The sequence below is a fragment of the Acomys minous genome, assembly GCF_964271855.1.
Source record: "Acomys minous genome assembly, chromosome: 2".
In the NCBI taxonomy this organism is placed as follows: domain Eukaryota; kingdom Metazoa; phylum Chordata; class Mammalia; order Rodentia; family Muridae; genus Acomys; species Acomys minous.
In genome coordinates, this window is record NC_140484.1 from 146,185,192 (window position 1) to 146,256,963 (window position 71,772).

General features: G+C 46.5%; 1 protein-coding gene across 1 annotated transcript; it reads left to right on the forward strand.

The window, feature by feature from the left end:
- Positions 1-10,936: 10,936 nt before the first annotated feature.
- NUCB2 (nucleobindin 2) lies at positions 10,937-56,534 on the forward strand. Its single transcript, XM_084765813.1, has 14 exons — positions 10,937-11,075; positions 16,562-16,723; positions 35,693-35,836; positions 36,690-36,797; positions 38,324-38,450; positions 39,031-39,134; positions 40,177-40,362; positions 40,533-40,623; positions 41,202-41,260; positions 42,237-42,329; positions 46,357-46,446; positions 49,001-49,171; positions 55,889-55,970; positions 56,388-56,534. Exons 3-14 carry the CDS (start codon positions 35,693-35,695, stop codon positions 56,393-56,395), a joined length of 1,263 nt encoding a protein of 420 aa, XP_084621939.1. The 5' UTR covers positions 10,937-11,075; positions 16,562-16,723; the 3' UTR covers positions 56,396-56,534.
- The last annotated feature ends 15,238 nt before the right edge of the window (positions 56,535-71,772 follow it).

Sequence of the window (71,772 nt, forward strand, 5' to 3'; positions counted from 1 at the left end):
GGAGGAGTTTAAAGGGATGAGACCAGCAGCTGCTGTGCTCCGGCAGTGAGGAGGAGGAGGAGTTCAAGGAGTCCTTTAAAAGACTCTGGAGAAGGGGTGATAGTGGGTGGATGCAGGGATTGGACACCCATGAGAAACGGTGATGGTGGTGGTGAGGGGGTGAGACAGAGATGGAGAGGTTGACTGAGTTTGGACGTAGAAGTGACAGGACCTGCGGATGGGTTAGGTATGTGGGATGAAGGAGGGTCAGAGATGACTCACAAGGTTTCGGTTGAGCAACCCGAGTGCCTTGTTTACTGAGATAAAGGCAGAGAGAATGCAGAGTGGGTTGCAGAGACGCAGAGGCTGAGACACAGTTAGGTATATAGAGATAGAAGTTTCTGGAAAAGGGAAACAGGTGGAAGTAGAATTCTGAGTTGGGGGTTGGCAGAGGGTCACAACTGTGCCAGCCAAGGGAGGAGTTACTCTGGAGTAACAGCTGTAGTTAAAGCTCTGGCACGCGGATGCATGAGCTACCCGCTTGCTCCATCAATGGAGGTATGACTGGTGCTACAGCCATGAAAACCGTGACTGGATCTCAGACTGACGTGGACTCTGAAGCAGGTAACATCAGGCAGATGTGAACTGAGCACACGCCTCCCAGGCAGGCTCCTGACGCAAACCTCCACATCCCCCAGAGAAAACTTTCTATGGCAGGTGCATTAGTCAGGCTGTGTCAGTGTGACCAACGTTTCTGAGGGAGCTGGCTCACAGCTTCAGAGCTGTCAGTTCTCCGTGGTGGTGAGGGCACCGCAGAGCAGAGCAGTTCACACCATGGCAGCCAGGAAACACAGGAAACAGAGTAAAAGGAGGCAGAGGGAGGAGATAGCAAATGTCCATTTAAAGGAGACTTTATGAAGAAACAGTCTCACAGGAGATGTGGAGATGGAAGACAGATTGACATGAAATCAGAGGGAAAGAGGGATGAGTACACAGAGAAAGGAAGCGGACTTGGACCAGCGCGTCACCTCAGTGACAAGTTCCCGAGAGGGAAGAGCAGGAGACAAGAAATAATAAGACAGCCAGGGAAGTTTGGGATGAGGAGGTCTTACCCAAGCTGGTAGCTCCTGCAAGCAAGTTTATTAAGAGGTCAGCATTTTGCATACCGTTTGCAGGGGGAAGGGAACAGAACCAGCAGAAAGCTATCACATCATGAGATGACGTCAGCAGGAAGTAGCCAAGCAATGCTGCACAAAAGCAGCACGGGGTATCTCAAGTGCACCACAGAGCAGGCACACGGAAGCCTTGGAACTGATAACCACAGCCCCTCAGTGGGGGAAGAGTTAGGTTCTCAGGATCCCAAAGCCAAGTCCCCCAAGACCCTGGCCCCCGGCTATCGATGGCTCAGCCAAGCCTGTTCTTGATTTTAGACTGGGAACTATGTTCCCTCTCCATACATCAGGGCCTCGGAGAAAGCCCTGGATTGGCGTGGCCCCCAACAGAAACTGTTCAGTAACTTTGAACACTAGCAGGGCTGCTCAGTGGTTAAGGGCACTTGCTGCTCTCACAGAGGCTGAGTTCAGAGGTCAGGTTCCCAGCACCTCCAAGGCAGTTGATAATCATCCAAAACACCAGGTCCAGTGACTCAGATGCCTGATTCTGGATTCCTGGGGTACCAGGAATGCATATCGAACACCATCTTACAGGCAGACAAAGTAAAAAAGCAAGCAAGCATGTACTGCTTTTTTGAAGGCTGAGAGTCTGATTCTCAGCATCTACATGAGACAGTCACACCTGCCTGAGGTTCCAGACGCAGGATGATCCAACGTCTCCAGCCTCTGTGGACACCTGCACTCACATTCACTCCCACAGACAGAAACACATATGCATAGCTGAAAATAATGAATGAAAACAAATTAAGCAATGCTTTAGTGTGCTGCCTCATGCCTGTAAACCTAGTGCTTAGAAGGCTGAGGCAGGAGGATTGCTTCAACTATATTGTAAATTATTTTGTAATTTTTTGGGGGGGAGACAGGGGGACATGGTCTCACCATGTAACTATGGCAGACCTAGAACTCACTATGTAGATGAGGCTGGACCTGAACTCACAGGTCTGCCTCTGCCTCCCAAGTGCTGGAATTAAACATCACACTTGGCAAGTTTTTGTTTGTTTGTCTTTTTTTGTTTTGTTTTGTTTTTCAAGACAGGGTTTCTCTGTGTAGCCCTGGCTGTCCTGGACTCACTTTGTAGACCAGGCTGGCCTCGAACTCACAGCAATCCGCCTGCCTCTGCCTCCCTGAATACTGGGATTAAACGCATGTGCCACTACGTCCAGCTCCACACTTGGCTGTTTTATTGTGTGTGAATTTTAAACTTGTATTTTATTTATTAGTAGTAGTATTAGTTTTAGTCGTGTGTGTGTGTGTGTGTGTGTGTGTGTGTGTGTGTGTGTGAATACACATGCCAGAGTGCACAGGCAGAGGACGGCCTTAGATAGGGTTACTACTATTGTTGCAATGAAACACCATGACTGAAAGGAAACTGGGGGAGGAAAGGGTTTATTTGGCTGACATTTCTACATAACTGTTCACCATTGAAGGAAGTCTCAGGGTAGGAACCCAGAGTCTTAAGCAGACCATGAAGGGGTGTTGCTTACTGGCTTGGTCATCCTGCTTTCTTAGGACTGCCAGCCCAGGGATGGCACCACCCACAGACCTCCATAGATCACTGATTAAGAAATGCCCTACAGGTTTGCCTACTGCCTAATCTTATGGAAGACTTTTTCTCAATTAAGGTTTCTTCCTCTCAGACGGCTCTGCTTGTATCAAGCTGACATCAAGGCGTCCAGCACACGGGCAGAGGATGACTTTAGGAGTCAGTTTTGTCCTCCTGCTGTGGCTTCTGGGATGGAAGCCAAGTTGTCAGGCTTGAGAGGCAAGTGTCCACTAAGCAACTTCACTGCGCTCTTATGGCTTTGAAGCTAGCTTGGGCTATAGAGTGAGTTATAGGTATGGGGTACCAAAGGGAGACCCTGCCTCAAAACAAATGTAAAATTTTTGAAAAAGGTTTTGAAAAAGAAGGAAAACAATTTGGAGGGTGGCTTGGGGTCACAGAAGGGATTTTTCTTACCAACATACATTATGGAAGTTTTAAGCATATAGAAAAGTTGAAATAATTTTGTACTAAAGACACTGAATTCTGTACTTAATATGTTATTACTTAAAAAAAAAGCAACACATCTCTTTACCAAATAGGAAGTTATTTTTAAAATATGGGAGACATTCTGGTACCATATTCTCAGGCCTGGATGGTGACTCTACAGTGAGAGAAGGAATACAGGAAAGAGAGGAACAGCTGAAGAGAGGAATGGAGCCAGTTCCCAGCAGAGGGAAACAGAGTCAGTATGAGCAAAGGCCACACATGCGCGGAAAGAGCAAAGGAATAAAGAGTCAGGAGGCTCTGCAGATTTGATACTGAGATAAGGTGAGCGTGGTGCAGTCGCCTAACCAACTACTTGACTCTGTTCTTCCTTGTTAGTGAAACTCAAATTTTCTGTGGGGATAGCAATGTAGAAGGAAACTCATCATGATTGGCCTAAGTCCGTCATGACTATTGGCTTCCCTCCCCCTGCAGTGGGACACTGGCTATCCAGGATACCTCGAGGTGAAGAAATGATTTGCAGGGCCACTGCGAATATCCTGTGAAGGAAAGGAAAAGAACTTCCTGAGAAAAGGCCCTTCGCTGCCTCTCCTGGCCAGTCCCTGACCTCTGTGCTTCCTACCTTTGAGGTCAAGACTCATAATGTCATTAGGAGTGTAGTGTGCCCCTCGGATACTAGTGCTTGAGAGTTGGAAGCAGGAGAATTAGGAGTTCAAGGTCATCCTTGGCTGCGCAGAGGCTAACCTGGGTTGCGCATGACCCTGATCCTATCACCCCAATAAAGAAAACAAACAAACAAAAATAATGAGTGACCTGGGCTGGGCGATGTTGCTCAGTCTTAGAGCACTTGCCCAACGCGTGAGGCCTCCAGTTCTACCCTAGCACGGCAACCTTTCACCTCACAGGAACAGTAGAGTCACCAAACTGACACAAGGAAGTGCTCCACAAAGGTGACTCAGGTTATCTGCTGAAAACAGGGCAGGATCAGGACAAGAGGTCCAGAGACGCGTGGGAATGTCCTGGAGGGTATAGGAGGAAGCTGGGGAGAGATGCTGGAAGGTGGCCGGGCAGTGCTTACAGCCCGTTAGGGTGTGTGACGATGATGACTTTTCTCCCACATCGTAGAGCAGTGTTGGTTCAGATAGGAAGTACTCTGGCTTCACCTAAGGCTGAGTTTTTATCAGATGAGAGTACCAGAGGGAAACAGAGGCAAGGGAACAGATAGCCGTGTGGGAGTGATCTCATAGATCAATCACAGACATTAAATTAGATTCTGAGGGGAAAAAAAATGACAGGACCCCATAGATGCTAAAAGCTGAAGAGATCTGAGTGTGGCACATGGCTGTAATTCTAGCGCTCAGTATAGAGGTGGAGGCAGGAGGATCAGAACTGAGACACGAATCTTGTCTCAAATAAATGAATAATGAATGAATAAGTACAATAAATAAATATATATACTTAATAGATAAATAAGAAAATGACATAAATTAGTTAGTCAGAAACAGAATCTCCCGCTTCCTCATGGACTTAATAATCAAACGTTGTGTTTCATCAAGATCTTCCTGGCCAGTGAAATGGCTCAGTGGGTAAGGATGATTACTCCACTGAGTTTAACCCCTGGAACCATTAAAACTGCAAGGAGAGAACAGCCTCCAAAAGTTGTCCTCTGACTGCCCACTCACATCATGTATGTACACACACACACACACACACACACACACACACACACACACACACCACCACCACCACCACCAACAACAACAACTCTTTAAAAAGACAACGAGTGGTTTGTATATACGTGAGAGACTAAGAAGTAATGGATTAGAGGACTCAGTGAAGGTAAAGCTTCATTTTACTATGGACACTGAAAATAGGATTCTGAATGAATTATCCAGACCTTGATTTACTCATTTGTTTTCTGTAAAGGGCCAGGTATTAATACTTCTCTTGTTCTATGACCCTGAATGATAAGCATGCTGGGAAATCACTCTCCCACTGAGATATATCTCCAGTACTCTTCCCCGCTCCCCCCACCTCCCAGACAGGGTCTCTCTGTGTAGCCTTGGCTGTCCTGGACTCACTCTGTAGACCAGGCTGGCCTCGAACTCACGGAGATCCACCTGCCTCTGCCTCCCAAGCGCTGGGATTAAAGGCGTGCATCACCACCGCCCAGCCTTTTAAAAAAATTATTTATTTATTTATTTATTCATTTTTTTTATGTACATAGGTGTTTTGGCTACATGAATGTCTGTATGAGAGTGTCAGATCATGAAGTTACAGACAGTTGTGAGCTGCCATGTGGGTGCTGGGAATTGAACCTGGGTCCTCTGGAAGAGCAGTCAGTGCTCTTTTCCGCTGAGCCATCTCTCCAGCCTCCAGTACTTTTATATTTTATTTTGAGATCATCTTTCTCAAGACCATGCAGGTCTCAAATTTGCAATCCTCCTGCCTCAGCAGTTGGAATAGCTGGGATTATAGGTAGGTGTATACTACAGCACCTGGCTTATAATTTGTGTCTTGAGAGCTGAAAAGTTGTTTTAATACCTACTTAGGTCTGCCATTGCAATACTATGGTAGTCAGAGACACCATGCAAGTACTGTGTATATGGTGCATGTAGCTGTTGAATATGGCCGTATGCCAACAAAACTATCTACAGAAGTAGGCAGTTGGGTGCTTTGGTCTCATGGTTACAGGTTGCTGATCTGTGAACTAGACCTTAATACAATTTGTAAGTCTTGGCTCCCAAAGCATTTACTGTTGACTGTTTTAGTTTCTGAGACCTTAATGTATCCGGAGTAATAAGCAATCTCTACCATCTTCATCCATCTTCTGAACATAAAGAGCTTGCCTTTGTAACAGACTCTGGTTGATGTCATGTTGAATCCTGCAAGAAGAATACAGAGGGGAATACTGTGGCATTAAAAAGCCAGAATAGGGCTGGAAAGATGGCTTAGTGGTTAAGAGCACTGGCTGCTCTTCCAGAGGTCCTGAGTTCACTTCCCAGCAACCACATGGTGGCTCACAACCATCTATAATTTGATCTGATGCCCTCTACTGGCCTGCAAGTGTACATGCAGATACACAAAATTAATAAATACATCTTTTTTAAAAAAGCTTTAATTCCTTTAATTCCAGCACTGGGAGGCAAACGCAGATAGATCTCTGAGTTCAAGGCCACCCTGGCCTACAAAGTGAGTTCTAGGATAGCCAGGGCTGTAACGAAGAGAGAGAGAGAGAGAGAGAGAGAGAGAGAGAGAGAGAGAGAGAGAGAGAGGGCGAGAGAGAGAGAGCCAGAATAGGTGGGGCATGGTAGTACATTCCTGTATTCTCAGTAGTCAGTCAGGCGTCAGATGCAGGTTTGCCACTAGTTCAAGGCCAGTTCCGTCTATATAAGAATTCTAGAGCATCAAAGGCTATATAGTAAGAATTTGTAACAAAACATTAGAATATCACACACACACACACACCCCTTCTCTCCTGAGGTACCAAGAAGCACACCGTGGGGCAGGGCTCATGGCTGCTACTCTGCTCAGAGGTTTTCCTTTCCTTCTCGCCTGAGCTCCAGCAAACTCATTTTGAGTTTATTAGCTGAGCTGTGGTTTCCTTGGAAATCAAAGAATCAAACTGCCTAGACGAAGTTGAGAGATATCCCATGAAGGCAGTAATCAGGCAGGGTTTCCCGGGAAACAGGCAGAGGTGGGTGTGAGGAGAGAGGATGAAGTGTATCCAGTGTCTTCTCCAGCACCTAACATGGCCCCCTGGGTTACAGGTGCAGAAATTCCTTTTAGAGCATCCCTGTAGCTCAGCACGCCATCACTGCTCTCTGCAGCCTGGACCACTGCTGCCTAGAAGCTTGCTGATGGAGCTGGGTTTAGTTAATAATGCTAAGTCAGGGCACCTTCTAAAGACAATGGAGTGGACTGCCCAAGTCAGGAGCAACCTGAAGCTGGTTTTTTCCCCCCAACATAATATCTTTACTGAATATTCTGGAATTTCACAGTCTGCACCCATCGTAGTCACTCCCCAGTCCTCGCAAGCGGCACGCCCTCAATCTTGTGGTCTCCACTCGGCCTCCGAAAAAGGAGAAAACAAACCGACTAACGAACCAACCAAACCAAACCAGCCTAACAAAAACTGTGCAATTCGTGTTGCCCATATACTCACTGGAGCATGGTCACTCTCAGTGGCCAGTTCCTTAAAGATAACTGAGTCCTTCCCCACCCTTTAATGCAGGCCCACGGCTTCGTCACCATTCGGAGGTTGACTTCTTGGTTACCTGATGAACTAGTTACTCTGCCAGAGTAGACACCAGGCCTAGAGTTAGACGTCAGACTCAAGACCAGGCACAGGTGCCAGGCGTTTGGAACACGGCTGGGGACGGATTCTGACTTGTGCAGGGCACTGGCTCTTCTTCTGTCCTTTTCCCACCAGGACATTCTCCATCCTAGCTAGAACCCAAGTTTCAGGTTTTACTTATTATGTATTTTTTTCCTCTTCTTAAAACTATGTTTAGTGCGTGTGCGCATGCGTGCATGCGTGGTGTGTGGTATGTGTGGTGTGCATGTGTGTCTCGGGATGGTGACGAACATGTGGTGGTCAGAGGACAACTTGTGGGACGCTCTCTCCTTCTACCATGCAGACCCTGCATATGGAACTCAGGAAGTAACATTTCTTAACTTAGCCTGGGTCATTTGTGATGGTGGACAACTGTTTCTTTCAGATGTGGAGATTGGGCCTTGAAGATCAATGAAGATCAATGTGCCATAAGTTTTCATCCATGCTTCGCTCTCAGCTTCAAAGATGGAGCTTTATTGCTGTGTCCTCTGGAAAGGACCAAACCTTCTCTTCACATAGTGGAAGAGATGAAAGGGGCTGGAGAGCTGCCTGAAGTCTCTTTCGTGTAGATTTTAATGCTGTCATGAGGGAAGAGCCCTCAGGTTCTAATCACCTCATAAAGGCCCCATTCTAGTCTGTGCGTGCGTGCGTGCGTGTGTGTGTGTGTGTGTGTGTGTGTGTGTGAGCATGTGAATAATAATATAGAATAAAGTTGACTTCTACTAAAAAAAAAAAAGAAGTAACATTTCTTTTTAAATTCCTCAGATAATGGGATACATTCAGGGTTCTCTATCCCTCCCTCCCTTCCTTTCTTCCTTCCTTTCCTCCAGTGTTGAGGACTGAGCCAGGGCCTTGAGTATTACTAGGGAAGCTTTCTACCACCGAGCTACATCCCTCACTCTCACTGCTATTTTTTTTAAATCAATTTTTAGCATAAGAACTGTTCTTTCTTGCTTTTATTTAGTATTGTTTGGTGGGAGAGTTTGAAACAGGATCTCACACTGTTGCCAGGCTGGCCTTAGTCACTCCAGTGCTTGGATTAAACACATGAACCACCACTCCAGTCCCCATCCCACCCTCAACCCCCAACAGGGCTTCTCTGTGTAGCCTTGGCTGGGCTGGACTCGCTTTGTAGACCAGGCTGGCCTAGAACTCACAGAGATTTGCCTGCCTCTGCCTCCCCGACTGTTGAGATTACAGGTGTGTGAGGTGCTGTGCCAGGCTCATTCCAGGTTTTTTTTTTTTAAATTAATTTATTTGTTCACTTTATGTCCTGGTTGTAGTTTCCTCCCACTTCCCTCCTTTCCTCCCAGTTTCTCCCTCCCTCTTCGCCCTCCCCTATTCGTAAGAAAAACGCACCCCCCCCTTACTACCCATCCCACCTCATCAAGCTGAATCGGGACTGAGTGTCTTTCCTCCCCATATAGCCTCATGGCTTCTGATGCATTTGCTGTTGTCTCCTAATCCACGATCGTGGTGTTTACTCATCCTTCAACCTGTTTTTCTTGTCTTCTCCTTGACCTTTACCCCAGAAAGGTGTCACCATCTTGCTCACTATATCCCAGCTCACCATCCTCTTCCTTTCATTACATCACTGGGTGAATTTTATCTTCTCATTCTCTGGGCTTTACTGGACCGCTGTGACTCATCCAGGCAGATCACCGCCAGGCTCCTAAGGTCTGCCCTTAGGAACGCTACACCCAGTTTTTGTACTTGATTCAGATAATATCTGTCCCTTTGCTAGAAAATAGGTAATAAAAATGCTCAAAGCAGTTTCTGCCTTCAATGTGTTCATAGTCCAGTATTTTGTCTGTTTTTGTTTCATAAGGCAGGCTCTTACTAGCCCAGGCTGGCGTTGCATTCCTGATCCCGTTGCTACCATCTACCATGTACCAGCACCGAAGGCATGGACCACCATGCCTGTTAAGTCCAGTAATCCCCAGTGTTGGGGTGGAGTATCAACTGGACTCTTACATGGTTACAAATGACACCTATCATATGGGTAGTATTTCGTATTTTTCTGAGTTGGAATTTAAAGTCCTTACACCATAATCTATTACCGTCCTCAAGTGTCATTACATTCAACTTATTCATTTCCTTACATGTGTCCCAGCTATTAAGCCTTCATCGGAGGCAGAGCAGCAAAACAATCACACAAACAAACAGCTGGGCACATATCCCCTAAAACACAAACGGAGCGAAACCTTGGGACATTTGTCTGAGTGAGCGCAGGAGAGGTGTGGATAAGAGTTAAATCTAGAGGTTGATTATAGTCTTAGTCACAAACCCAAGAATGACGGAGCTACTACAACCTGCCAGCCACTTTTCTATGGATTGGCTAGGCTGTGTGTGTGTGTGTGTGTGTGTGTGTGTGTGTTACTGACGGGGTTAGAGGTGAGTTGGGTGTTGCAAGAGAGGCAGTCTGGTCCCTAATGATGCACACAGCTTTAACCCATGCTGCATTTTGCTACAGTGGCTTCGGGTGCAGTTTGCCTTCTCCTGTATCCGTCGGTTCTACACGCGTACTTTCAGCCAACCGGAGAGCGAGAGAGCAAGATAGATAGAGAACGAGGGCAAAGCATCGGCATTCATCTCTCTCTGCTTCCTGACTGGGGTGCCTTGTGACCAGCTGCCTCAAGTCTCTGCTGCTGTACTGAAGTGCACCCTTAAACTGGGACTGTGAGGGTTTTATTTCAATAAACCCTTCCTTCCCTAGCTGCTCCTTGATTTTTTCATTGCAGTAAGGAGACCAGTAATACACAATCTAGGACCATTTCTTTTTTCTTTTCTTTTTTCTTTTTAGGTGAAAAAAAAAAAAAGCTAAAAATCAGTAAGGTCTGAATAACTGGCACCCAAACTTCAGAACCAGCCTCCAGGCTCTGTAAGTTTTTCTAACCCTCCAAGCCCGAACGTCTAAGAGCTCCATGAGTTAAAATGAGTTGAAGATGTCTCCGCTCCTTTGGGGCAGAGAGTAGAGAAAGGGGCATCTGAAGACCTGCGCTTGAGATAAAAGAGAGCTAGATGCAATTAAGTCACAGGGACTGAGGGGCGGCCAGGATGACGGGGGTAGGGGTGGGGTGGGGGGTGGGATATGGTTAAAAACTGTACCCGCAAGAGGCTTGCTATATTTTTCTCCACCGCTGTGGGCGCTGCAGGCGCAACCCAGAGACTAAGCCTGGATATCCCTAAGATTTTGTTTGTGTGTGTGTGTGTGTGTGTGTGTGGGATCCCTGGGCAGCACCTCACCAGCCCAAGTCCTGCTCTACGAGCTAGTTGAAGGACAGCAAGCAAAGGAAGAGGCGCGGCCTCCTCACCCGCGTCGGAGAGCGCCACGTCCCTCTTGGATTAAGTCTTCCCGAAGCGCCTTCGCGTAGGCGGTTCCCCGGGACCGACTCACCAATAGGCGTCCTCCGCGACCGGGAGACGGACCAATTAGCGGCTGTCAGGGGGCGGAGTCAGTCACCATGGCAACCAGGAGGCGGGCAGGCAGTGGGCTGTGTAGCACAGCGCTGGGCTGAGGGCCGTGGGCAGGGAAAAACTGGTGTACGCGCGGCGGGCATCAGCCGGCTTTAGCCTCGCGCGCGGGGACCCTGCGGAGAAGGTCAGTGGCACGAGGCTGGGTGCAGATCTCAGGCTCGGGGAGGCTGGGCGGCGGGCCCCTGGCGAGAGGGTGCAGTTCCGCGCTTGTCCTGCCCTGGGCTGTGAGCGTGGAGGGCCGAGCCGTGTGCGGGCAAGGCTGGGGAGGGTCTTCCCAGCTGAAGTCGGGGGGGGGGGGCGCCGGGTCCACTCCGCCGCTCCTCCTCTCGCTGCAGGGCACCTGAGCTTTTCTTTGGGGTTGGTGACACGAGCAGGCGCGGGGTAGGTGTGGGGCTCAGCCTGGGGCGGGGTCCGTGGGCGAGGGCCATGCCCACCGGTGAGGACTGCTTGGACCCATAAATTCCGGGCTGATGCTCCGCGCGCCCAGCTCCATGGAGCAAAGCTAGGCCCCAGAAACACGGCTCTTCCCTGGGCTGTGTGAAGAAGCCAGCATCTGCCGCGAAGGAGAAAGTTCGTGCCAGCTGTAGTATCGTTTGCCCCAAAGTGACAAATGAGGGCGAAAGAGGAGCCCTTTCGGTTGAAGGGGAAGAGAACGACGTTACTTTCTTCATGCACCTGCTGAATGTTACCTCGGTGGGCTGATGTGGTCAATGCGGTCGGTCTTACACGACAATTATTTTTGCGAAACCAGAAAGGGGTGGAGGAAGAGAGAACGAAAAATGAACAGAAACCCTTGTTCTCATATATTTTTTACACTTGCTAATGCACCTTTTACACAAATGGAATGCTGAGTGCTATTTTTTTTAAATTTAAGGTCTTGTTAAGTCTGTGGATAAATAATATAAATGCTACCACCCTCCCCCCCAATACCAGCCTGAAAGACAGGAAGGCGGTGACTCACACAGCACCAGCTCTGAGGGGAGCCTGAGGCAGGAGGACACACGACTTAAATGAACATATTCCTTATAGTGAGTTATGGCTAACTGTGAGATTTCCCTATAGGAAATGATGAGATGATTGCCGTAAAGAATTGTCAAGAGGTGATAGGATTATATCAGGCATTCGGACCAGATAGCCTTGGTTATCTAAATTGCTTCTTAAGGTCTTCCCTGGCTCATAATGTTAAGTAACTGGGCTTGAGCAACACTCAGATTATTTTATCTTGTCTTTCTTAGAAATTGCATCAGGAGTTTTCCTCATTTAAAGTGTGTTATAGTTTCATAAAACTCTAGAAAACTCAACAAATAATGTATGTTCCAACACACGTTCCTCAGTTACACAATTAACAGGGCCGAAGATTAAAATAATGGAAATTTAGAATTACACATGAAACCTCAGATGGTATCGCTTTAGTTATTAGGTGAGCACAGAAACGCTCTATTACCTAGTTTGTTTGGTGTGGGTCAGAAATTCATTTCCAAGAGCCCTGTAGATGGCTCAGTAGATGAAGGCTCTTGCAGCCAAGCCAGATGTCCCTCTGGGTTTTTGTCTCTGTGACCCATATGGTAGAAAGAGGGCACCAGCTCCTGCAAGCTGGCCATTGACCTCCACACAAATGTTCATAAACGCATCTGAAAAGTCCTCTCTGCCTCCTTGCGGGTTTACAGATGCTCTCTTAGCTCTTTTCATTTTGCCTACCGCCCATGGTGGAGTGTCTGTTGATGTTACTCCCCCCCCCCCATGTGTGTGTGTGTGTGTGTGTGTGTGTGTGTGTGTGTGTGTGTATGTGTGTGTGTGTGTATAGGCCAGAGGTCCATTTCAGGTTTATGTGGTAAGATTAGCCGGCCAAGGAGCCCCAGGGATGCTCCTGTCTCTCCCTCCCTACTGCTGGGATTATAGGAGTGTGGCCTGCTTGCCTTTTTATGTGGGTGCTTAGGATCCAGACTCAGGTCCTTATGCGTATGTGGCAGCTTACAGACAGCCATCTCCCCTTCACCCTGTCCCAACCAGCATCTCTCCAACCCCTCACACATTCTTTATATCCGTCTCATATACTTGTTGTTTGTTTGTTTAAGGCAGGATAGACTCAGACTCAATGTGTAGCCGGGGTTGGCCTGGACCTTACGGCTTCTGAGGGCTAGGATGGCAGATGCGCACTCCCAAGCCCCGCTTTCAGCATGCTTTCTGCCAAGTTGGTTTTTGTTCAAATTGAAATGAAATCACAAGAAGACAGTGAGGAGACTTTTTTTTAAAAAGATTTATTTATTACGTACACAGTGTTTTGCCTGCGTGTACACCTGCACCCAAGAGGAGAGAACCAGATCTCATTATAGATGGTTGTGAGCACCATATGGCTTCTGGGACTTGAACTCAGGACCTTTGGAAGAACAGACAGTGACCTTAACCTTTGAGCCATCTCTCCAGCCCAGGACACTTTTCAAAATTGGTAGCTATTAATTATGGGCATTAGTTCTAGAGTCTTTGTTTTAGGATATATTTTATGTGTCTCTGCCGATAAATGGTAGAATAATATATGTTAAAACTGTGTCCTACTTTCTAGGGACCCTTTTCATGGCTGGTGTCTGCAAAACATTTCTTTTGAGTATTTGAGATCTGGAAGGATCAAGTGCTGATTTTTAAAATATATTGAAGGGCTGGCTGGCAAGGTGCCGCTGAGGGTAAAGGTCTCGCTGCCAAGCCTGACACTCCAAGTTCAATCTCATAACTCATGTCAAGGTGGAAGAAGAGAACCAAGTTGTTCTGTGACTTTTGTTTAGTGTCATGGAGCTCATGTGTACACATGCGAAGTAAATTCATAAATAAGTAAAAGTAAAAAATAATTATTAAAAAAAAATAAGTGGGCTAGATAGCTAGCTCAGTAGTTGAAAGTGCTTACCGCTTTCTCAGAGGATGTTAGGTTCCTAGGATCCATGCCCGGCAGCTCACAGCCACTTGTACCTCTAATTCCAGGAGATCCAACACCCTCTTCTGGCTTCTCCAGGGACTCTTGCATATCACACACACACACACACACACACACACACACACACACACACACACACACACACCACACATCCCACATACATACACCACACACACACACACACACCCACCCCACACACACCCTCCCACACCCCACACACACATCCCACATACATACACCACACACACACACACAATGAGTAAAAAAAAATGTGTTGAAAATATTTTAGCTGGGTGTGGTGGCACATGCCCATAACTCCGGCACTCAGGAGGCACAGGCAGGCAGATTGCTGTGAGTTCAAGGCCAGCCTGGTCTACAGAGAGAGTCCAGGACAGCCAATGTTACACAGAGAAACTCTGTCTTGAAAAAACAAAACAAAACAACCAAACAAAAAACAAAGCAACAACAACAACAACAACAAAACAGAAATTATTTTTAGCCCAGGCTGTCCTAGAACTCACTGTGTAGCCCAGGTTGGCCCTGAATTTAAGGCAATCCTCCTACCACACCCTCCTGAATTCCTGGATTATAGGTAGCAGCCACCATGTCCAGGGTAATTCAGTTTTCTACTTAGGAAAAGTCAAGACTCAGAAATTCAAATTGCAGACTAAGGATACATCCTCACTCTTCTTCGTAGGCAGTCTTGTATTAAATACACCACCTAAAGAGACACCTGCTACTAAAAAAATTTTTTTAAAGATTTATTTATTTATTATGTATACAGAATTCTGCTTGCACATCAGAAGAGAGCACTAGATATTGTTATAGATGGTTGTGAGCCACAATGTGGTTGCTGGGAATTGAACTCATGACCTTTGGAAGAGCAGTCAGTACTCTTAACCTCTGAGCCATCTCTCTAGCCCCTGCTACTAAGATTTGAAGAGGCTTGACTTGCACATTTTCTTTACAGACTGCATAGAGACACGCATGTTCAGTGTTGCGTTTAACTTGTGCGGCTTGTCCTACACAGCGAGGCTTCAGGAAAGGCTTTGAAAACGCACTGATGTTTTGCATCTGTGGCAGAGTGAGATGGCTCAGTGGTTACAGAACTTGCTGTTCTTGCAGAGGATCTGGGTTCAGGTCTCAGAACCCGATTCTGGTCACAACTGCCTATAACTTCCATTTCAGAGGCTCTGACACCCTCTTCTGGCTTCCACGGGCACCTACATGCACACAGTGCACGAACGAATAAGTAGGCACATACACATATACTAATACTAATACTATTACCAATAATACTAATACTAATACTAATAATGGTGGTGGTGGTGGTGGTAGCAGCACATCTGTGACAAACTGGGATCAGTTAATTACAAATATTTTTAATATTTATTTTTGTGTGCATGTGCCATGGCATGCACATGGAAGGGCAGAGGACAACTTTCTGAAGTCAGTTCTCTTCTTCTACCCTGTGGGTTCTGGGTCTCAGATTTGCCAGGCTTGGTAGCAAATGCCTTTTCTCACTAAGCCATCTTACCATTTTCAAGTTAATTGTGTTAAGGTAGTGGTAAGTATTCATAAACAGTTAAAGCTGGATGGTGGTGGCACAAGCCTTTAATCATAGCATTTGGGAGGCGGAGGCACTCACATATATACATAAAATAAAAACAATTTTTTTAAGAAAAAAAAAAACAGTTACCCTATGTCTTAGTTAGTGTTCCATTGCTGTGAAAAGACACCATGACAATGGCAGCTCTTATCAAGGGAAACATGTAGTTGGGCCTTGCTTGCAGTCTTGGAGGGTTAGTCCACAATCACTGTGGTGGGGAGCACAGCGGGGAGCACGGCAGCACACAGGCAGATGTGGTGCTGGAGAAGGAGCTGAGAGGCTACATCTGTATCCATAGGCAGCAGCAGGAGAGAAACCTCAAAGCGCATCCCCACCCCGCGTGACACACTCCCTCCAACAAGGCCACACCTCCTAGTCCTTTCAGATTGAGCCACTCTTCGAGCGTTTAAATACGAGAATTTTGGGAGCCAGTCATTCTCGTTCAAACCACCGCACGGTAGGGAGGTTTTTCTTTTTCTCTCTTTTTTCTTTTTTGGTTTTTCAAGACAGGGTTTCTCTGTGTAGCTCTGGCTGTCTTGCATTCTTTGTAGACCAGGCTGGCCTTGAACTCACAGAGCTCCACCCGCCTATGCTTCCCGAGTGCTGGGATTCCAGGTGTGTGCCACCACGCCTGGCTGTCACACTGTATGTCTTAAAGTGTCTTTGCTGAGAAAAACGAATGCTGTTACCTTGAGTTCTTTCCAGGGTCGTACAACTTAGGCATTGTAAACACGATCTGTTTGTTCTGGCTCCTGACTGTTTATTTTATCAGTAACCTAACAGGTCATAAAATTTAATGCTTTGGTTTTTAAAGACAGGATCTCTCTTTATAGCCCTAGATATCCTGGAACTCAGTATGTAGACCAGGTGGCCTTGAACTCCCGGAGATCCTCCTGCCTCTGCCTCTAGTCCTAGGATTTAAGGCATGGGCCACCAAGTCCTGCTAATTGATACTTTTCTTTCATACTAATTTTATAATATGTATATCATGGCACATATTCTTATATACTATTCCCACTAAATAAGGATACATTTATAATTTATTGTTATATTTAATTTCTCTCTCTTTTCCATTTAGAATCCAAGAGTCAGTTTTTCATGGGAAAAAATTGGTCCAGGAGCCAAGACTTGTTGTCCACAAACTTAATATTGTGTAGATCATCTTACCACTTGAGATCTCAGTGGCTTCATCTGTGAAAAAACCAAAAAAGAATAAGATAGAACCTTAGCCTGTCTGAAGGTAAGTGTTCAGTGAAAAATTGTTGTTTGTTTGTGACGAAGAAAACCAGCTATGACCTCCAAAAGCAATAAAACACAGGGAGAGACCATAAAACTGACACAGGGGTGGTTTAAACACAACATTTATTTTCTCATTTCAAATAATTCTGTTTATTGGGGGAGAAGTAAAGACAGAGTCTTACTGTGTGTCCCAGGCTAGTCTAGAGCTCACTGTGTGTTCCAGGCTGGTCTAGAACTTCCTGTGTGGCCCAGGCTGGTCTAGAACTCCCTGTGTGTCCCAGGCTGGTCTAGAACTCCCTGTGTGTCCCAGGCTGGTCTAGAGCTCACTGTGTGTCCCAGGCTGGCCTAGAGCTCACTGTGTGTCCCAGGCTGGTCTAGAGCTCACTGTGTGTCCCAGGCTGGTCTAGAACTTCCTGTGTGTCCCAGACTGGTCTAGAACTCATTGTGTGGCCCAGGCTGGTCTAGAACTCCCTGTGTGTCCCAGGCTGGTCTAGAGCTCCCTGTGTGTCCCAGGCTGGTCTAGAGCTCCCTGTGTGTCCCAGGCTGGTCTAGAGCTCCCTGTGTGTCCCAGGCTGGTCTTTAGCTGATAGTCATTCTCCTGCCTTAGCCTCCTGTATGGTGGGATTATAAACAGTAAGCACCATACTCAGATTAAAGTGATTCATCTTTTAAAAAAGATTTTATTTATTTATTCATTATTGTGTGTGTATGTGTGTGTGTGTGTGTGTGTGTGTGTGTGTGAGAGAGAGAGAGAGAGAGAGAGAGAGAGAGACTGATATTTGAGGATAGAGTCAAGAGCAGTTTGGGTTCTTAATCACTGAGCCATCTCTTCAGTCCATAAAATAATTCTGTTATTTAAGTTTTATTTTATTTTATGTGTATGGGTGTTTTGCCCACATTCATGTCTGTGCACCATGTGTGTGCCTAGTGCCCTCAGCCCAGACGAGTGTGTCAGATCACCTGGAACTGGAGTTAGGGGCTGGGATTAAAGGCGAGCACCACCACTGCCTGGCTGAGACCTAATCTTGTAGTTCTTGGTCTTCGGCCTGCCAAGGTTTCCTTAGTTCTCAAAAATCAAAGATGGCTGCCAGGCTTCTACTGTCACAGCAGGGTTCCAGGCAGCCAGGCAGAGACAAGGAAACATGTGTTCCTTCTCCTTGGAGACTCCCTGAACCAAAGCTCAGACGCCAAAGAAGTGTAGCTGGGTGCGTGGCTGCCCTGGCACAGTGGGGCGTACGCCACCGGGAAGGAAGGAATGGTGTGGATATCAGCAGACAGGGAGGAGTCTCTGCCACAGGTAAAGTGGCTGTCGCCTCTGTCGCCTCACTTCTGAGCCTGGGCTCCTTGGCAGTGACTTACGAGGCTTCAGCGATTGGAGCGGACCTTACTGCTGCCTAGAGAAGAAATGGTTTGCTAAGTTGCAGGCATTTGTTTCTTCGTTTGTTCGTGTGTGTGTGTGTGTGTGTGTGTGTGTGTGTGTGTATCTTGCTATATAGTCCTGGCTGGTCTGGAACTCAAAATATAGCCAGGCTGTTGGCCTAGTCTGTCTCTGGAGCTGTGATTCCAGGCATGTGCCCTCGTGCTTGGCTCTGTTCTGCTTTTATTCTGTGAGTCATTAGAGAAGGACTTCTCTCTAGTTTGGGGATTTGGTCTGGTTATTTAAAAACAATCGCCCATGAATGTTCAATGCCTGTTTGCTGTGCAACCGATGACTATGTAGAGATGCGCTGACGTTCATCAAACTGCAGGCAGTTATGTAAAGAAGACACTAGAAAGATAGACATCTTTCCCCAACACTGTTGCCTAAGCGGTCATCCGAAGTGACTGTGCTGGTTAGTGTGACCCCTTAGTATATTATTTCCATTCAAGTGGGGTCACACAGGACCCATCTTTCTGCCTTTCTAGTTGAAAGGAGTTGATTGTTTAAAGTCACTTAGCTCTTACGTGCCATGAATTTTTCTCTTCCTAACTACCTGCCCTTGCATAACTTATGTAAGTGGGGGGGGGCGGGGGAGGGCAGCATTAGGAGTTGAGACCAGGCCCTCACACATGCTCCTCAAATCCTCTACACATTGCTACAACACACCCCAGCCTCAGGGCATGCAGATATTTCTTTCCAGATTTTCCCTGTGAATGTTTACAGACATGCCCTAGTTTTTCACTTAATCTGGTTCAGAAGACCGAGTGTGGTGGGACACAGCTGTAATTCTAGAACCTCGGAGGTCGGTAGCAGCTCGGGGATCAGGGGTGCAGGCTGGGCTGGGCTACAGGGTTCAGTTGTCATTATTTTGGGGTAAAAAAGTGAATGGAATTTCAAGCGAGGATGAATGTAAAGGTTCAGGCAGTTGTTTAGTGTTTATAGGGAGGAGAGATTGAGATTTCATTTCTATGAAGTATGTTTGCATTTCTCATACTTTTCCTGTTAATACTTGGGTATGGCCAGGCATGGTGGTACACAAACTCTTATTGGCCTTGGGCTCACTGGAACTGAAGATGGCCTTGAGTTTATGATCCCTCAACCTGTCCTTTCCAGTGCTGGGATTACAGCAGGAGCCACCAGGCTTAGTTTTGCACAGCCCTGGACTGTAGTGGGTTTCCTTCCGGCTGTGCTATCTTTTGAACCTCTCATGGGGGTTTTAAAAGGCATTTGACATTTGAGTCATCCGACTAAATATGTCTAACCTTGAATACCACTTTAATGTTTCTTAGCTTTTGTTTTGCTTTGGTGGTTTGAGATAGTCTTACTCTATAGCCCAGGCTAGCCTCAAAGTTGCTGCCATCCTCATGTCTTAGCTTCCCACAAGCTGGGCTCAGCTTAGTCAAATTTTTTTTTTCCCTCAGGGATGGAGAGATGGTTCATCAGAGCGCTGGCTGCCCTTCCAGTGGCCCTGGGTTTGAGTCCCATCACACACATGGTGGCTCAGAAGTGTCTGTAACTCCAGTCCCAGGGGAGCTGACAGCTCTTCTGGCCTGTGTGCACGACATACACCCAATGTGTAGGCATACATACAGGCAAAACAAATGAATAAATATGCCTTTCAAACATTTTCATTAACAGAAACATGGCTGTTCTGTACATTGTTATTTAAAGCAACTTTCCCCCTCAAAATTGCTGATTGACTAACCTGCTTCTCTCACTATATTAAAGGCTTCCACATCGAGGAAGCGTCTATTACATTTACCTTTCCTTTCTAGCATAATATCTGATGTGAGTTCTTTTTTTTTCTCCTGGTTTTTGGTTTTTGGTTTTTTTCAAGACATGGTTTCTCTGTGTAGCCTTGGCTGTCCTGGACTCTCTCTGTAGACCAGGTTGGCCTTGAATTCACACCAATCCACCTAGTCTCTGCCTCCCGAGTGCTGGGATTAAAGGCCTGCACCATCATACCTGGCCTGCTGTGAGTTCTTAACCCATAAACATTTGTTTGAAGAAAACATACTTCAGCCTTAAAGAGAGGAAAAAATTAAAAGAAAAGATAAAGGGAAAAAGAAGAAAGGTTCACAAAGGCAAGGACAGGGCTAGGGAGATGACTCAATGGTAAGAAGGCTTGGAGTGCAAGCTTGAAGATCTGAGTTCAGATCCCCAGTTAGAGAGCTAGGCATGATCCCTTATGTATCTGTGGCTCCACCACATACACCACCACATCTCTCTCTCTCTCTCTCTCTCTCTCTCTCTCTCTCTCTCTCTCTCTCTCTCTCATACACACACACACACACACACACAGACACACACACTCTCTCTCCCCTCCTTCCTTCTATCCCTCCCTCCCTCCCTCCTTCCCTCTCTTACACACACAGTCACGCAGTTTATACTTCTAACTGGATAACCACTTGACTATTCGAGTGATTTCATAGCTAAAAAATTCTGGCTCTGTGTGTAAGTCACACCTTTGGAGTTGTTTTTCTGGACTTGGAACTTGGGAGGCTTGTTTTGGACTCACTGGATACATAGGGGAAGGCTCTGGTTCCGTGTGGATCCCTGCTTTTTGTGTTGTCTTATCATGGGGCTGGGGGAGTTGCTCATTGGTCAAATGTTTGCCTAGCATACACCAAGCCCTGGGTTCAATTGCTGGCACCTTATAAACTGGGTGTGGAGGTGCACACCTGTAGTCCTGACACCCAGGAGGTGGAAACAGGAAGATCAGGCTACATAATAAGTTCAGGGAAATCTGGGTTACATGTCTACAGCAGCAGCAGCAGCAACAACAACAACAACATTTCACATTATCCTAGACTTGTTGGCTCCTGCCTGTGATCTGAGCATTGGGAAGGCTGAGGCATGAGTGCTTTGCGTTTGAGGCCAGCCTGGGCTACCCAGGGAGCTGAATGGATTTCATGTCATCCTGCTCTAGAGAGTAAACTCCCAGCCTGCAATGCCCGGCTCAGGCTGCCGTTCAGCAGTTGGCACACTGGCTCCCTTCAAGGTCTGTATGGCCCTTATGGAAGAAGAGGATGATGAAGGAAGCACAACCATTCCTACTGACGTGGTCAGGGAAGGAGACTAGCTCACACCTCTGCTCTTCTTCCCGGTGGCGTCTTTCCTCAGCTCGCCTGTGCAACGCCCATAGTTTCCAGTTGATGGAAGTCTGTAGCTGAATCGGTCACTTTTGAGTTTAAAGAAATTTCTCTGCCATCACTCTTCCACCGATGTATGCGAAGACGTTCCATTTCTTCTTTCATGGCAAGTCGACATTTATTAAGGGCCCAAGCGATGCTTAAGTTAATTGTTCTAGTCATGTCTAGAATGAGCACGGAAAGAATAGCCTCGGATAAAGGTGCTCGGCATGGTCGTCATTGGTCAGAAGGAAGCAAGAGCACCGTGTAGACGGCTCAGCAGGTCAAGGCAATGGCTGATGAGCCTGGTGGTCTGAGTTTGCTTCATGGACCCAGGTGGTGGCAGGAGAGAAGCTGACTTCTAAAGGTTATCTCTGATTTCTACATTAAGTAAGAAATGAGAGGTGCAAGGTGTGGTTGGCGCACGCCTTTAATCCCAGCACTCGGGAGGCAGAGGCGGTGGGTCTCTGTGAGTTCGAGGCCAGCCTGGTCTACAGAGAGAGTCCAGGACAGTCAAGGCCACACAGAGAAACCCTGTCTTAAAAAATGAAAAAAACAAAACAAAAACAGCAACAATAACAAAACACCAACAAAACAGAAAACATTTAGGGCTGGAGAGATGGCTCAAAGATTAAGAGCACTGGCTGCTTTTTCCAAAGGTCCTGGGTTCAGTTCCCAGCAACCACATGGTGGCTCACAACCATCTATAACGAGACCCGGTGCTGTCTTCTGGCCTGCATGTGTTTATCCAGACAGAATACTGTATAAATAATAAAATGAATAAATCTTAAAAAAAGAAAAGAAAAGAAGAAAGAAAGGAGAAGCGGTGAGTATCGAGAGGCAAGGGAAATAGGAAGTCCTAAAGAAGATGGTAGATTTCACACCTAGAATTTCTGTGCGACACTGGTAGGACACATGGCCACATGGCATATAAGAAAACAAAATGCTGCCAGTGAAAACCAAGGCCACCCTGGCGTGCTGTATCATGCACAGTTCCATTTGGCTACTAAAAGAGATTTGAAAGGTTAATTTAGATGTACAGCTTTTGCACAGCATTTATAAAAAGATTTGCTTATGTTTATGAGGGTTTAGTCTGCATGTCTGTGTAACACATGCATCCAGTGCCCAAGGAGGCCAGAAGAGGGTGTCGGATGCCCTGGGACTGGAGTTAACAGTTGTGAGTCACTCTATGGGTGCTGGGCATTGTACCTTAGCCCCCTGGAAGAGCAGCCAGTGCTGTTAGCTGCTGTGCCGTCTCTCCAGCCCTCCTCCTGCGTCACCTTCTCAAGCCTCTTTGCCTGGGAGTTTTTCTAATCCTGTAACTTGAACTGCACAAGCTTTGGTGCTGGGGTTTTCTTTGTGTTGCCATAAGCTGGCAGAGGGCTTTCAGCTTTGTGTTCGTTTTTTTTTTTTTCAAACTCTTTATTGGTTTGTTAACCAAAACCACTGCCAGCTGTCTGTTGGCAGGGACAAATGTATGCTGTTTTGAAACACAGATCAGATCGTTTTTTGTCTCCAGATATGTTTTAGCCTTTTTTTGGTCATAAATTTAGTCATCATTGATAAGTCATGACAGAACGGAGTTATTATTATTATTTTTTACAATTATGTTTTCATCAATCTTTTAGCCCAGTTTTTTTTAGTAGTCTTGTAGTGTTAAGGGCATATTTTGTCAGAGTATCACAGCCTACTCCCAGCCTGGTAGCCTTTGGGGTTTCAGGGGTGTTAGACAGAAAGAAAACATCCAAGCCAGCCTGGGCAGATTGTTTAATAGTCAGAGTGTAAATTGTCATTAGGGCCAAGAAACGTTTGTAGGCCAAAGCTGTTGTAGTTAATGTTTACGACATCACAGTGGCCCACGTGAGCTAATATTTAAGAAAGAGGGTCCTATGTTTGGGCGTGATGGGCGTTTCAGTTCTCAGATGGTAACTGGAACGACAAGAACCAAAACAAGCACAATTCCCAGGTTTATGTCCAGTTTGATGATAATAAACCAAAAGTGGTCCTGAGACAAAGGGAAGAGGTTGTCAGAATCTGTTTGCCATCTTGGAAGCTGAGGTAAACTCTAATTAAGCTGAACCAATGGCTGTAACTTGTTAATGTAAGGACTGCATGTTTATGGCGAACACAGAGTTGTTTTAGTGCCCATGGAGGTGGGATTTAACCTGTGCCCAGGTCACCTCAGAAGCATTGTATTTAATGCCTAAGTGCCTGGGTTATCAAACCAAGGCTGGGTCAGATTTACAGGTAATAAAACATAAGACGGTTGATTTACCCCAACAAAAGTGTTTGTTTTTAAGTAAAATTAATACAATCAGTAACTATATAATACCTTATTAAATTAAAAAAATTATTTATTACATATACAATGTTCTGCCTGCATATACACCTGTACATCAGAAGAGGGCACCAGATCTCATTATAGATGGTTGTGAGCTGCCATGTGGTTGCTGGGGATTGAACTCAGGACCCCTGGAAGAGCAGACAGTGCCCTTAACCCCTGAGCCATCCCTCCAGTCCATTAAAAAATTTTTAAAAAACTCTTTTTGTAATATCAAAATAAAGAACCTCTTTAAAGAGTAAAGTCATAGAGCATAACCACAATGTTTATAAGGTAAAACCAAGTTTTAATAGTGCTAACAATTTGGTGTTTTAAAAATCAGTACTAAGTATATCGTTTTCATGTTACAGTTTGGCTGCCAGCAAGAAAAGTTCTTGAATATGGACAGGTAGAGGTGCAGCTCTAATACCTCATTAAAAAGACATTGTTTTAAATCTTAGAATTTATAAGTCGAGTTTTTAATACAGGACAGAAATTATACAAAAATCTTATTTTAATTTAAAGTACCTTTGAAGACCTGTTTCTTTAGTTGGCTTATGCCATTTGTTGTTTAGAAAGGCTCCAACCTTGAATTACAAGCTTAAGTTAACTTTTTGTTACAGATGTTACAGATTTTTAACCACACCCAATAACCAATAATTTATAACCAAGATATACAGAACACTGTGAATTCAAACACTTAAAACCAATCAGAAACAAACATGTAGTAAAACAGACAAAACTTTTTTTTTTTTAACCTTTTCTAGCTGTAGTTTCAAGAGAGGAGTATTTTGTTGCCTGTCTGGTTAGCATATTACAGTTTTTATTAATTTTGTTTTTTATAGCATAACTCTTAATGGATCTTACACCTAAATGTTAATTGCTAAAGGCAGAACCTGTGGAAGATAATAGAGAAACTAGGGCAATCTGATTTTGGCATCCTGCCCAGGATGTTTCTACACACAAGCCCCTGTTGCAAATGCACAGCCCCATAGTGAAATTGATGCAGAGCCCATTGCCAAGGAGTCCAGTGAGTGACTGTGACTGACAGGGGCCTTACTGGTGGCTTCATCTGGTCACTGCTTACCACTGAGGCCCCTGGAAAGACCTGGCACATTAGCTCCCACTGCTCAGCCACCTACTCCTCCCCGTTGTGGGTAGTGACCCTGCCCTCACCATGTCAAGGGGCTCGCCTGAGCTCAGAGCACATCATTAGGAGTCCAGGCAGCCCTGGGCTTGTTGCCAATTTGATCTAGGCAGGAGACTTTCATCTGCAAGTGGCTGGCTCCAAGGACAGAGCTAGTTTATCAATTTTTGTTATTTCTTTTTTGAGAATCTTTGCAATGAGTTAGAACTAATGGCCAGCAGATGGAGTTTGGCCTTTCTCTCAGAATATAACATGTAAAACAACATTTAAACAATTAAACAAATATACAGACAGTAATATTACAGACATAGAAACAAAATTTGACATGATGACCATGTCAGAAGAGCAAGACTTTGACAATATACGGCCAAACAGATTTCAGGTGTTTATCAAAGGGAACCAGAGATGGGGTAGATGTAGTTTGAACCATAATTGAGTATTTTAAAAACCAAAGCAACAAGACGGTGAGCAACACACACACACACACACACACACACACACACACACACACACACGCACACACCCACGCACGCGCGCGTGCGCGCGCACACACACACAAGTAGACCCCAAAAATTGTTCCAAGGAAAGTGAAAGCAAAAAGCAAACGGCTCCGTGGGTCTGGGCCCCTGTGCACTCGGGGCGAAGACTAGATGAGGACCGCCTGACTCCCCGGGAGTGTGAAACTCAAGACCTCTGGCCTCCCTGGCTGGAGGACTGTCTGTGAGTCCACTACGTCCCCTTTGTCCCCCTTTCTTACGCTCTGAGCGGCTTTTCAGACAGAGACACAAAGGCAAAAGCTTACCGAGCGGCTGGGGAGAGAAAGAGTCCCCTCAAACACCCCACTGCCGTTGAGTGTGTGTGTGAGGTGTCTTCAGAGATCCCCTTACGGGTCACCAAATATTAGAGTCCGCGTGGTCTGATGAAGAAAGACCCGAAGGCAGTATGCAAAAACATTGTTTTTATTCCAGCATGCTAGGATTGCCTCTCTCCTCTAGAGGGCGACCCTGAAATGAGCGTGCAGGCTCAACTTATAGACAGTTGGAGGGATTTGTGATAACCTTTAATTGATTGGTCGGAATTGAGTGAGAATATATGAGGGGATTCAGGATTGGCTGTTGGTTTGGTTTGGTTACTGAGGGGGCGGCGGGGGGGGGGCTTTTTGAGTCACTGAGGTTTTGGCTCTTACTCAGGCCTTTAATTTGATTGGATGGGGCCAGCTGTGTTCTTTACCAAGGCCATGGAGTAATAAAAACATGGTATCTGGTCATTTTGTTCTATAAGCTGATCAGCTGCCCATGAGCTATAGCTGGCCATTACTTGTGGTTTTTCCAGGAGCTGTTAGAAACTTGGCCTAGTTAGGCAGAGTGAAAAACCTGAAGCCTGTCATGGAGTTGGTTTAGTCAAGCAAACTGGGGTCTTTGGAGGGTTTAGGGTCCCTGGGGGAGGGTCCCTTCACGGTCAGCTGTGAAGGAACACTGGCAGTCTGTATTCTTTTCCAGGCGTCCTGGTCCTTAACTTCTCAGACACATCGTAGCACGCTCCATGAGCAAAGTGAACACGCCCGACAGGTTAGCCAGGCTCTTGAACACTGGAGCCAGATTTAGCCACTCTGCCTTTAGCTGTGTCATTGCCCACCCCAAGAACACACTGTAACGTCTTTGGGAGGCCACCTTGTAGTTTAAGGTGTAACGTATCAGTAGCGCTGGCCAGGCATTTTTCTGAGCGTCCTTCAGTGGAGTGCTCTAAAATCCTAGCCACAGGCTGGAGATGCAGTTTAGTTGGCTGCAGAAAGTCCTGGGTTCAGACTCAGCACATGGACCCACTGGATTCAGGAAGTGAGCACCCCAATAAACAAGTCCACAGAAGCCACAGGACTTGGGCTGGGGAAATGGCTCAGTCTGCAGAGTGCTTGCCTAGCGTGCACAAGGCCCCGAGTTAAGTCTCTACCACTGCATAAGCTGGGCATGAAGGTGGACACCTGTGCTCTCAGCGTTCCAGGAGGTAGAGGCAGGGGAGTCAGAAGCTCAAAGCCGCCCTTGGCTACCGAGGCCAGCTTATCTCAAAATAAATAAATGAACATTTCAAAACATGAAGACCTATTATTCTCCTCACTTGGTTCAGTGATGCACACCTATAATCTCAACATTCAGGAGGCTGAGGCAGGGGAGTCATTGTGAGTTTGATGCCAGCCTCTTTCTCACCGTTAGTGTTACTGTATTGTTTTGAGGTGTGTGAGAGAGCCAGACGTTTGTCAGCGTTTCCCATGGGCTGAAGTCAGCTTTGCCCCCTTAACCTTACCCTACGGTGCTGAGGCCATTCGTACTAGATAGGTGTTCTGCCACCGAGTTATACCCTTAGGCAGTCTTTTCTTTTTCTTTCTCTTTTTGGTGAGGTTTTTGAGACAGTCTTTTTCTGTCTAAAAGCTCTGGCTGTCCTGGAACTCACTTTGTAGACCAGGCTGGCCTCGAACTCACAGTGATCTGTCTGCCTCTGCCTCCTGAGTGCTGGGATTAAAGGTGTGCGCCACCACGCCTGGCTAGTCATTCTTTTCTTATGTTATATGTTGCTAGAAGCTACAAAACGTTTGCTCAGTGTTAGGAAGACATGACCAACAATTTGACATTTGCCTTAGTGATGGGTGTATCTGTCTTATCAGCCCAGTATCTGGGAAACCACGCTGGACCACAGAGTTAGTTTCTGCCATCCTCACCGGGGCTCTGTGGCTGCTCATAGGGAATTCTGTTGTCTCCCAGAACGTAGAATAGCAACACAGCTTTGTGTAGTGGTTTCCTGTCCAAAGTCTGGTAAAGCACTTAGTTAGTGCCCGTAAATGGAAAGGTCAGGGTGTTGCTTTAGCAGTGCTGTGGCTCACTCGTGCCTGCTGCCTCATGCTCTCTGTTTAGAGAAGAGCACTTGAATGCCAAACTATAACCCTTGCTTTCCTTGTAGGCCTGGAGGGCTCCATCACGCTAGGCAAGCACTCCCCACTGAGCGATGTCTGAGCCCCTTGTCTGCAGCCCAGGGTGACCCCAAGGTCTCTGCAGTCCTACCTCAGCCTTCCAAGCACTGTGGCCAGAGGCGTACACCACTGGGTCTGACTTAGCTTAATCCTTTGAAGATAGAGGGCCAGGAAGACACAGTGATAATGGGAAAAGTCTGAGTTATGACAGTAAAAAAAATTGCAATAAAGTCTATGACATTTAGGTAGTAAAGCCTGTGTTGCTGTCACCACTTGGCCAATTTTTTATTTTTTTGAAAGACAATCCCTGACTTTTAAGATATTAAGCTAAAGAATCATGTATCAAGTTGATTTAATACAGAATCAGTAACCTGAGTAAATTTAAACAGGAAATATTTGCATTAGAAGGAAGATGGGACTGGAGAGATGGCTCGGTGGTTAAGAACACGTGTTCTTGCAGAGGACGCAGGTGTGGCTCCCGGAACCCACATGGCGGCTCACAACGCTCTGTAGCTCCAGTTCTGGGGCTCCCCGCCCCCTTCTGAGCTCCTCAGCCACCGCACAGACAGGGTGCATAGATACACATGCAGGCAAAACACTCACAGTAAAATAAAGAAATCTAAAAGAAATGTACTAAGGAAAGAAGGCCGAGCTTGTACTCAGAGAGTGGAAGGAGAGGACGGACTCCTAAAGTTGCCCTGTGGCCAACACACACTCAGTGTGGCACGCGTGTGCATACATGTACACATACAATAAACAGAGCAAAAGGAAAGGAGGCAGGGGTGTCAGCTATACAAAGTAGTGTGTATATGTACACACACGTACACACATGTATTAGCACACTAATCGGAACACACTGACTTAGCAGTGCTGGTTTCAAACAAAATTGGCCTAAGTCACTCAAATAGTAAAGTTAAGTCCAGCAGAGGCCAGGAAGCCTTAAATTATGTAACTTGTACTTACATAAAAATTGACAGAATTATCAGAAAATTATAAAGAAAGCAGATCATTTTTTTTTCTTCTGATAGTGGTAAAACAAAAAGATGAAACTGAGCCGGGCGTGGTGGCGCACACCTTTAATCCCAGCACTCGGGAGGCAGAAGCAGGCAGATCGCTGTGAGTTCGAGACCAGCCTGGTCTACAAAGTGAGTCCAGGACAGCCAAGGCTACACAGAGAAACCCTGTCTCGAAAAACCAACCCCCCCCAATAAAGATGAAAGTAATAAGAATATAAAATTTAGATTATGGAAAAGTTTAAAGCATGGCTAGAATAGGTGCTAAGTGTGGGTTATATCTTTTTTATTCACATTAAAAACATTTATCTTAGCTGAGCATGGTGATGCACACCTGTAATCCCAGCACTAAGGGGAGGCAGAGGCAGGCGGATCTCTGAGTTTGAGGCTAGCCTGGTCTACAAAGACAGTCTGAGACAGCTAAGACTACACAGAGAAACCTTGTCTGGAAAAACCTGAGAACAAACAAAACAAAACAAAAACACAAACAACAAACTAACCAAAAAATCCCATTTATTTAGCTTGACTTTTTTGCTATATCTCTTTTTTGTAAAATTGAAAGATTATTTTATATCATGTAATTCATCCCCCCCCCTCTCTTTCTGCTTTAGCCCCCAGCAGCCTGTGTCACCATACTGTGCTACAGTCTACCTTGCTTTAAAGTGTCCAGTTGACTGGAGTCCAGTACACTCTAATGTTGTCCCACTGTCCCCTCTTTCTGATTTAACACACTTTGCTCCCCACTAAACACATCCGCTCCCAGTAACCTTTGTTTCTGCTTTCCCCTCCCGCTGCCATCAGCCATGAGCAGTAATAATGTACTTTCCTCAGGATTTGCCTATTGGGGCATTTTATGTGGATTGAATCATATAGTATGTATGTCTCTCTCTCGCTTTCTCTCTCTCTTTTTGCTTTTAATTGTGTTTATTATTAAAGCCATATATTTCTCCTTAAAATCTCAGTCTTTGGCTTTTAAAATTACTAAAAAGCAAAATAGCCTTTGATTTTTGAATGACATATAATGGTGAGTTGTCTTTGCCATGTGAAAATCAAAGTGAAACCCAGGAATGAATGAGCACAGGCGGTTGGTGCCTTAGCCTGAGCATTGTTCCTGCCTCCCAAAGCAAGCCAGGAGTTAGGGCGGAGCCTCATGTTCCCAGGGTGTGGTACTTTCTTGATTTCTCTCTCTCTCTCTTCAGTCGTCTCTATGTAGGAACACCCTTTGGTAGTTGATCTGTGCTGCTGTTGTTGCTGCTTTTGTTTCTGAGCACTGGGGCCTCTTGCTTTACCCGTGTGTCAGGCTGGCTCAGTAAACCTTAGTCAGCTAGAGGGTTTTGGTTTGGTTTGTTGCTTTGCTTGTTTGGTTTGTTGTTATTTTGTTTGTTTGTTTGTTTTCTGGTTTTTCAAGACGAGATTTCTCTGTGTAGCCCTGGCTATCCTGAAATTCACTCTATAAACCAGGCTGGCCTCAAACTCAGAGGTCTGCCTGCCTCTGCCTCCAGAGTTCTGGGATTAAAGGCATGCGCCACCACTGCCCAGCCTTTAACTAGAGGTTTAATTTAAAGATATTTGTAAATTGTTTAACCTAGTAATTTTATAAAATTGGTTTGAGCACAAGCTATTATATTGGTATTTCTGATTAGGTGCCATAAAATACCTCTACTTTACCCACTAATTTGATCATGGAATTTACAAATTTAAGGACTACTGAGGTTGAGCTAGATGTGATGGTCCAGGCCTGTACGAGGCAGGAGGCGCAAGGGTTCAAGTCCATGCTCAGCTGCATAGCAAGTTTGAGGCTTCATAGCATCCTGTCTCAATACAGAAAGAACAGTGAGGTCTAGAGAAATCCTCCAAGTTAAAAACTCCAGTGACTGACTTGTGATGACACAGCTACAGCTGTGACTAACTACAGCTGGTGTTAGAGTACAGAGCTGGGCACAGTGGGGAGTTCCAGCTGGTGTTACAGTGCAGAGCTGGGCACAGTGGGGAGTTCCAGCTGGTGTTACAGTGCAGAGCTGGGGACAGTGGGGAGTTCCAGCTGGTGTTACAGTGCAGAGCTGGGCACAGTGGGGAGTTCCAGCTGGTGTTACAGTGCAGAGCTGGGCACAGTGGGGAGTTCCAGCTGGTGTTACAGTGCAGAGCTGGGCACAGTGGGGAGTTCCAGCTGGTGTTACAGTGCAGAGCTGGGGACAGTGGGGAGTTCCAGCTGGTGTTACAGTGCAGAGCTGGGCACAGTGGGGAGTTCCAGCTGGTGTTACAGTGCAGAGCTGGGCACAGTGGGGAGTTCCAGCTGGTGTTACAGTGCAGAGCTGGGCACAGTGGGGAGTTCCAGCTGGTGTTACAGTGCAGAGCTGGGGACAGTGGGGAGTTCCAGCTGGTGTTACAGTGCAGAGCTGGGGACAGTGGGGAGATAGCTTGGGGGTAAAGTGCTTGCTGTGCAAGAATGACTCTTTAGCTGGGTCCCAGAACCTAGGCAAGCAGCCAGGCCTGGTGGTAAATGCTTGTAATCACAGCAAAGGGGTGACCAAGACAAGTAGATTCCTAGCCAGGCAGCAACCTTCAGGCTCCAACAGGAAACCTAGTCTCAGAAAACAAGATGGACAGCTTCTGAAGTCTCTGGCCACTGCATGTGCACAGGCATGCAACAGGCACATGCACCACCTCCCCTCTACACACAGAAATGGAAATCCTGCCCCTCCCCTAGTGCTGGGGAGGGAATCTAGGGCCTGCAGCGTATTTGCCAAGGGCTCTGCTGCCCAGCTACACCCTCAGCCCTGACACTCCCTTGGAGATAATCATTTTGCACCACAGAGCAGACAGAGGCAGCGTGTTGAAGGACAGTGATTTCTGTTGCTTCAGATTAGCTACAGGACTTGATAGGAGATTGTGGGGCCTCCCACATCTCTGGTTTACAAGGCCAGCACAGGCCCCAGGAATCCGCGCTTCTGCAGAGGAGCTACTCACAGGTAGTCTGCCACTTCGCGTCAGTCATTCCTGGTCTCAGCCCTGCTCTGTGGCTTTCTGAGTACTGTGTCTGTTTCCTGTCTGCCTTCCTCAGAGCTGTGCAAGTTCTTAGCCTTGGCCTCGATCTGACCCCTAACATAAGCCTGTATGTATAAAAGCCTGTGTGTCAGATCGTACACCTTTCTGATCATTGCAGGAGACCCAGAGCTGTGGATCATTATGGAGACAGAGTGAAACTTCAACTACTGTATTCAAAATGTTTGAAATCTTCTGCCCTCCTGTTTTAACCCCATGGCATCTACTAAGTGAGAGGTGAACATAGTCATCACCACACTACAGAGACCTCTCCAGCATCCCACCTGACAGACACATTTTTTTGTTGTCGTGTTTTGAAATACAGTCTCTCCTATACAGCCCCGATTGGCCTGGAACTTGCTTTGTAGACTAGGCTGGCCACAATCTTGCTGCAATCCTCTTGCCTCTGCTTCTTGATCCCTGTGGTTACAGGGCTGTGCCACCACACCAGGCCTATTTGGCATTTTATTGGCCTGTTTACTTGAAAGCAACTTTTTTTGTTTGTTTGGGTTTTGTTTTTGTTTTTTCAAGACAGGGTTTCTCTGTGTAGCCCTGGCTGTTCTGGAACGCGTTCTGTAGACCAGGCTGGCCTCGAACTCAGATCCACTTGCATCTGCCTCCCAAGTGCTGGGATTAAAGGTGTGCGCCACTCCAGCTCGCCGTTTCTTGTTTTGTTTTGTCATTCATTCATTCATTCGTTCGTTCCTACATTCATTCTCTGAGTGTGCACATGCATCATGGGATACCTGTGGAGGCCAGAGGCGGCTTTCAAGTTCTTTCCTGGGCTGGAGAGATGGCTCAGTGGTTAAGAGCACTGACTGCTCTTCCAGAGGTCCTGAGTTCAATTCCTAGCAACCACATGGTGCCTCACAACCATCTGTAATGTGATCTGATGTCCTTTTTTCGCCTGCGGGTGTACATACATACACTCACATACATAATAATAAATAAATCTTTAGCGGTGGCACATACATTTAATCCCAGCACTCCAGAGGCAGAGGCAGGTGGATTGATGTGAGTTCGAGGCAACAAAGTGATTCCAGGACAGCCAAGACTACACAAAGAAACCCTGTCTTGAAAAAAACAAACAAACAAAAATCAAACAAAAAAACCAACTCAAACCACCACCAACAAAACAAAAAATAAACAAATAAACAAACCAAAACCAAACAAAAAAAAACTCCAAACAAACAAACAAACCAAAAAACCACCACAAGTTCTTTCCTGCCATCATATGGGTCCCAGGGACCAAACTCAGTTTGTCAACCTTGCTGGGAAATGTCTTTACCCATTGGGTCATCTCCCTAGCCTGGCTGTTTTTTTACTATGCTTTCATTGTTGTTTGTTTTAAAAAATATTTTTAGTTTTTGTTTATCTGTATCTGTCTGTACATTTGCATGTGGTGCCCACAGAGGCCAAAAGAGGGCATCAGATTCCCTGGAGCTGGAGCCGCAGGTGGCAGTGAGCTGCCTGACTTCTCTGAACAGTAGTATGTGCTCTGGGCTGTTGACTGTGCCTGCAGCCCTCTTGTTTTATTTATTTAGGATTTGTTTATTTTAACATTTATGCATATGGGTGCTTTGCCCCTGCGTGTGTCTGTGTACCACACTCGTGCCTGGTGCCTGTGGAGCCGGAAGGGCCTCTGGAACTGCAGCTGTGACAGCTGTGGGCAGTCTGCCGTGGGTGCTAGGACTGGACTCAGGACCTCAGGAAGGGCAGCAGGCGCTCCTAACCACTGAGCCATCCCTCCAGCCCCTTGTATTGAGCGTTTTGTAATTACTCTTTTTCTTTTTGCCTCTTCTGCTTTTTTTTTCAGTTAAAAATTTTATAATGTACAAAACAATGGGTTTCCTTATATAGCATTTCAGTCCATATGTGTTGTTGTGTTTTGTTCCTGTTAACTCCTCACTGCCCTTCCCTCCATGGTCCCTCCTCTCACTGGTCCCCCTTCTCCCCTTCTCCCAAATAGGTTCTTTTCTGTATTTCTGTCATAGGCATGTAAACACATGTGTTTAAATACAGATTCCTTACATGACATTGAACAAGCAATGTTTATTCTCCTCTGCACTCTTCTGCCTTTCACTTTCTCATGACTCTACCTTTTCTCTCCCCCCTACCCTTTCCTCTCATGTGCCCCTTTTTCCTTATGCCTTCCATATTCTCAATGTTCACTTTCTTTAGTTTGTTTTTCTGACAGTGCGTGTCTGCCCCCAGAGTGGCCTGGAACTTACTGTGTAGCTCAGGCTGGCCTTGAATTCATGGCAATCCTCTTGTCAGCCTCCCAAGTCCTGGAGTACAAGGCTGGAGCCACCTTGTCTAACTTCCACATTTTTTTTTTTTTTAAATATAAGTGGTTTAGAAGTCAGGGTTTTGTTTCATGTCTTTTTAATTTTGCCTGAAAAATATTTCTCCCATAATTCCCTTCCCGGCTCCACCCCTCCCTTTCTTCCTTTTTGTTTTTTGAGACAGGATCTTGCTAAAGTACCCTGGCTGGTCTGGAACTTACTATGCAGCTCAGGGTTGCTCTCAGACCAGCAGTGTCTCGTTAACCTAGCCTTCCACGTGCTGGGACTGTAGCTGTGCACCCCCATTCCAGGCTCTGTTTGCTTAGAGGTAGGGTCTCACCCAGTAGCCCAGTGGTGCCCCACATTGGGTGCCACCTGCCACGGACCATCTCAGTCGGGTACAGGTCCTTGGGAACGGGAGTTTTCAAAGCGTCCGTGCACAAGGATTTGGCAGTGACAAACAAAAGACAAACCCAGAGGTAGTTTGAATCTGAGTGTATTTTCTAGGCATGCAGTCTAGATTTTTATACACAATTTGAAACAGGGAATGCATTGTGGTGATATTTTCCATGGAGTAGATTCAAGGGAGTCAGTGATGCAATCAGGCATACACAGTACAAAGTACATAATGCAAAGTGATAATATTGTAATTTTTGAGTTATTCACTTGAAATGAAACAATGCAGGGTACAGAATGCAAAGTAAAGACGTCCTCATTCTTAAGTTATTGGCTTGGTATCAGTACACATGTGCCCTCTTTGTTAACGGGTCAATGTTTTCTCATTAACTTTTGCCCAACACCTCTGTGCTGGGAGTGTGGGAACCAAGACAGTTTTTTCTTAGTTCTCCTTTCTAATATCTGAGTGCCACTATCTGGAGCTTTCTGAAACACTTTATTTCTTTGTAAGTCATAATATAAATTATTAACTAAGGAATAATTCTTAGACATGTTTCTTTTAATAAATGGAGAAGACCAGCGGAGCTTGGTGGTGAGCTTTGGGCCTGAATGGTCCCTGGCTCTGATCCCGTGTTAGGGGGATGGAAATGGCGTCATGTTTGAAGGGTCCTGGTATGGGAGTAAGGTTAGGAGAAGGAATAGAGACAGAACATGCCAACACAATGAGAAAAAAGCCTGCAAGCAAATACTCCTGTCAGGAACATCAGACCTATTCCAGGAGGCTCTCCCTGGGCCAGGGTCGTCACCTCCGGTTTTGCAACAGCATTTGTCCCACAGACTCCACTGGAGGGGTCGTGACAGCCCATGCTGACCTGAGCCATCAGAGCGCTAGGCCTATGTCAGTTCTTGATTTTCTTCTTTTTAAAAACAATGTTTTCCTATGTTTATTTATTTACTTCTTTATTTTATGTGTGTGTTTGCCTTTAACCACTGAGCTGTCTTGCTAGCTGTCCCCTGATTTTCTTTGGTGATTAATTTTAAGTGTCAAATTTGTAAGACATAATCCGTTTTTACCCCATCTCCTAGTGGTGTTTTTGTTTACCTGTTTAAGTTTTGCATTTAACCTCTTTGGGATGGATATACAGCTGCAGCAGCTCTGAGTGTGCATGTCTGCAGCCTTGCAGCAGCTCTGGGCATGCATGCCTGCAGCCTTGCAGCATCTTCCCAGGATTCTGCGTAATGACTTCTTCATTTCAGATGAGGCGGAGGATCATCCAAGTGCAGTTCTGTTTCCTCTTGGTTCCGTGCGTGTTTACTGCTCTGGAAGCTGTGCCTATAGATGTAGACAAGACCAAAGTACACAACCCAGAGCCCGTGGAAAGCGCAAAGATAGACCCGCCAGTAAGTTCGTGGGCAGACTGAAGAACCAGACAAACCATGACGGAGGCAGAGTAGTGGGATTGCTGCCAAATGGGTCAGTCAGTGGAGGGGAGGGACTGTGAATGACTGCTTTTTAAGTTTTTAAAGATTTATATGTTTATTTTATGTATGAGTGCTCTATCTGCATGTACACCTGCAGGCCAGAAGAGAGCATCAGATCCCAGTATAGATGGTTGTGAGCCACCATGTGGTTGCCAGGAACTGAACTCAGGACCTCTGGAAGAGCAGGCAGTGCTCTTAACCTCTGAGCTATCTCTCCAGCCCCCCATGAATTATTGCTAATGTTGACATATAATCCTACATTTAGGGAGTATTTTTGAAGCAGTAGTGAAAAGGGTACTAGGTAAGAATCAGGCAACAAAACACTGACCAGTACTGCGTAAAGTAATTGGTATATAAAAGAATTAATCACAGTATATTTTTAATGTAGCAATAATCAGCCAAGAAGAAAAATACTGTTGTTTTCAGAGGAGGGAGAGATGATCATGGGGAGAGGCCATCCATTTTCCCCCAGGACCCCATTCTCACCACTGTGTTGTTTGTCAGTGGTGGGGACGGAACCCGGAGCCTTGTGCTTTCTCAGCAAGCACTGTACCTCTTAGCTACACATGCAACCTTAAAGCTTCGCTCTCTAAACCACTAGCACATTTACACCTAGTTTGTAATAAACTGTGATATTGATCCTGACTCAGAACTCTTTCTTGATCATTGAAGCTGTCGGGGAATTTGCTAGAAGTTGCTTTTCAAGATTCAAATCTTTCTGTTCAGACCAAGGCAGACTTTCTGAATTGTGACTGCTGTTTCTGACTCGAAGGGTACCGGACTTTATTACGATGACTACCTCAAGCAAGTGATTAACGTCCTGGAAACAGACCAGCATTTCAAAGAAAAGCTCCAGAAAGCGGATATAGAGGAGATAAGGGTGAGTGGAGGCCAGCAGTGGGCATGGCAGACGCTCAGCTGAATACCCGAGGTACAAGATGAGGGCTCCATGGAAAAGACGGGCAACGTCAGACTGAGAGAGAGCGTGGATGGATTGATATGGGTTGTTTTATAGTCACATGGCCCATGTGAAGTAGTGGGAAAAGGCGGGCAGTAGAAGGAAGAGGGAAGGGCTGGGTGCTGTATGAGCCAAACAGTCAAGGGCTGTGACTCATGCTGTGTTTAGGATACTCTGGAGTTGGACTCAGGAGTTAGAAATGGAGGCCACGAGCGGCCACATAATGGCGTCCCGGGCCACATGGTAGAGGGCCGTGGACAGCAAGTGCAGTAGCTTGTATCATGTTCTGAGGAGAGCAGGAAGTTACTCAAAGGTGAAGAACAGGTTAGGGCCTGGTGCTTTGGTCAGTTCCAGATTACCAGAGGAGGTAGTGAGCTGTCTGTTATGTTAATACAGCAGGGACAACCGTTTGCCTCCATCCTAAGAATACCTTATGTATGGTATCCTGGATGTACTGAGGAATGTACAGTTGACACAGGTTACGTGTGATGCTACACTATCATGTATCCCCAAGGGATTTGTGCATCATGAGTTTCAGTGTGTCCTAGAGATAACCCCCTCTCCTTGGGACTGAACTGAGGGAAGGCGGTGGTAGATTTCGTCTATTCATCAGTTGATAAGACATTTGGGTTGTTGCTGCTTGTGTTGGTCAGTCTGAGAAATGGTGCAGTGAACAGTGATGCTTAAGTTACTGTGTTAGCATGTTTCAGCCTCTAGTTATAGTCCTGGGGATGGAATTTTTGGATCATGTGCTCACCTGCCTATAGGCCAGAAGAAGGCATCAGATCACATTATAGATGGTTGTGAGCTACCATGGTTGATGCTGGGAATTCAACTCCTAACCTCTGGAAGAGCAGTCATTGATCTTAACCTCTGAGGCATCTCTCTAGCACCTATCTTTAGCCTTTTTTTTTTTTAAACAGGATTTCTGGTGTGGCCTTGGCCATCTTGGACTCACTTTGTAGACCAGGCTGGCCTCGAACTTACAGAGATCCGCCTGCCTCTGCCTCCCGAGTACTGGGATAGGAATGAGTGGTCATGTCCAACTGAAAGCAAAGGAAATGAAATAAGAGGAATGCCTTTATAATGTAAAATTTATCCAAGTCAGGCAAACCATTACTAATCTGGGATTATGTTATTTAAAAGAATATTTTAATTTTTAATGTGTGTATGTGTTTTGTTTGTGTGTGCCTGTGCATCATGTGAATGCACAGATGTGATGTCTGTAGACATCAGAGAGGGTGTTGGATGCTCTGAGTTTGGTGTTACAGATGGTTGGGAGCCACCATGTGGGTGCTGGGAGCCACACTGAGGCCTTCTGGAAGGGCAGCCTATGGTCTTAACTGCTGAGGTGTCTCTCCAGTTCCTGTAATGCTACTTTTACTCTGTTGCATCATGCATAAAATAAGACGGACTAGATAAAACTAATTAGTGAATTTCGTTGGCAGAGTGGGAGGCTGAGCAAAGAGCTAGACTTTGTCAGTCACAAGGTGAGGACAAAACTTGATGAACTGAAGAGGCAAGAAATAGGAAGACTGAGGATGCTCATCAAGGCTAAGATGGATTCCCTCCAAGGTCGGTGCAGGGCAGGGGGTAGGATGCTTCCAGTGTTTGCTTGTTGAAGGTTTTACATTAAGTGCCAGCATGCTCTTTTATATGTGTGGTGTGTATGTGTTTATGTGTGTGCACACTTGTGTGTGTGGAGGCCAGAGGTTAATATTTGGTGTCCTCTGGGGCTGACGTGTGCCATCTTCCCACACTGCTGCAGACACCGGCATGCTGACGTGTGCCATCTTCTCACACTGCTGCAGACACCGGCATGCTGACGTGTGCCATCTTCTCACACTGCTGCAGACACCGGCATGCTGACGTGTGCCATCTTCTCACACTGCTGCAGACACCGGCATGCTGACGTGTGCCGTCTTCTCACACTGCTGCAGACACCGGCATGCTGACGTGTGCCGTCTTCCCACACTGCTGCAGACACCGGCATGCTGACGTGTGCCGTCTTCTCACACTGCTGCAGACACCGGCATGCTGACGTGTGCCGTCTTCTCACACTGCTGCAGACACCGGCATGCTGACGTGTGCCGTCTTCCCACACTGCTGCAGACACCGGCATGCTGACGTGTGCTGTCTTCTCACACTGCTGCAGACACTGGCATGAATCACCACCTTCTTCTCAAGCAGTTTGAACACCTGAACCACCAGAATCCGGACACGTTTGAGTCCAGAGACTTGGATATGCTAATCAAAGCGGTGAGCATCCGCCCCAAATCGGGGGGGGGGGGGGGGGCCTCTGTGATCTGTTGAGGATCTGGGATTTGACAGATAAACTTGTGAAGCGAGGGCACAGCCTCACATGCTCTGGAGAAACACGTGTCTCCCGAGGGAGGTTGCTTTCAGCTCTCTCACTACAGATAGCAGTACTCACATGGGTGCACGTCACTCACCCATGTCCCCAAATCCACAGTGCTGCAACCTGAGCCAGGCTTGAACTGGCAAGTCATGATGGTGCCCACAGCTTTTACTTAGACTTTGTAAGGAAGTACGCTGATGCAGGTTCTATGGGAGAGTCAATTTCCTTTGCCAGCCTATGCTGTTTTATGCTATTTCTTGGCATGAGGTAGTGTGATTCCTCTTTCTCTGTCTCCATTGGGCCTTCCTCTGTGTGCCCTAAAATTTGGAAAATCCCTTAAAAATTTTATTACTATTATAGTTATTTTACATATAATAATGTTTATTACTATTATATGTTATTTATTTTATTGTATTACTATACATTATATTTGTGTGTGGTACTAGCATGTGGCTCAGGATTTCATGCATGTTAGGGATTCATGCATGCTGGGAGTACTGGCATGAACTACCACAGTTGGTTGGCCCAGACAGTTTTAGATGAGAGTTTGCAGACCTGTGACATTACTTATGAGGGAAATTGACAAGCTTGATGTTTTAATTGGGCAGTCATGAAATTTAGTGAAGTAGCTGTGACCACTTTCATTTTGTGTCTTGTCTGTGCTTGGCCAGGCTTCTTCTTTTTGAAATCAGTTTTTTATTTTTCTTGCTTTGAATAGTCCAGCATTTGTTTGTTACTTCTGCTAGAGAGCACACTGTATTTTTAAGAGCTGTTTTTATTGTTCTGGGGAGGCAGCTCTGGGTTCGCTTGAGAGACCCTGCAAGCCATCAGGGAGGACCCCTAGGATCCCACACACCTGCACACAGCTGCCCACACACGTGTGAACACACGCACACCGCACATGCATATGACTGTCGTTGCCTTGAATGTGCCGCGCCCCAGGCCACCTCGGACCTGGAGCAGTACGACCGCACTCGGCACGAGGAGTTTAAGAAGTACGAGATGTTGAAGGAGCACGAGCGCAGGGAGCACTTGAAGACCCTGGACGAGGAGAAGAGAAAAGAGGAGGAGGCTAAGTTTGAAGAAATGAAGAGGAAACATGAAAATCACCCCAAAGTCAATCACCCTGTAAGCACCGTGCTGCCCGGAAACCGGCTCTAGGTGACGTCCATGCCTTGTCCTAAGTTTAGCACGTAAACCTTGAGTCTTAATTCTGAAACGTTCCTCAGACATATGCTTTGAGTCTCTATATATAGATTCTGTCTTGTTTTGAGCAATTTCTTAAAATTGGTTCACAGGGAAGCAAAGATCAACTAAAAGAGGTTTGGGAAGAGGCTGATGGATTGGACCCTAATGACTTTGACCCCAAGACATTTTTCAAATTACATGGTAACAGATTTGATACAAATATTGATATTTATATCTGCTGCTTGACAAGTCTGTATTTGATTTACTCGTAATGGATCACTGTGATGGTTTGCTGTTGAGCTCTAACAATAGTCAGATTTAGAGGTTTTTTTTTTCAAGTGAGGTTGTTAATAGTCTTTTAGCTGATCTCAGTAGAAGAAATCCCAGATCATAGCTGTGTCTTCCTGCCTGCATTTGCTATTTACTCATTGTGGGATTCACTTCAAAGCTCTCTGTAAGCTAGAGGTAATTCTGTGGCTGGTTAGGTTGTATCTAGCAAGCTTTTCATGACAGAATTATAATTTGCTAGGCTGATATGGTGCTGACATCAATCCCAGGACTTGGGAAGCTGAGGCAGGAGGATTGCTGTATGTGCTAGGCCATCCTGCACTACATAGGGAATACCAGGACAGTTAGGTCTACACAGCAAGATGTTTGCTTAAATTTTGTCCTGTAGCCAGTTGTCACTTCACACCAGTACTACTTTTGCAAATGTATGTTAAGTATTTATTTTCTGAGGATTTGAACCTGCTTTTTCATTTATAACTATTGAACTGTAGATGTCAACAACGACGGGTTCCTGGATGAGCAAGAGTTGGAAGCGCTGTTCACAAAAGAGGTAAACAGTTTTTACTGCCTCAGCCCAGCGGTTACCTCCTCAGCCCCCGAAGTTGTTACCGCCTCAGCCCCGAGGTTGTTACTGGGTTGTTACCGCCTCAGTCACGCGGTTGTTACCGCCTCAGCCTTGCGGTTGTTATCTCCTCAGCCCTGCGGTTGTTACCACCTTAGCCCCGAGGTTGTTACTGGGTTGTTACCGCCTCAGCCCCGTGGTTGTTACCTCCTCAGCTCCCGAGGTTCTTACCGCCTCAGCCCCGCGGTTGTTACCGCCTCAGCCCCGCGGTTGTTACCGCCTCAGCCCCCGAGGTTGTTACCTCCTCAGCCCCACGGTTGTTACCGCCTCAGCCCCGCGGTTGTTACCGCCTCAGCCCCGCGGTTGTTACCGCCTCAGCCCCGCGGTTGTTACCGCCTCAGCCCCGCGGTTGTTACCGCCTCAGCCCCCGAGGTTGTTACCGCCTCAGCCCCGCGGTTGTTACCGCCTCAGCCCCGCGGTTGTTACCGCCTCAGCCCCGCGGTTGTTACCGCCTCAGCCCCGCGGTTGTCACCGCCTCAGCCCCCGAGGTTGTCACCGCCTCAGCCCCCGAGGTTGTCACCGCCTCAGCCCCGAGGTTGTCACCGCCTCAGCCCCCGAGGTTGTCACCGCCTCAGCCCCGAGGTTGTTACCGCCTCAGCCCCCGAGGTTGTTACCGCCTCAGCCCCCGAGGTTGTTACCGCCTCAGCCCCCGAGGTTGTTACCGCCTCAGCCCCGCGGTTGTTACCGCCTCAGCCCCCGAGGTTGTTACCGCCTCAGCCCCGCGGTTGTTACCGCCTCAGCCCCCGAGGTTGTTACCGCCTCAGCCCCCGAGGTTGTTACCGCCTCAGCCCCCGAGGTTGTTACCGCCTCAGCCCCCGAGGTTGTTACCGCCTCAGCCCTGCCCGCCTCCTTCCCTTCAGTCATCTTCTCTTCTTTCTGTTGGTTTTCACATTTTTTTTTTAAGCTAGAGAAGGTGTATGACCCCCGGAATGCAGAGGATGACATGATAGAAATGGAAGAAGAAAGGCTGCGGATGCGGGAGCACGTCATGAGTGAGGTGTGCTGTAGGGCGGGTGCGCCATTCCCTCCCTTAGTCACGTTCTTGCGGTAATTCTCATCATAAGATGGAAGAGTAAATATGAAGTTGGTAATTTTTTTAGATTTATTTGTTTTTATTGTATGTGCGTGAGTGTTTGCCTGCACACACATTTGTGCACTTGTGCATGCCTGGTGCCTGAGAAGGCCAGAAGAAGACACTTGATTTCCTGGAACTGGAGTTAAGGGCGGTTGTGAGCCACCGTGTGGTGCTGGGAGCTGAGCCTGGGTCCTCTGCAAGAGCAGCAAGGGCTTCTAGTCACTGAGGCAGCTCTCTAATCCCCACAGTAGGTGTTTAATTGGATTTTGTATTGTGACTAGAATACTATACTAGATTTGTTTAACAAAATAATTTGTAACTACTTTAAATATTTTACAAGATTATGATACTACTGTATATAAGCAATAAACATTTGGGTAGTAAAAAAAATGATGTATAGTTAACATTTTTTAAAAATCCTACATAAGCCTTTATGGGTTGGAAAGCTCTAATAAGAAATCCAAAATGCTCCAAAATTCAACACTTTGTGATCACTGACAAAGATGCAAGAAATAGAAAAAAGCCTATACCATGAATTTTTATGTTTCATGTACCAAATTATTTATAAAATTGTATAAAGTTGCCTTCAGGCTATATATAAAAATTGTATATATATAAATCATAAATCAATTTCTATTGCTGTTAAGAGACACCATGACCACAGCAACTCTTATAAAGGAAAACATTTAATTGGGGCTGACTTACAGTCAGAGTTAGTCTGTTATTGCACATCAGGAAGCATGGCAGCGTGCAGGCAGACATAGTGCTGAGGAAACTGAGAGTTCTACATCCAGATCTATAGGCGACAGGAGCTGACAGTGACACACTGGCCAGGCTACATCTATTCCAACAAGGCCACACCTCCTAATAGTGCCACTCCCTATGGGCCTATGAGGGCCATTTTTATTTAAACCACCACAAGGTCCCTCCCCAGGGTACCTCATTATATATGTGCAAATATCTCAATTTTTAAGGGTGCAGGAGGCAGGTGTGTGTGTGTGTGTGTGTGTGTGTGTGTGTGTGTGTGTGTGTCCCTGGCTGTCCTGGAACTCGCTTTGTAGACTAGGTTGGCCTTGAACTCACAGAGATTTTCCTGCATCTGCCTCCTTCATTCTGGGATTGAATCCAAAACGAATTAATTTAAAAATCCAAAATTTAAAGCCACATCTGGTAACACACAATTTAGTCAATGGATACTCTGCCTACACTAAGAAGACTCCCAAATTCTGTTGCTTTAATAATCATGAAAGCAGCGAGGTGCGGCGGCACATGCCCTTAATCCCAGCACTCAGGAGGCAGAGACAGGTGGATTTCTGTGAGTTTGAGGCCAGCCTGGTGTACAAAGTGAGTCCAGGATGGCCAGAGCTACACAGAGAAACCCTGTCTCAAAAAATTATGAGAACAAATATTTATATTTTGTTTGCCTTTCATAAGCTTCAAGGGTAGAAGGAGGTAGGGCTGGCTCAGCTCAGCTTGGGTCTAGTGTGGTTTGGCTTTTTGGTGTCTCTCGTTCTGAGGCCACAGGAAGACTCTCTCAGTGCATGATGTAAGGGGCATAAGACACTCACGGCCATTCACAGAGTAGTGAGTCTGGCTGATGTTCAGCTATACCGTGCCTATGTCTGCTCCCATCTTCCTGGCTGAAGCGTTTCCACACTCAGTGAGGAGAGGATGGGTACCTCTCAGGCTGCCTCAGCAACCCAGGTGGGGCTGGAGGCAGGGATGTCGACCCCTGCTGTAGGACGCAGCAGTGATTGAGATAACCGCAGAAACCATCGCAGAGACCTAAGATTTAAATTCTGCCTTTTAGAGCAACTGACTATTTTTTCAACTTTACTTGCTCAGTGAGTTTTTCTTTCTCCCATGACTTGGCTCTGCAGAAAACAGAGTGACACATGTTGTTAAGTAACTGACAGCTGTGAGGAAAAGGAGAGTTGCCTTAGCAAAGTGTTTGTTCCATTTATTGTGTGACTCCCCCCCCCCCACCTGCACCTTAAATACTGGAGCAGAGACACGTGGCTGGACACAGCCGCACTAGCGCTAGGCTGCGAACCCAGGTCCCTGGGAGGCCCTCTGCATGGCCGCTCTAATTCTTGCTCCACTTATTTCCCCATTCTCTGCTCTCCTTAAAACCTCAAGATGTCCCTTTTCTTCTTCTCATGCCCTTCCTGTCAGCTTCCTACTGAAAGAGGCAACCAGGAGAACAAGCCGTCTTTCCCACCAAGCCGTCCAACCGCTCCGCCTCTCTCCCCATTCGTTTGCTTTGGGTCTGGTATTGTGAGTAATCATGGCTGCTGCCTCTGCTGAAGGCCCTATGCAGACAAGTGCTGCTCTTTCTCTTAAAGGTCTTCTCCCTGCCTTAGACTCCCTTTGTTTCTTGGATCAGGTTTTCTCTCTCTACTAGATCACTCCCACTAGAGGGCAGATGTGATCTTTCATTTTCTTCATTTCTCTTCCGGTTTCCTTTTCTCTGTGCTGGTTGTGTGGTTGCCCTGCCATCCAGTGCAGTTGGTCCTGTCCGGCCCCCGCTGTCCTGGCCGGTGCAGTGTGGCCTCATGGCGCTTTGTTTGGCACCCTGATACGGTGCTTTCAGTCAGTCCTCTATCAGTGCATACATCTGTGGACTGGAACTGGAAGCACAGGCAGTGTGAACCACTTAGTGGGTTCTGGAGATGAGACCCCCGTCTTCTTCAAGTGTAGCAAATGCTCTTAATGGCCGAGCCTTCCTTCTCTCTAGCCCCAGGGCAGCTGCTGGGCTTCATTGGTTTCTACAAGAACATTTGGTCTTTCAGTGTTCAACGGGGGACCCTGTAGAGTGCAGGTTGAGACCCTGTCTTACAGATCCAGTGTCAAATAATTTCTTGGGTCATTAAGGTTCACCACTGTAACTGCTAAGATCTGTACACTGGCGTTGAAGAGGATTTAGAGAGGCCATTGATATAGTAGATATATTTGCAGATATAGATATATTTGGTATATTTGCAGTATGGTTTAGATATATTTCTTTTAAAAAAAAAGTTGAACCAGGTGTGGTGGTGCATGCTGTCTTTGTCATTGTTCTATTACTGTGAGGACACACTGTGGCCAAAAGCAATTCTTATTTAAACAAAGAAGCAAGCAAACAAAAAACCCCACTTACATCAGGGCTGGCTCACAGCGTCAGGGACAGAGCCCGTTGTTATCATGGCAGGGAGAGCCGTGGCACACGTGGCGGGCATGGTGTGTGGGAAGTAGCACAGAGCTACATCCTGATCTGCAGGCGGGGAGAGTAAGACGCCAGGCCTGGCCTGAGCATTTGAAACCTCAGGGCCACGCTTCCTCCAGCATGGCCACACCTCCTAATCCCTCTCAATAGTGCCCCTCCCCAATGACAGAGCTTTCAAATACACGAGCCTATGGCAGCCACTCTTCTTCAGAGCACTACCCGTGCCTCTGATCTCAGCACTCATAGGCAGAGACTGAAGAACCACCGGAAGTTCAGGTCACACAGGTCCGCATGGCTAGATCTGTACACACCGAGACCTCAGAAAGCTTACCCATGCCTGTGAAAAGCAGTAGGCTGGGCGTCTTAGCCGGTCCTGCTTTGTTCCTGAGTATGGCTGCTGCGTTGGAGTGGGGGTTTTCTTGTCTAAGCACTAACCTAGCTGGATTATGTTTATTATGGTGAAGGCATTGGCCATAACAACACAACCAGCCAGATTGCCTCCTTGGTGTGTTGGTCTGGAGCACATCAGGTAGATGGACGGCTTGCATTTTCAAGTTTTAATTATAATAGGGGATGAAGATTCCATGAAAATGGAGTACTTTTCTTCATTTTCCCCGCCCTTTTCTGTGTATGCTAACCTGGTCCTAGTTGCTGAATGTTTACAATGTGGCATCCCATGGAGGATTTATACCTAAAAAATAAGGAAGATTCATTTATGTTGCTTTTATATTTTCCTTCAATTAGATTGATGTCAACAAAGACCGTTTGGTGACTCTGGAAGAATTTTTGAGAGCTACAGAGAAGAAAGAATTCTTGGAGCCAGACAGCTGGGAGGTAATAGGACCAACCATGGAGGGGCGTGCAGTTCTAGAAGCTCTGCACCACTGTGTCACTTCTCATCATGTTTATTTGTATAATTTTAGTATTAATGTTTTACACAAAATGCCATTATAAAATAATTGTTCCTTGAATCCTTGGAAAACTTTCTAGCAACTTATTTATGAGCAGTCTACATAAAATTAGAAATATTTTTAAAGTGTTTATTTTTATTGTATGTGTGTGTGTCGCCTGTATGTATAGGTGTTTATTTTTATTGTATGTGTGTGTGTGCCGCCTGTATGTATAGGTGTTTATTTTTATTGTATGTGTGTGTGCCGCCTGTATGTATAGGTGTTTATTTTTATTGTATGTGTGTGTGTCGCCTGTATGTATAGGTGTGCCCTATGCATGCCTCAAGCCCGAGGAGGAGGAAAGTGGCATCCAGTTACCTGGAATTGGAATCACAGAACACTGTGAGCCACCTTGTGGACACGAGGACCCAGGCCTGGGCCCTTTCCCAGAGTGGCCAGTGCTCCTAAGTGTTGAGTCAGCTCACACCCCTCCCCGCCCCTGCACGCACCCCCCATCACTACCATTAGAAACCTGTAAAAAAGTATACATTTGGTAACTATAAAATAACACCACTGAAAACTTAAAACATAGGTACATTTTAAGAATAAATTAAAAGACCCAGTGAGCTGTTTCTACAGATCTGTTTCGTTTATTATTGTTTGAGGCAGTGTCTCATGTAGCCAAGGGTAGCCTTAACTGATCCCCTGCATCATGTACTGTGATTACAGACATGCACCTCCATGCTTTTGTTTTCCAAGACAGTGTCTCAACCTCACTCTTGTAGTAGCCGTCCTGCCTCCTGTCTCCTGGGTGCTGGGATCACAGGCGTAAGCCATTAGACATGTCTTCCGGGACCACAGGTGTAAGCCGTTAGACATGTCTTCCGACATTTTATTGCTATTATGAAAGAAGCTGTGGTCTGGGAAGATGGTTCAGGGGTGAGAGTGCTTGTGTGCACGTGTGAGGACTGGAGTTCAAATCAGGCGTGGCCACACATACCTGCAACCCTACTGTGGGGAGAGTGGCATAGTAGGAGGACTGCTGGGACTGGCTGTCTGCCAGACAAGCTCCAGGGTCAGTGGAAGACCCTGTCTTAAGGGAATAAAAGTAGAAGAGATAGAGTAGGACTCTCATGTCTTCTCTGGCCTGTGCATTGTCCCCTGCCCCCCCACTATCCACGCTGTCTGTCTGTCTGTCTGTCTGTCTGCCTTTCTGTAGAAGAAGCTCAACTGTTGATGTAAATGTGTTAGCCCAGAGACTCTCCAGAGGCTGAGGAAGGAACATTGTTGTAAATTTAAGGATAGCCTGAGCTACAGAGTGAGTTCAGGGCCAGCCTGGGCAAGTTAGTAAAACCTTGTCAAAGTAGAAAGTGGAAAGAAGAGGGTGGTGGTGGGAAAAAAGGGAAGCTGGGAGTGTAGCTCAGTGGTGGAGCACCCCCACGGCCATGTCCAGTCCCCAGCAACACAAATAAATACGAAGAAACACGGAGCCCAGGCGGAGAATCAGGGCTCGAGGTGCCATCTTCATATACATAGCAAGTTTAAGGTCTTCCTGGACTATATGAGCCTCTGTCTCCAAAAGCCAGAAAAGAAACAGCTTAAAAAAGTATAAACAGGGTTGGGCATAGTGGTGCATGCCTGCAATCCCAGCACTAGGGAAGCAGAGGCGGGTGGACCCACGAGTTCAAGGCCAGCCTGGTCTGCAGAATGAGTCTAGGACAGCCAGGGCTATTACACAGAGAAACCCTGTCTTGAAAACTCTAAAAAAGAAATAAAGAAAAACAAACAAACAAATGGAAAAATAAAAAGTATAAGCAAGAGCTGGAGGGATGGCTCAGTGGTTAAGAACATTTGCTGCTCTTGTCAAGAACCTTGGCTGGGTCTGCAGGACACACAAGGTGGCTTACACTGCTTGTGCTTCTACTTTCTTCGGTCTAGCACCCTCTTCTGGCCTCTACAGGTGCCAGCATGCACATGGTACATATAAATGCGCCCAGTCACATACACATCATACGCACAAAATAAATATTTAAAATATAGTAAGTAAATTAGTTAAAAAGAAGTCACTAACATAGACATGTTTCTCCCTTCCTTCCTCTCTCCCTTCCCCCTCTTTCCCTCCCTCCCTCCCTGTCTTCCTTCTGTCATTCTTTTCTGCTCTCACACTCACTCACTCAGTTCTGCTGCTCGCTCGCTCGCTCACTCACTCACTCACATGTAGCCCAGGATATCCTGGAAGTCACACCACTAATCTGGGCATGAATCATTTTCATTTGTTTATTTTGTATTTTATGGCCCTGGCTGTGTGTGTGTGTGTGTGTATAAATATATATACTATTTTTTTTATTTTGCCAAAAACTGGTGTATGTGTGTGTGTGAACACACACATACATACACACACACACACACTTTTGTACAATGATGATTCTAGAATTTTAAAACTGAGCACCAGCATCCCCGTGTTTCTGGCATTATTATTTACTTCCATTTCCCTTTAGACATTGGATAAACAACAGTTATTCACCGAGGAAGAGCTGAAAGAATATGAAAGTATTATTGCTATGCAAGAGGATGACCTTAAGAAGAGGGCGGGTGAGCTGCAGAAGCAGACAGAAGAGCTGCAGCAACAGCAGGACCACCTTGAGGCTCAGAAGCAGCAGTACCAGCAGGTAGACACTGACGGGATGCAGCTGACGGGGCTGTCATGGCCTGTGTGAGGCTCACAACCTGAGCATCAGCAAGTAGACACTGACGGGATGCAGCTGGCGGTGCTGTCATGGCCTGTGTGAGGCTCACAACCTGAGCGTCAGCAAGTAGACACTGACGGGATGCAGCTGACGGGGCTGTCATGGCCTGTGTGAGGCTCACAACCTGAGCGTCAGCAGGTAGACACTGATGGGATGCAGCTGACGGGGCTGTCATGGCCTGTGTGAGGCTCACAACCTGAGCGTCAGCAGGTAGACACTGACGGGATGCGGCTGTCAGGGCTGTCATGGCCTGTGTGAGGCTCACAACCTGAGCGTCAGCAGGTAGACACTGACGGGATGCGGCTGTCAGGGCTGTCATGGCCTGTGTGAGGCTCACAACCTGAGCGTCAGCAGGTAGACACTGACGGGATGCGGCTGTCAGGGCTGTCATGGCCTGTGTGAGGCTCACAACCTGAGCGTCAGCAGGTAGACACTGATGAGATGCGGCTGTCAGGGCTGTCATGGCCTGTGTGAGGCTCACAACCTGAGCGTCAGCAGGTAGACACTGATGAGATGCGGCTGTCAGGGCTGTCATGGCCTGTGTGAGGCTCACAACCTGAGTGTCAGCAGGTAGACACTGATGGGATGCGGCTGTCAGGGCTGTCATGGCCTGTGTGAGGCTCACAACCTGAGCGTCAGCAGGTAGACACTGACGGGATGCGGCTGTCAGGGCTGTCATGGCCTGTGTGAGGCTCACAACCTGAGCGTCAGCAGGTAGACACTGACGGGATGCAGCTGACGGGGCTGTCATGGCCTGTGTGAGGCTCACAACCTGAGTGTCAGCAGGTAGACACTGACGGGATGCGGCTGACGGGGCTGTCATGGCCTGTGTGAGGCTCACAACCTGAGCGTCAGCAGGTAGACACTGACGGGATGCGGCTGACGGGGCTGTCATGGCCTGTGTGAGGCTCACAACCTGAGCGTCAGCAGGTAGACACTGATGGGATGCGGCTGACGGGGCTGTCATGGCCTGTGTGAGGCTCACAACCTGAGCGTCAGCAAGTAGACACTGACGAGATGCGGCTGTCGGGGCTGTCATGGCCTGTGTGAGGCTCACAACCTGAGCGTCAGCAGGTAGACACTGACGGGATGCGGCTGACGGGGCTGTCATGGCCTGTGTGAGGCTCACAACCTGAGCGTCAGCAGGTAGACACTGATGGGATGCGGCTGTCAGGGCTGTCATGGCCTGTGTGAGGCTCACAACCTGAGCGTCAGCAGGTAGACACTGACGGGATGCAGCTGACGGGGCTGTCATGGCCTGTGTGAGGCTCACAACCTGAGTGTCAGCAGGTAGACACTGACGGGATGCGGCTGATGGGGCTGTCATGGCCTGTGTGAGGCTCACAACCTGAGCGTCAGCAGGTAGACACTGATGGGATGCGGCTGACGGGGCTGTCATGGCCTGTGTGAGGCTCACAACCTGAGCGTCAGCAGGTAGACACTGATGGGATGCGGCTGACGGGGCTGTCATGGCCTGTGTGAGGCTCACAACCTGAGCGTCAGCAGGTAGACACTGACGGGATGCGGCTGACGGGGCTGTCATGGCCTGTGTGAGGCTCACAACCTGAGCGTCAGCAGGTAGACACTGACGGGATGCAGCTGTCAGGGCTGTCATGGCCTGTGTGAGGCTCACAACCTGAGCGTCAGCAGGTAGACACTGATGAGATGCGGCTGTCAGGGCTGTCATGGCCTGTGTGAGGCTCACAACCTGAGTGTCAGCAGGTAGACACTGATGGGATGCGGCTGACGGGGCTGTCATGGCCTGTGTGAGGCTCACAACCTGAGTGTCAGCAGGTAGACACTGATGGGATGCGGCTGACGGGGCTGTCATGGCCTGTGTGAGGCTCACAACCTGAGCGTCAGCAGGTAGACACTGACGGGATGCGGCTGACGGGGCTGTCATGGCCTGTGTGAGGCTCACAACCTGAGCGTCAGCAGGTAGACACTGATGAGATGCGGCTGTCAGGGCTGTCATGGCCTGTGTGAGGCTCACAACCTGAGTGTCAGCAGGTAGACACTGACGGGATGCAGCTGACGGGGCTGTCAGGGGCCCCTTGAAGTGATGCACATCTGCAGTTCAAGCTACTGAGGCAGGAGGATTGTTTGAGCCCAGCTACCAACCTGTGTTACAGAGTGAAAGCTGTTTCAGATAAACAAAAATAAACAAACCAACCCATGTTAGGGGCTGGTGGTGCAGCCCAGAGGCTGGGGACGTTCTTAGCCTGTGTGAGGCGTGGTCTCCAGTGCATCATGAACCACAAACCAGATAGTAGACGCTTTGCCAAAAGCCTGTGGGTTTTTTGTTGTTGCTGTTGTTGTGATTTGTTTATTTTGGTTTTTTTTTTTTTTGAGAGGGTTTCTCTGTGTAGTCTTGGCTGTCCTGGAACTCATTTTGTAGAACAGGCTAGCCTCAAACTCACAGAGATCTTTCTGCCCCTCCCTACTGAGTGCTGGGATTAAAGGCGTGTGCCACCACCACCTGGCATTGTTGTTTTTTTGATTGTTTATTTAGTTTTTTTGAGGCAAGGTCTCATTTAACCAGGGTTGGCCTGGAACTTCTGCTCCTCCTGCCTCTACCTCCCTAATGCTGTGATTATAGCAGTGGAACAGAACACCAAGCTAAATTTTATAATATAACTTGGTGTACCATTAAGTTATCATAGTTTAAATTTTAGTGTGTTTGAAAACGAGCTTTGGTACAAGTTTTCTGTCTTAGAATTGTGTAATCAGTGAGAACATGTCACACCGATTGATCAGTGAAGGTGACTTTCATCCTTGGCCAAGAGCAGGGAAAATGAGGCAAACTCACAAATCAACCTCCTCATTCTTGACTGCTGGAAGATTACGGATGAGAGTGAAGGAGGTGACAGAGCAGGCCTCAGCACGTCCCCACCATGAGTTGATCCTACAGGGAAATTGTTGACTCTGATTCATCCTTTGCACCCAGAGAATTATAGTGGGTCCTTAAGACCATGAGCTTAATAGTTGAGATTAGAAAGCATGACATCCATTGTCCCTCCTAAGGCTGAGATGCTGCATCAGAAGGAACTTCCTGGCATAAGGGACAAGCGGGTTCCTGTAATGCAAACTGATGTACCCCCCTCATCGTGAGTCTGATGGGGCCCCCTAGGTCTGTTCCTCCTGCTTATGAGATACAGGTGGTTGATTACCACAAGCAGTAAAGTAACGTTCTTTCAGAAAAAGGAGCAGTAAATAAAGAGTTACTTCTTTTATTAGTCTAGTCTTCACACAGCACGAGAGACCTGAGAAGGATACATTATAGCACGGAGTATAAATCAAATGTCTTATGTATCAATTAAAATGACAGATGCTTACTCAGGACCCGAATGGCCGTCCCATTAGGTTCCTGTGGTGTTGATGGCTTTACTGGGGGCACAGGTTCCAAGGCAGTGTCAGTTTTTGGCTGCCAGGCCCAGCAAATCGGAGAGGCCTTTCTGTGGAGGAGGAACACAGGAGAGACCAACCTCACCTTGTCCTAGGCAGCATGGACAAGTAACTCTCCAGGTGTCCTGTTTGTCTGTAATTCAGGTGCCAGAGCCGCTCTGGACAATATTGACCAGGGAGTGAGGACTGAAAAATAAAAGAAGAGAAAGAAGAAACTGAGGCAAGAAATAGTCGGAAACACAGGATAGGCTTGAGAGGGTCTGCGGTCCATACCACACGACACCTCAGCTTTACTCACCAGCTCAATTTATACACATCTCAGGCATGGGCAGCCAGAGCGGAAGGTCGCTCTCAGGAGATAGTGTGGATACTCTCACGGGAACGGCGTGAGAGTCGACTCTTGGCCTTGAGGCCACAGTGTACTCTTTTCTGATAGTCTTACTTAAGACCTTGGGAGTGTGCACCTGGCAGAACATCTTGCTTAATCACGGTCTCAGCAATCCATGTGATTCTTATGCTGGGGCAGAGAGCACGGGAGCAACACTTATGGACAGAGAGCCTTGACAAACAGCTCCCGGCATCCAGGCTGGGCCCAGCAGCGGTGAGGCAGTGGGGCAGTCTTGCCTGGTGGTTGTCACACCACAGTCCAGGGAGAGTACTTTGTTTTTGTGCCCATATCGTCTTGGAGACCTTAGGGACACCAGCAGGGCCTGGGGTCTGTATCATAGTAAGCTTTTTCATTAAACATTCACATGCCACATTCTACAGATTCTGTGACATGTTTGAGGATAAAGCTTAATCTTGTAATTAACTGCATTAGTTCTTAGCATAAATATATTCCTGAACATACTAAAGGAGTTGACTTATCTGGTGGACAGTATTAATCTTTTCTTTTAAAATGTATAAATTAGACATTTTTGCCTTGTTCAATTTACAGAATAGCGAGACTTCTTCGTGCTAGTGCCGGCCAAAGTTACCTGATTCGGCTGATGAGAAATGACTCTTAACCAGGAAGGGGTAGAAGGTTTTAAAGTAGCCAGGATGCTTTAGTGCCTGGGGGGGAGGTGCCTTGGCTTCTCAGCAACTGAAAGACATGCGGTGCCCCAGGAGCCATGGACTCTAACCTAAGGCAACTGATGACACATGTTTCTCAGGGCAGCTAGACCAGGCCAATTCCAGGATTCCCTGCATTTCCCTTTTTATTTTTTAATTTCAGGGTATACCAGTTAACCTTTAAAGCACATACGGAGTGGCAGATTATTCTTAATGCGGTTATGCTGACCAGTATAGCCAGTAACAAAAATTTCAAAGACATTGCCATGGACCATAGTTCAGAAGTCCACTTATAAACAGAGCAATAGTGACAAATAATGTCAGACCAGGCCTCAGCATGTAGGATAACAAAGGATGTTCATGTCCTTTCTGGGTATAGTTGTAGATTTTCCAGAAAGCTGGCACCACTTCTCTTTATTCCTGTTATGGTTCTGCCTTTGACGCTTGTCACCTGTCCTGGGAGGTCCTTCAGCAGGCATGATAATTAAGCTAGAGTCCTACTTCGCTCTGGCAGCCATCTTGGATCCAGGCAGTCTTGCCAGCCTCCCTCAGGGCTGGAATACACATGCCTTGTCTCCAAGAGAAACAAGATTAGGGTGGGCTGAAAAATCATCTCGGTCCCCTAGGCAGCACTCAGGGTAATGAATCGTCTGTATTGCTCTCTCTGTTGCTGCGACAAATACCAGGCAAATTTAACTTAGAGGAAGAAAGGTTTGTCTTAGCCCCCAGTTTGAGGATGCACTCTGTCAGGACAGGAAGGCATGGTGGGTGGCAATGTGAGGCAGCTGGTGACGTTGCAGTCACAGTCAGGAGGCAGAGACAGATGAGTGTGGGCGCTTGTCTCACTCTCTCCTCTTTATGCACTCCAGGACTCCAGGCATTGGGGTGGTTTTTCCCATGTCAATTAACTCAAATCTAGAAGCTTCCTCACAGACAGGCCCAGAGTTTTATCTTCTAGATAGCTGTAGATCTTGTCAACTTTGTAGCCCCGAGTTACCCATCATTCCCCTGGTGGTGGTTACTGGTGGTGAAGCTTAGCTTGTGGCTTTCTAAGCTGCAGTTGAGCATCATTCAAGAAGCCATTAGAAGACTAGTATCTCTGAAGGTCACCTTAGGGGGTTTCCTTATTGCCTGGTGAGAGACCTACCCTACCTCTTTATACCCCCAGACTCTGCCGTGTGTAGCTTTAAGGCCATTACCCATTTCCCAGTGAATGAGACAACACTCAGCTGTAAGAACAGAGCCAAGCAGGAGAGCCATCAGCGGGCCCAACAGGACAAAAACAAACAAACAAACAAACAAACAAACAAACACTTCCCCAAAGAAACCCCAAACTTGCATTGTTTGTAGGCCCTCTCAACCATGGTTAAGATCTCTTGGCTGCAGTTTGACATGGGTCAGGTTGCTTTTTCTTTTCTTTTTTTTTTTTTTTAAATACATTTTTATTAATTTATACATATTACATCTCAGTTGTTAGCCCATCCCATGTATCCTCCCACTCCTCCCTTCCTCCCACTTCCCCCCTACTCCCAGGTTGCTTTTTCTAAAAGCCCATGGGCCCCTCTTAGGGCTCTGTTGACATTCGTGTCAAAACAGCTAGGTGTGGGAAGCACCTGTCAGTGTTTCAGGACGTCACCTTCAGAGGCAGTGCGTAGTCCTTGAGTAAGGAGAATCACTGACAGCACATAGGCAAACCTACACAAGAGACCAAATCTTTATTTTAATTGGCTTTTGAGAGTCAGGAGCCAAGGCTGGCTTTGGACTGTGTATTGGGAAGATAACCTCAAACTGTTGCCCTTCTGGCCTCTCCTCCCCAGTGCTGGAATTAAAGATGAGCACCACAGAGCCTGGCTACAGGTCAGATCTTTATCAGAGGGTAACTGAATGTATGAAAATAATGACCCTATTCTTAGGCTGGAGGAAGAGCTGCTGGGGACCCCCGAGGAAAACAAGGCTTTTATCTTATGACCAATGCTCTACAGGGGACTCTGCCTCAAAGCCCATCCACGTGCTACCTTCTGCTCTGAGTCTGTGTGAATCCACAGTGTCCATCCTTCCTCAGGGTCCAGCGTATGGAAGGAGAGTGTTCTAGGAAAAACATTCAGTTTGTTATGCTTTGCCCAAGATCACACCCGTGACTAAAAATATCAAGCAGCACTTTCCTATTTTCCCCCTCGCCAGGCCATGCAACAGCTGGAACAGAAGAAATTTCAGCAAGGGATCGCGCCATCAGGGCCAGCAGGAGAACTGAAGTTTGAGCCACGTATGTAATTTTGATCCTTTGTGTAGGGAAATAAACAATTATAAATTGATACCTATTTTCATTTTGAATGAAGTCATCTTCAGATGATTAAAATTCATGTCATATTCTATCTTTTTGAAGAAGTAGAGAAATTTACATTAAAGAAAATTGAAATGCTCTCCAACATTTCCATGACTGAATGTTTTTCAAATGCCACATAATTAGATCGCCTTCGTTATGCAGTGATTTACTTCAAAATTATTTGTAATTCTTTATCATCATTTATATTGATTTTACTAGAAGATATGTTTATAATTTGTAACCAATAGTGAGCTAATAATACTTTTAAAAAGTAAGATAATGTTATGTGTAAGTAAAAGAACATTAGGAATAAAGGGAGATAATGTTTCAAATGCAAGCATACTTCTTTTTGAACAGACACGTAATGTCCGGACGTCGGCTGGAACTTGGAAGAAAACCGTAAACTCCACATCTGTGTCGCCGTTGACATCCCTTCTTTTCTCTTCATTCAATAAATACTTCAAAGCACATTTGGAATAAAGGAAGAGACTGTTAAAGCAAGAACACAGTTTTTAAATTTTTGACACAGATATTTAAAGAAATTTACTAGCACTAGGAGAAAAACAAACTCAGTCACTCCTCCCATGGTTCTGTTAGTGCTTCAAGGGCCACATCCCATAATTTCATGGCAGTGTATTAGCTAGGTGAAAGAGCTGTTGCCTGTGGCTTGAGGATAACCTCACGCTGTCAGCCTGAGGACCCCACCCTACCACAGATGCTTATCTTCCTCTCTCAGCAAGTCTGTCTGTGATATTCATAGTTCTTCTAGAAAAGCCCTTCCCTCAGTCTCTGGTGACTGCGGCCTAGTTTTAGCACCTTGCCCTCTGGCAGGCTTCAGTTGAGTAGCCTCTGCCGCCTCGTCACAGTTGCCTCATTCATGTCCTTGCCTTCTGGTCCTCCATGTGGTAGAAAACCAGTGACAACATTGAAACTAACAGGAAGTCTCCCTCATTCGCTGAGGACACCTAGGTGTGGTGTGGGAGTCTCTGCTGTCCTCAGTGTATGGCTTTACCCTCAGATCACTTCACTTGCTGTCTGTCGTGGCAGCAGGGACAGTAAAAGGGACCCGAGGGATGTTCCAGAAGAACCGGGCAGTATTTGAATTTATATCTCCTATATTTTTGCTGTCTGCAGATGTTCAGGGGCATACCTGGATGGACTTTAGAGACGACGTCCTGTGTGGCTGGCAGCCTTAGTCCATGTCTTACTACCGCAGGTCACGTGGCTGCTCCTCGTGGCCCAGCAAACGAGGAAAAGTGACCAGCCTCAATTTAGAACTCTCTTATAAGGAAAAGAGAATGTTTGGAGGACACTTGATGCCCTTAAATCAACTTCATTCTACTTTGTTTCTCATTTAGATTTCTTTCTGCACTCCCCTGAGACAGGAAACACTCACCCCTCCTAGTCCAAGGAGAAACCCACCAATCATCACTGCACATTAGCCCCAAGACCATGATACGGCTCTGTCCACCTCTCCATCAGGCGAGACCATGACTCCTTGTGTTTTCTGCCCCAAGAATACCACGTACAGGATGCCTGGGCATGGAGAAAGTGCAGCAAGGTAGGCAGTCCAGAGAAAGGACGACTCCGGTCTGGGAGGTGGCTCAGTGGGACAGCACTTCCAGCCACCAGCAAGGCTGTCATCCACTCCCAGAGCCACAAGTAAAAAGGAGAAGAAAAGAACAGTGGTCCCTGCTGTAATGTGTGACTGTCCCTTTGCTTGCCCATGAGGCAATCCCTGACTCACAGTTCCGAGAGTGGCTTCTTTGTCGCAGTCCCCTCAGAGGCCTGGGTTCTGACCTATAATTATTGTCCACGAGTGTTCGGGAACATGCCTGAATGGGCTTTAGGAAGGATGTTTTTCTTGGCTGGCAGCCCCACCTGTTCACTATTGCTGCAGGCCTCGGGTTCAAGGCATGGTTTAGGCAACAGCTGGCCACATCCTCAGTTGGGTCATGTTTTGCTTTCTTTTGTTTGTGCCAGCTAGTTCCCAAGTCTTAGTGGGTAGCTTGAGTTTCTTTTCCCTCTCTGTAATCATTTTGATGAGCAACTAGTTAGAGGTGCAGTTTTTGTTATTATTATTGCTTTGTTTTTATTATTATTTTAAGACAGACTCTCTGGAAGGCTGGGAGCTCACTGTAGTGCCTGGGCTCACCTTAGACTTATGGCAGACCTCCTGCCTCAGCCTTCCTAGGTGTAGAGTTGTAGGTGTAAGCCTGGATGTTTAAATACAGGTTTGCTTTGTTTCTCCTGGTTCTCTGATGGTGGGGATTGAATACAACACAGAGCTGTCTCCGTGCTAGACAAGCACTCTATCACTGAGCGCCATCTTCGGTGGACAGTCTCGGAGGAAGACTCTCATGACTTCTGCAGGCCTCTGTGCTCTCTCTTTGGGATCTTGGCTGCTCTTTTGGATTATGAGTTTGGATGGGATGGGATGACAGCAGCCTTCACTGGATCTTTTCCCCAGGATGATTGTTATCACTAGGAAGAGAATTGTTTTCTTTAAGAGACTTAGTTATTTTTCTTTTATGGCTGTGGGTGCTTTGCCTGCATCATGTGCGTGCATAATGTTCAGGGAGACCAGAAAAGAACACGAAATCCTCTGGGACTGGAGTTTCATACAGATGGTCGTGAGCCACCGTGTGGGTGCTCAGAATGGAACCCCAGTCTTCTCAAAGACGACTAAGTGCGCTGAGCTTTTGCGCCATCTCTCTAGCCCAGTGCAGACAGTTCTTAAGGGAGGGTCCTCAGAGAGGTTGCGAACGCTCAGCCCCCAAAGTCTTTGTTTGCTCCCAGCTCAGCCGGGAGGACACCGTAGTTGACTTTTTCAGTTCTTTGGGGCCCAGGTTTGGGCATTTTCTCAATCTATACCGTTTTTACCCTTTATAAACTCAGCCTGCATCGTATTTACCTTGTGGCTTTGGTAAAGGAGGAAGGGAGCTCTGAGAAGCCAGCACTCTGCAGTCTGCTGCCATGGTCTCTGGTGCCTCAAACTAAAGTAGAAGGAGTTTTTGTTGAGCCCTTTCTCCTCAGCCGTGCAGCCCCGCCCTCTTTGGCAGTCGTGGGCCTTGAGCCTGTGCAAGGCCTTGCACCCACTTGGCTCGTTCCCTTGGTGGGTGTGGTAGTGAGTGTCCATCATCCTAGCATTGGAAAGGCTGAGGCAGGGGGCCTGCCATGAGTTTGAGCTACATTACAAAACCTTGTCTCAAAAGAAAAAAGAAAAAGAAAAAAGAAAAAGAAAAGGAAAAGGAAAAGGAAGAAAAAGGCATGTGCTGTGACCTGAGCTTAGCACAGTGCCGGCTCATGCACCCTGCCCTTGTCCTAGCCACATCTTTACTCTTGGCTCCTACATCCTTTCTGAGTCAGGATTCTATAAGAATGTTCTTCTCATTCTTTAGATAGATGGGGATGAAAGAATATAGTTAGCTCATAGACTCTTGCGAGGCTTCGAGATTTTGGATTTCAGCGTGCCGGAAGCCCTGGGTTTGATCCCCCAAAACTGTGTAAGCTGGGTAAGGTGACAAATGTCTGTAATCCCAGCTCTTCAGATGTGTAGGGAGGATGGCCAGAAGTTCAAGGTCACCCTCAGGTACATAGGGAGTTCAGGGGCAGCTGCATATGACCCTGTCTCGAAAAGAAAAGGAAAGCAGAGCTTCAAGGTGCTGCATCACAAGAGTAGGCTGCTGCTGACGTGCTGCTGCTTCCAGCAGGAAGCTACCTGCTGTGTCAGGTACTTCTCCCCAGCTCTGCCAGGTGCTGTGGCCACAAAAGCGAAGGACTCACTTCCTGTTTCCATGGCCACAAAGTCTCAGGTAAGTGAACCTGGTTTAACCAACTGAAAGATGGCTGTCCGGAGCCCTCACCACAGTGGAGGTTGGGGATGACCTCTGTGTTACAGGAATGCATATTAAATGAGTGTTTAACCTCCCTGCCTATTGTAGAACTTTCTGTCATTGAGCTACCCATCCACCCTATCACTTCAGAATTTTACATCAGGTTCACCCTGCTGCCATTTTTGTTTTGCTTGTTTTTGAGACAGGCCCTTACAATGTAGCCCCATAGGCCTGAAACTTGCTATGTAGACTAGGCTGGCCTTGAACTTACAGAGATCCCACCTGCCCCTTCAGTCTTAGACCAAGTTTCTCTTAATCATTAATTGATTAATGAGCCCCAATCTGCTTGTAACCAAACACACTGCGTTCTCTTCATGGTCAGTGCTCACTGGCACAACAGAAGGGAAAAGGAAGGAGAGACGCTGTTTGCAGCAAGGAGTGCATTGGGTTGCCCTCCTCAAGCAAAGGCTGTGGGTGGATATTCACACAGGCACCGGAGGGATAGTACGGTCCGCGATGCTCAGTAGAGGATGTGTGTTCCTGCCCGGCCTAGTGTCTTACATCTGTTATCTCAGCACTTCCTAGTCCTGAGGCAGGAGGATTGGCTACATGAGTTCCTCTGTGCTCAGTTTAAGGTCATACTTGAAGAAGGAAAGACTGTAGACGCGCATCCTGACCATGCTTAGCCCAAGGGAGCATCTAGGGGCAGGCAAGGCAGCTCAGTGGGGGTAGAGGTGTTTACCACCTCAGTTTGATCCCTGGGACCCACATGGTTTTGGAAGGACAGAACTGACAGTTCTCCTGACCTCCACATACTCACTCCTGCCCACACACCATAAAAATGTTTGTACATTTTTGTTTGAGACAGTGTCTCACTGTATCCTTGGCTGACAAGGAACCTGCTATGTAAACCAGGCTGGGCTTAGAGGTATGTATGCCTCTGTCTCCCTAAGGATGCAGTTAAAGGTGTGGACCATCATGCTCAGCAGTAAGTATAATTCAAAACAAAACAATGGATGCAGACACTTCTGGGCATGCTCAACCGATGCCATGAAGAGGTAGTGGACAGCAGACTAGGGAGCCGCCTCAGTAGGCGGCGAGTGATAGCCCTGCAGGCATGAGGACCTGAGTTCAAATCCTAGTACCCACGTAAGAAGTGCATGCCTGTAACCTCAGCCTTGCGGGGTGGAGGCAGGTGGGTCCCAAGAGCTCACTGGTCAGCCAGTCCAGCTTCCGGTTTGGTGAGAGATCCTGTCTTACAGCAATATGGCAGAGAGCAATAGGAAGCACCTGATGTCCTGCTCTGGCATCCATACACAGGTGTACTGACCCACCTATATGCATGCACCACACATACCATGCACACACTCACACCAATAGAATAAAACAAACCCCCAAAGGTGGAAGGGAGGACATCTTCTAGGCATGTTTAGTTTCTTTTCCCCAAAAAAACTTTTAGCTGAAACCAAAGAAAAGGCCATCTGGAAATGTGTTATTTTATTTTTATTTTATTTTATTTTTTTATTTCTGAGACAGGGTCTCTCTGTGTTAGCCTTGGCTGTCCTAGACTCCCTTTGTAGACCAGGCTGGCCTCGAACTCACAGCAGTCCACCTGCCTCTAAGAACATGCAGGTGGCCAGGCTGCTAATGCTTTCTAAAATAATCATTGCACACTCCCATACATGTTTGATTTCTTCCTCTTTTAAAATGACAGATGTTTGCATTACTCTGTAGTTTACATGACAGCTTCAACCAGACTCTTTTTCTTTTCTGACTTTTTGTTCTTGTAGTGTGTGTGACACAATAGAAGTTCTCTCTCCCCACAGCCATGCGCTTTGGATAACTTGGCTCTCCTGTTTGATATCACCCTTGTCTGTCTGTGCTGGGGCTCTCCTCTGGTCCTGCCCCGCACGAGGAGTCCTTACGCTAAGCAAGCTCTACATGATGCTGCTGTCGGAGGCCCAGGTTGAAAGCTGTGAGACTTGCTGTGCCTGGTTCTATTACTGATCTTGTAGCTATATCTGCTGTGGCAGCCACAGGGCTGCATGCCAGCTACGGGGTTGGGACAAGAACCGCATTCCATTCTGAGGTGGCTACTCCACTACTCAGACTGTACGATCATGCTACCTAATGGCTGAGAGGCAACGTGAATGCTACAGAGCTGTGGGGCAGCTTCTCTAGGGCCTGGGTAGAGCGGTGGACGTCTCAGGCTAGAGAGACTTGGCACGGCATCTCATGATGGCCTGGTGGAAACTGTGCTCACTCTGTGAGAGCCAGTGTCCTGTAGGTGAAGATAGCTAGCCGTCGTCAGATTATGAGATGAGGATAAACAAACAAACAAACAAACAAACACCCTTCCTTGGTCCTCACTCAGGAATGGTCTTGGCCTCTGGATAAATCCAGAACTTTTCAATCCAAACTAAAAGAAGGTGCCACCTAGAAACCAAGACTGAAAGGACAGTCTAGATCATGTTGTAGAATGAGAGGACACTACTTCAAAAAACTGTGACCCTGGAAAATGTGTGGGAGTGTGGTGAAGAGTGATTCTAGAAGACACCGAAGTGACCTGGACTTTGCCTCCTGCTTCTCCTGGATGCTGTCCCACAGCCTGGCTGGGATGCTACTTGGTCCAGATATCTTTGGGATGCTGTGATGACCTGGGATGCTGTGGTGCTCTGTACGTGTACCCAGGTGTGTGCTGGAGGCCTCACTCTCCAACTGTGGGTCTGGGCGGTTTCTTCAGGACTGTCAGTATGCCACCTCTGCACCCCAGAAAGCTACTTGGGCTGAGGTCTGCCTGTTCATACACACCTCTTCTTTTTTCTTGTGTCCATCTCTTGCAGGATTTTTGTCTGGTTTAATCTTTTTTCCTTTTCTGCTCTTGGTCACTCTGAGCTTTGTGATGCCTTTGAGCGTTGGTGGCCATTTTGGACCTGTTTTTTTAGACTTCCATGGTTCCAGTCTGTAGTTGCTTGGATATAATACATAGATTCTTTTCTTTTAAATCACAACCTCAAAATTAAATATAGTTAGTTAGAAGTGGTGAATGCCTTTAATCCCAGCACTTATGACTTGGGAAGTGGAGGCAAGAGGATCACAAGTTTAGTATCAGTGTAGACAATAAGAGACCCTTTTTCAAAACCAAAACCAGAACTAAACAGGCAAAGTAAAAAAAAAAAAAAGAAAAAAGAAAAGAAAAGAAAAGAAAGAAACATTACCGGATGGAGGAGTTAGCTAATTGGTAAAGCACTTAGCTAGAATGCCCAAGGCCCTGGGTTTGATCAGCATCACACCCCACCCATAGAGTAGTAAGTAGTAGTAGTAGTAGTAGTAGTAGTAGTAGTAGTAGTAGTAGTAAACAAAAGTCCTCCGAGATGCAGGTATACATTTTGGTTTTAGCAAAAAGTCTTGTACACCGGCATTATGTTTTGCTAATTGAATAAGTTTGTAACACTGTAATGCCAAATGCACACCGACTTTTCACATATAAAGTGCTTATGAATGGTAATGATTTTAAAGTTGGTTTAGTAAATGAAAGGAGGGATGAGAAATACCATATTTTTCAGACCATAAGACACAGCCCCCCCCCCCAAATTGGGGAAGAAATTAGGGTGTGCTTATGGTCTGATTGCTGCTTTTATTGTTTTACTGCTCTAAAAACTGGGTGTGTCTTCTGGTCAGGTACATCTTATAGTCCAAAAGATACAGTATCCATTTTCTGTAGAGTGAGATTTTGATGTGTGCATAAATTTTAATCCCTGTTTTACAGCTGTCCTGAGCAATCCAGACACCACCAAGGAGCCAGAGCAAGAGGTGAATTCCTTCATGTTTGTGCAAGATTCTTATCCTTAAGAACAATGCAAGAGAAGTTGACCCTCAACCTGAAATCCTCAGGGCAATACCTTTTAGACTTGTGAGATAAAGTCCTCCAGCCCAGGCCCACCTTGACCTTGTACCCTCCTACCCTCTGCTGTCTAAGTGCTGGGCCAGTAGGCATCTACCACCACGCCCAGCTACAACGCAGGCTTTTAAACACTTGTTAGTACCCATTGAGACAGAAAGATAAAGTGTATTACAAAGGACGTTTGTGTTGTCATTTTGAGGGTGACAAGGTGGGAAGACTTGGAAGTGTGGCATTTGAAAACAATTAGAGTTTTTTCCTTTGCTTTTTTGAGATGAGGTTCTTAGGTTGGCTTGGAATTTGCCGTGTAGTCTAGGCAGCCTAGAGCTATTGGTGATCTGACTTTGCCATTGACTCCCTGGAGCTAGACTTACAAGATTTTTCCATGTTCAGGTTTCCTACCGACTTTAAAGCTTGCTTACTAATTAAGCAGTTAGCTGTGAATTCATCATCACTTGTCAGAGAGTCGTAGAACTGACCCAGAGTCAACAGCAGTGATTGCTGGTGGTGTCAGTCTGAGAAATGTGAACTTAAGCCTTTGGCGCTGTCTGCTTGATTACTGAGTGAGTAGCACAAAGGTAGTGAAAATTTCAACTTAAAATTTAGAGCCTTTCAAATATTGAATATTGGACTATATGTAAAAATAAAAGCATTTTTCTGGGCATGGTGACACATGCCTGTAATCCCAGCATTCAGGGAGGTGGAGGCAGGTGAGTGTCTATGAGTCTGAGGCCAGCCTGGTCTACAAAGAGAGTGCAGGACAGCCAAGGCTACACAGAGAAACCCTGTATAAAAAAAAAAAAATATATATATATCATTTTACAATGACAGATGTTTATAGGTTTTAATGGTAGGTATTTGACTGCACTATTTTTAGTGTAGGTGTTAACTGATGGTTAACACCTTTGTCCTGCTCTTGTTGATGAAGAGTGTCAATAATATTGACAAACCCTTAGCTCTTAACTAAAAGGCAGAGTCCTGAAGAAATTCTCAAAATCCAAATTAACAAATTAGACATGAAAAGAGGGACATAAAACAGACACTGAGGAAATCCAGAGAATCAAAGGGACATAGTTTAAAAAGTTGTACTCTACCAAATTGGAAAATCTAAAAGAATGATTAACTTTATTTAATTTTACTAAAGATTAATCAAGATCAGATAAACAATTTTAACAGATTTATAGTGCTTAGTGAAATAGAAGCAGTAATTAATAGTGTACCAAAAAACCAACCAACAAACAAACAAAAAAACCAAAAGCAAAACAAAAGCTCAGGGCCAGATGGTTTTAATGAATAATTCTATCAGTCTTTCAAAGAAATGTTAAGGCCAATACTCTTCAAATTATTACACAAAACAGAAGCACAAAGGACAATGCCCAATTCATTTTATGAGGCTACAGTTACTCTGATAGTTTAACTACACAAAGATCTAACAAAGAAAATTACAAGCCAATTTCTCTTATGAACATAGATACAAAATTTCTCAACAAAATAGTTGTAAACCAAATAAAGAACGCATAAAATTTGAGAAGATAGGGATACAAGGGACTTTCTTCAATGTAATAAAGGCAATTTACAGAACTTAGCCATAGCCAACATCAACATAAATGGAGAGAGACTCAATTTTTTTTCCCACTAAAATCAGGAAAAAGACAAGGTTGTCTACTCAATACCTATTCAATATAGTTCTTGAGGGTCTAGCTATAACAGTAAGACAACTGACTGAGATCAAGAAATACAAATAAAAAGGGAAGAATTCAAACTATCTTTACTTGCAGACGATATCATAGTATATATAAGTGGCCCTAAGAATTCCACTGGGAAACTCCTATAGGTAATGAACACTTTCAGCAAAGTAGCAAGATACAATATTAAATTTTTTAAAAATCAGCCTTCCTATATACAAATGACAAATGGACTGAGAAAGAAAAGAGGGAAGCAAAACCCTTCACAATAGCCCCGAAAAATATAAAATATCTTGGAATAACTCTAACCAAACAAGTGAAAGGCTTATATGATAGAAACTTGAAGATAAGGAAAAAAGAAATTGAAGAAGATGTCAGGGGATGGTACAGGAAAAGACTTTCTGAACAGAATGCTGAAAGCTCAAGTACTAAGGTCAATAAGTAACACATGGGACTTCATGAACCTGAGTCATTCTGGCCAAGTGGCAGCCTACAGAATGAGAAAAGATTTTTTAGAAATCAATTACATATCTGATAGAGTGCTAATATACAAAATACAGAAAGAACTAAAAACAAAAACAAAACAAACAAACTTGGACATAAAAGACCCACACACAACACAATTAAAAATGGGGTACAGATCTAAACAAAGAATTCTCAAACAAGGAAACTCAAATGGCTAAAAAACACTTAAAGAAACTCTCAACATTCTTAGTTGGCAGGGAAATGCATATAAAAACTACATTGAGATTTTATCTAATACCAGTCACAGTTACCAAGATCAATAAATCAGATGACAGCTGATGTTGGCAAGAATGTGGAGAAAGAGAGCACTTGTTTATTGCTGGTGGGAGTGCAAACTTGTGCATCCACTGTGGAAATTAGTGTGATGGTTCCTTGGGAAGCTGGGAATCTATCCACCTCAAAACCGAGCTATACCATTTGTGGACATATACTCAAAGGCCGATTTGTTTCTACTACAGAGACGCTTGTTTAAACATTCCTGCTCTACTTATAAAAGCCAGAAATTGGAAGCAAACGAGAGGTCTGTCAATGGACGGATGGATAATGGAAATGAGGTAGATTTACACAATGGAAAAAATTACTCAGCCGTTAAAAAAAATGAAATCATGAAATTTGAAGGTCAATGGTTAGAACTAGGGGGGGAAATCATTCCGAGTAAGGTAACCCAGACTCAGACAAGTATGGCTGTCTCCACTTACATGTGAGTGCTAGCTGTTCAGTCAATTTACAGAACCACAGAGGGTAGTTATAGTCAGGGACCAGGGGTGAAGGCTAGGTCTCCCTAGGAAGGGGAAATAGATAGTTACGGATAAACGGGGGTGGAGGAGGGGCTGGAACAGGAGGATCAAATGGGGAGAAGCAAGGGGAGTCGGGGTGAGGGACAGAGTACGTGGAGGGAGAGCTAAAACTAAGGTTCATTTGATGGATCATATGGAAACCTAGTATGGTAGAAGCTTCCTAAAACATGTACACATATGAAGGCGATCTTAATGAAATTGCCAAATGGCAGTGGCCACAGAGCTGCGACTGGACATCTCTTGTCACCGAATGGAGCATCCAGTCCTAGGAGTGGGTTACATCTAAGCAGGCCAGGCTGTTGCCAGGACTATCGGCTGCTCTCTGTAAGTTGACAGCAAGGCCCCATTGCTGAAGGGAATGTCTGTGCAACTGATTGACCGTGGAGAAGTCAAGCTGGTGCTTACCTGGAGCCTTCGCCCCTATAGGCTGGTGTTCCTGGTACTGGAAGGGACTCCGCATGCGATCAAAGACAAAGGTTAAACAGCAAACCTTCATTCTACACTGGTCTTGCCTGCCGAGATATGCCAGTGTGGTGGTAGCACAAAGCTTGTGGGAGTAAGAGGCCCCAATCTGGTTTGATTTAAGGCCCACTCCATGAGACGGAATGTGGGGCACGTGCATGGTGCTTGGAGAAACCGTCATGGAGCTAGAGCGAGGTGGAGACATGTCCAAACCCTGAAAACCTCAGTCTTGAGACCCACAGGAGTAAGGCTCCCTCCCTCCCTGTTCTGTGCCTGCATGCCCAGGGGGTAGCACCTGGAATTCCTCTCAGCTCTAATAAAGTATTTCCAGAATCGCAGGCCTAGCCAATGATATGAGCCCACCCCGGAAATCCCTTCCCAATCTCCAAGGTTCATATAGCCCTTGATTACCCTGAATAACACACACACAAGCTGTCTCACTGAATATTGTCTAAGAGCTGCTGTTTCACCAGACAGCTTTAACACGGGAGCCCCTGGAGAAGGTAACCCCGGTCCCCAGCACTCCCAGGCAGACCGCGACCCTGAAGACCTCGCTCTTTACAGCTCCACTTCATCCTTCCCAGCCCAGTGTGCAGCTGTCCCTGGGCCCTCCGAGGGAGCGAGCTGCGCACAGAACCACAGTGGAACCTATACCTGATGTTGCTTGGGTGACCAAGAACCTGAGACTGGGTAACGCTATGAAAGGAAGGTAGCAATCAGATGACTTCTACAGACATTCTGTTATACTCAGTGCCTTGCTCAGCCGCCATCAGGGGAGCTTTCTCCTGCAACAGCTGGGAACAGCCAGACATTAGGCAGAGAGTAAGAAAGAGGCCTTTGAACACTTAGCCCTAAACGGGATGTCAATATCAAACCCTTCTCCTCGGGGTTCAAGGAACCCTACAGAAGAGGAGGCAGAAAGAGTGCGAGCAAGAGGGCATGGAGGACACCAAGAAGAAGAGGCCTTCTAAACACAGCAGGACCAACACATGTATGAACTCACAGAGGCTGCGGCAGCATGTACAGTGCATGCTTATGTCTGCACCAGGTGGGGTCCTAGAGCTGAGAGAAGTGCACACGTGACCCCACCCATAACCCGCTGTGGTTAACTTACCAGTATGGCCTAATGATGTTTATTATTAGGCCTATAATTATTATTTCGGCAGTATTCTCTAACCCGCTAGCAATCAATCAAGACACAGACGTGTGTTATATTTTAAAATAGCCTTAGTTAACCTGGGGCATGGCAGATATCAGTCCTCTAAACTACTTCCCATAGTGGAGCAGGTGTGGGATCCCTGTCCCAATCCCATGCCATCTGCTTCTAATAATTTTTTTCAAGCTACCTCCCATCCATAATCCCAAATACTTGCTAATGTTCTTCATCTGGGTCAAATCTCCATCCATGCCAGGCATGCACTTCTCTTTCACCTAACCCATGATGGCGTGACCTTCTTTTCCCTTCTCCTCAGCTCTCTCCTCTTCCCAAGACTCTCTCTGTCTCCCCAAGCCCAGGAACCTTAGCCATGCCCATCTCATTTGCCCTGCCCAGGTGTGATGGCCTTTTATTAGCCAAAAGAGCTAGGCTCTTAGGCAAGGTGGGTCACAGAGACAATAAGCAGTAATTAGCATCCACATAATCAGACCAACATTCAGCACTCACCCAGAAACTAGCTTCAATTGATAGCACTTGCACATTAAATTTTAGTTTTCTTTAAGGGAGTCACACTGAGGAACAAACCACTGTTGTGGGTAGACCCCAGTCCCTGAATTAGTTGGCTGACAGACAATGAATGTAGTGGTGTCTTTGGAGGCTCCTTGTTTCATAATGCTGTGTCAGGGCTTTTTTCAAGCTTGCACAAATCCTTTGTGTGTATATATTATGGCTTTAGGTTTTGTGTTTTTATTGGATTTCTCCCTCTCCCTCTCCCTTTCCCTTTCCTCCTCCTCCTCCTTCTTCTACAAGTGTGTGTTTGTGTCTGTGACTCTTTGGCTTCTTCTTAGCTCTTTGCCTTGTCTTACTCATTTTTTAAAAATCTTACAATACTTTATTTTATTATTATTTCTTAGACGCTTGCTTGTTTTCTAGTGAGAGACAGAAAAGCGTTGGGTCAAGATAGAGTGGGAGGACCTTGGAGGAGCAGTGGGAGTAGAAACTGTAACCAGAATATATTGTATGGATAAAATCTACTCAATAAAAGAAAACAAATGAATACTATGTCTTAGTCACTGCTCTGTTGCTGTAAAAAGACACAAAGACACTATGATCAAGACAACTTTTTTTTTTTGCCAAAGGAATCAGTAAACTTTTTAAAAATAACTTTCCATTGGTTCCCTGTGAACTCCACCTCATGCAGCTCAGTCCCATTCCTCTCCTGCTTCCCTCATAAACACCTTTCACCCTTGCAACCTCTACCCCAATGCTGCAGTACAAGAACTGCCAAACCACCTGAGCACCGATCTCAATGAGAAGTTTATGGCTTATTGAACACCTTATCCAAACTTATTGTGACCAGGGCTATAGAGAGAACTCAGGAATCTATCTGTGACATTGACTTGCTTTCAGGGCAATCCTTTTAAAGAGAAACCAAATGCAAATGACGACTGTGAAGACATGGGGAGACATTTTGGCTACCTGTTCAAAGCAATATCATGTTTTTGGCTAACTAAATGAAGTATTAACAGCTAACCTTTAGGCTGATTGGTCCCAAGTGAGGTAAGTGAGGTGGTGGTTAGGGTCTTCCAGAGTATATTGAAAGTGTAACCAATGAACCAGGGTAATCTAGGACCTGGGGGACTGTGATGTTGTAAGGGCAAAATTAATGCTATATTCTATATTCTACAATTAATCATGCTCTGTATGAGAAGGGTCCTCTAGCTGACCCTTCTCCCTGTGTTCTGGGAATGACATCTGCCACAGTCTCCATAAACTCCATAGGAGCGATTACATACAATTAGCTCTCAATGTTCCTCTGAAATAGGAACAAAACAAACAAACAAACAAACAACCCCCCCAAACCTTCCCCTCCAGACTCAGTCTCCACTCAACCTGCCAAAAGGTCAATATTCCTGTGACCCATGACTTCCCTGAAGATCCAGGCTCCACTCAACCTGCCTAAGGGTCAACATTCCTGTGACCCACAACTCCCGCTTCCTTTTATGAACCCACTGCCCTTGAAGCTTGGAATCACTCTCCTGTCCTGCTGCGTCAGGAAGGATTGTGATCCGAAGCTCTGAGCCCATAATACAGGACCTGTGTATGTTGCATCGGTGTTGAGTCCTGGTGGTCTTTTTTGGGGGGGGTCTTCTTATCTGGGTAACCTTGGTATAACAATGTGAGGAGACCAGCTTGACTGAAACTGGGCTACTGGGTACCCAGTTTGGACTGTCCCCCCCGCCCCCAGCTCTCTTGCGTTAATGTCTCAGAATAGCTCCACCCCTCCGACCTCGTGGGGGATGTCAGCTTAAAGATGGGCCAGATGGGACTCCTCCAGCTTGGTTCATCCCATTCTTTCATCATCATGGAACCTTGTGTCCCTTTTGCCCAGGGAACTGTCACTCCTGGTTGCCATGGAAATAGCAGCCAGTGGACACCTCCAGAAATCAGTGGTAAGACTGGAAATGGTCCCTCTTAGTTGCTGTGGGAACTTAGTTACCAGACTCTTGGCACCTCCCCTCTCCCCTGTCCCCACCCCTTTCCTTCTTCCAGTGTGGGGAGTAGGGTCTCAAGAGCCTAAGGGAGGGGTTGGGTCCAGGTGCCACTCAATTTAGGCCAGGGGGAACTGGATTGAACCACATGGGGATGGGGGAGGGGAATCTATCTACATACCTCAGGTAACAGGAAGGTGCACAGGTTGGGGGTGGGGAGTTGCTGGGTGGACCAAAGGCAGGTAGGAGGGGGCCCTGGAGATGGAGAAAGACTTGATGATGGGGCTGCTTGAGGGAGGGAAGAAAGCACCCCAGCAAGGAGCTAGTGGGGGACCCAGCCAGGCTGGACCCCTGAACTCCCAAGTCTGTACAATACGGTTTGCTATAAAACTCAGAATCTCAAACAACAACAACAACAACAACAACAACAACAACAACGACAGTGTAACCAAGTGTGTAGATAACAAGAGTGCATCCTGAGGGTAGCCAAGTGTGCTGCCTAGGTGAGGTGGAGGGCCTGGACTGCTGCAGCTGGTGAGGGGCAGGGACAGCTCTCCTGTTCTCATGACCCCAGAGCCAGTTCTCCCACCTGCCCTTGGTAGCAAGGGCCAAGAGGGGGGGGGAGGTGGAGGATACATAGGAGACAAATGGCAAAGCCAGCTCTTCCATGCTTATACCCTCAGGGCTGGCTCACCCATAACTCCTGAAATGTACAAGGCCTGCTTTCCCAAGCACTGCAGCTGGTGAGGGGCAGGGTAATCTCTCTTGCTTTCTAGCCCATAGGTGTAGCAATGCCCAGGCAAGGGGTGGGGCCAGTTTTGCACAGCGATCAGACATCAAAATGTCCCTTGGAGGTAGCCCATACCAGGGACATCTGCCTGACCTTTG

Coding starts and splice junctions, on each gene's coding strand:
- NUCB2 (XM_084765813.1), top strand. CDS start 35,693: ATGAGGCGGAGGATCATCCAAGTGCAGTTCTGTTTCCTCTTGGTTCCG. Junction 39,135..40,176: donor TGGATATGCTAATCAAAGCG/GTGAGCATCCGC, acceptor GCCGCGCCCCAG/GCCACCTCGGACCTGGAGCA. Junction 40,624..41,201: donor GACATTTTTCAAATTACATG/GTAACAGATTTG, acceptor ATTGAACTGTAG/ATGTCAACAACGACGGGTTC.